General features: G+C 32.1%; 5 protein-coding genes across 6 annotated transcripts in view; 4 read left to right on the top strand and 1 right to left on the bottom strand.

Annotated features, from left to right (window-relative positions):
* LOC108780874 (band 7 protein AGAP004871) overlaps positions 1-5,056 on the top strand; it is a 31,068-nt gene extending 26,012 nt beyond the window's left edge. For both annotated transcript variants that reach the window (XM_018548691.1, XM_018548692.1), the window contains 4 exons: positions 538-593; positions 2,923-3,001; positions 3,072-3,173; positions 4,252-5,056. In XM_018548691.1, the coding sequence (XP_018404193.1) occupies positions 538-593; positions 2,923-3,001; positions 3,072-3,173; positions 4,252-4,350 (336 nt within the window). In that variant the 3' untranslated portion in view covers positions 4,351-5,056. The remainder of the gene's footprint in view (positions 1-537; positions 594-2,922; positions 3,002-3,071; positions 3,174-4,251) is intronic.
* Positions 5,057-22,511: 17,455 nt separating this feature from the next.
* l(2)37Cd (general transcription factor IIIC subunit l(2)37Cd) lies at positions 22,512-32,610 on the top strand. Its single transcript, XM_018548649.1, has 8 exons — positions 22,512-22,803; positions 24,508-24,663; positions 25,546-25,674; positions 25,876-26,113; positions 29,824-30,399; positions 30,504-30,712; positions 32,206-32,389; positions 32,459-32,610. The coding sequence occupies exons 1-8, from the start codon at positions 22,663-22,665 to the stop codon at positions 32,608-32,610; spliced, it is 1,785 nt and encodes a 594-aa protein (XP_018404151.1). The 5' UTR covers positions 22,512-22,662.
* Positions 32,611-33,777: 1,167 nt separating this feature from the next.
* On the top strand, positions 33,778-58,759 carry LOC108781014 (sperm-associated antigen 6). Its single transcript, XM_018548875.1, has 10 exons — positions 33,778-34,124; positions 34,738-35,000; positions 35,652-35,862; positions 35,939-36,117; positions 37,036-37,209; positions 37,264-37,416; positions 37,630-37,779; positions 37,839-37,997; positions 49,228-49,373; positions 58,584-58,759. Exons 1-10 carry the CDS (start codon positions 34,100-34,102, stop codon positions 58,702-58,704), a joined length of 1,581 nt encoding a protein of 526 aa, XP_018404377.1. The 5' UTR covers positions 33,778-34,099; the 3' UTR covers positions 58,705-58,759.
* Positions 41,334-42,657, bottom strand: LOC108781013 (uncharacterized). Its single transcript, XM_018548874.1, has 2 exons — positions 42,411-42,657; positions 41,334-41,417 (listed from the first exon to the last, which is right to left on the bottom strand). The coding sequence occupies exons 1-2, from the start codon at positions 42,621-42,623 to the stop codon at positions 41,334-41,336; spliced, it is 297 nt and encodes a 98-aa protein (XP_018404376.1). The 5' UTR covers positions 42,624-42,657.
* A 2,895-nt stretch (positions 58,760-61,654) lies between the features above and the next one.
* On the top strand, positions 61,655-69,300 carry Klp3A (kinesin-like protein 3A). The gene is made up of 13 exons (XM_018548725.1): positions 61,655-61,839; positions 62,853-63,078; positions 63,155-63,590; positions 63,706-63,971; positions 64,077-64,520; positions 64,621-65,005; positions 66,312-66,678; positions 66,922-67,216; positions 67,361-67,488; positions 67,613-67,753; positions 67,856-68,044; positions 68,920-69,105; positions 69,244-69,300. The coding sequence occupies exons 2-13, from the start codon at positions 62,853-62,855 to the stop codon at positions 69,298-69,300; spliced, it is 3,120 nt and encodes a 1,039-aa protein (XP_018404227.1). The 5' UTR covers positions 61,655-61,839.
* Positions 69,301-71,276: the final 1,976 nt, after the last annotated feature.

The following is a 71,276-nucleotide window of genomic DNA, read 5'->3' as shown; positions in this document are numbered from 1 at the left end:
GAAGATATAAAAATATACATAAATATAAAAAACAAGAACAGACTTAATACAAAAATAAATAACCGTAATCATAAAATCTATAAAACTTTACATGTTTCGACTCGTGGATTGAGTCTTCTTCAGAAGTAACAGAATAATGCAGATAAATCATTGATGAAATAAAGATGCATCCGCACATGCACATTAATGATTATTTTTGTTGCGAATGTTAACATAATATTGTTTGAATGAAGACATTGTGAAGGCAGCTCACAGATAAAACGCATTATATGTTTGCGTTTATACATGTGTAGCTGAAAAAATCTGAAGATCTAAAATGGTCTTTTTACTTAAGACTCGGTCTCGACATCTCGGTATTAACTGGTATCGTCGCGAACTTAGTAGCTGCACGAACATACTGTATACACAGTGATATTTTAAGCGGCTTGTTTTATATTTATTTTTATGCATATAGGCGTTGCGACCCTACCGTCACTTGATATTATATATTAGTAACATTTTGACGCTCACATTTATATATATTTATATATATTTTAGGTTTCTCTAGACGAAGCGACTGATACCTGGGGAATAAAAGTGGAACGAGTCGAAATGTAAGTCTATAAATTGTCTATTTTATAATAGTAATGATATATTTAATGAAATATAATTTTTTTAATATGACGATCGTGACGTAGAGTGTAGCTCGGCTGCTTTCTATCCCGATTCAGGGTTCAAATTCAACCACAACTCAAAAATTTGATTTGATTTCCACCTCTCGGAAGACAATGGCAAGCTACCGAGAGTATATATAATATTCGCCACTTTTCAGATTCGGTGTTAAAAAACTATAGGTTTCATGTATCGATGTATTAGTAGATATACGCATCGATAGGTTTGGAGTTGGACATTAGGCTAACAACCTAATTTCGGAAAAAATCTTTGTTTGAAACCTCATCCTCAGAAGAGGCCTGACTCTGATTTAGATTGTAGTGCCATAAATGGATAACTTTTTTTTTACACTCAAGAAAAAGTAACAATTTCTCTTGATGATAATCATTTTGGGTTCTAAATTGTTTTTTCATGTCACAATAAAAAAAGATTTTATGGTAAATATTCAGAATAATGGAAGCAACTCCGATCTTCTTGACCTTGATATACATTGTCAAGGTCATAACCCTGAGTAACCTCCAACAAGTTTCAGCCTTTGCTCGTCCTTCGTTAAAAAGTTATTAACAAAAATTTTTTTTAATAACGTCCCAGATAGCAAAATGTTAGCAGTATGCCAGCAGTATGCCAGCAAACTTGATCATGACGTGCAGCAGATATCAAGCTGCTGCTTCCTCATTAAGCTTAGTTTCTAACAGCTTATATCCTGCCAACTTAACACAACGATAGAAATAAACAACAAAAATCAATCATTATTTGCTATCACATCGTGACAGCGAAAACGCGGTAAAAATACAACATGATCTGACATAATCAAGTACTGACAGCCTGCCGTCACGGCGTGACGGCAGACTGTGCTCGATTTTTGCCGCCTTTTTGCTGTCATAATATGACGATAAGTGTGCCAGATTTTTAACAACATTTTGCTGATTTAACATGTAGTCATGTTTTATATCAAGTTTTCATCTATTTTTTGTTAATTTATTTTACCAGCATGTAATGCTCGAATTCTACTTGCTTTATTTCGGTAACGTTTGATTTTACAGAATTTTTGCTAGTGTATTATGACGCAGGTCTGCTCTATTTTTGCTATATTTCTGTTAGCGCTATATACTGAAATGGTAAACCATGTTCGACTGTTGCTCGATTTTTGCCATTATAATAATGTAGCATAAATTAGCAATGCGTGCTTTTGGCAGGTTTGGCTATCTGGGAAGGTTCATTATTAAAAACAAAAATCTATTAATATGTATATCACAACATTTTGTTTTGACGTTTTCGACTCGCTTTTTTATGAGGAATACGTATGTGCTATACTTCTGTGGATTGTCTGGATTATCTTGCATAATTATACATGTATATTAACAATGTATTCTTATACAATATATCGCATACAATGTTTTCTTTTTTCAACAATTCCAAGTGTAATCTTTTTATAAACTCTCTTACTTTCCAAAATCAAAAAATATGGATCCGAGTTTTCTTTTTTCTTCAGACTTGATTTTTTGTAAAAAACAATGTGAACTATCCATATACAGCGTGTTTCTTAAATAATGCCCACTAATTATATAGAGTTATTTTTGATGAAAAACTGAATCGAAAAGTTCTCTATCATTTTGCAATTTTCGCAATATTTTTTTAGTATCTGATAAACAGAATATTTGAAATTGATGCATAAGACAACTTTAAGATATCTTTTAAGAGTTCTTTTAGAAACATCTTTAAAATATTTCATAAAAAACACTGAAAAATATCTTAAAATTGTCGTATGCATTGATTTTATCCATTTATTTAGTACTCTTTAGAAATTAATATTCTGTTAAATTATTACGAAAATTGCAAAATGGTAGAAGACTTTTTGACTCAGTTTTTTTTTATCAGAAATAGCCCTATGATTAGTGGACGTTTAAAAAACACCCAGTATATGTATAATATAATCATATGTATACGTTAATATTTTTATATATGTATATTTATACATGTTCTTATAAAAATTATTTATCGATAGAGTAGATAAACATTTTGCAAAAGTAGATTTGATATTATTTTATATGTTTATATATGTATATATATAGTATCTGATATAAGTGTAATGTACATTATACATATATCTTATGTTTAGTATGTAGTACTTATTTTAGTAATACAGTTGAATATATGCCTGCGTATGCTTATGCGCGTGCACATGTAATGGTAATGATAATGGCAATTTTATAAAAAAATTTGCATAAAAACAATAAAAATAATAAATTCCAATTTTTTTAAATTTTACAGCAAAGATGTACGATTACCCGTTCAACTGCAACGAGCTATGGCAGCGGAAGCCGAAGCTGCACGTGAAGCACGTGCTAAAGTAAGATAATATATAATATAAAAAAACAAACTTTATTTTATTTATATCCACAATTTTATGATTATTTTAGGTGATTGCCGCAGAAGGTGAACAGAAGGCCAGCAGGGCTTTGCGGGAGGCATCGGAAGTCATCGGCGATTCACCGGCTGCTTTGCAACTCCGTTATTTGCAGGTAATATAAATATTGAGTGCCGTCTACTTGGCGCTACAAATGCTTTGAAGCGTTTTATTGCAAAATAATCAGAAAAAAAAATTTTACTAATTGATTAATGAGAGAATGCTTCAAAACATTTGTATCGTCAAGTGGACCTTAGTTAGTTCATCCAAGTGGACCATCGTTAGTTCATTTTTCCTGTACACGCGTATTCTCCTGTACTGAGAATGGAAGAGTTACTATGCTGTTACTTTTTATGATGAAAATTTGATAATGACGTTGCAATTTTTTATGACTCTAATGATAACTAACTAAACATTAGAGTTGTGCTAAAATTAGGAAAGTTACTTTGAAAAACAATTTGTCACCATTACGCGTTATTTACTGAAAAAAGTAATAATAAGTAACTTGTAACGCGTCGAGGAATTATTTTTCTTGTTGCAAGTGACGAATAAAAGTAATTATTATAATTATAAATAAAAGGTTTTATATTTTTGTTCAGTAATGAGACTAATAAATGACTTTTTTAACCGTTACAAATAACGTTTGACTTTTTCAACTCTAGTGTTACTGTAGGCTTTCAGTGGTATTGCGTCCAAGGAACGGACAATCGTTTGAATAGAACACAGAGCTTTATTATATGAATCAATACAAAGAATTAGACTAACGTAGGTCGTCAGTATAAAAACAGTATGAATTGTCAAACGCAACATGCAACGATGAAAAAACGAGAGCTTCTAAATTTTAACGTACGAACTCTAATAATTTCTTTCTTTTTTCTAGTTCTCTTTTCTTCTTTTATCACCGCAGCGCCGCGTAGGAATAACTTAATAGTTACTTATCGACTGTATTATCCCTAACAGTTACCGTCATAAAAAATGCGCAACGTCATTTCCAAATTGTTATTATAACAAAGTAACAATAAAAAGTAACAGCGTTACAAGTAACGCGTACTTCCATTATCTGCGTACATTGTGCGTGCATATAATTATCCTTGTCAATATATTATTATAATATTATTGATTGTCAATTAGATATTGTTATAATTTATATCTTTGAATCGTTTCACTATTTTGCGTTTTTCTTTTAATTTTAGACACTGAATACAATATCAGCGGAAAAGAATTCTACCATCGTGTTTCCGCTACCAATCGATATGATGACATACTTTATGAAAGCTTTACCAAGGGAATAATTATGTGAAAAAGAGAAAGAAAGAAAGCGCATGTCACGTTTCGCAGTATATAACGACCGAGAAGAAGAATAACAATTTCCCTGAAGTTTTATGAGAGATGTTTGACGATTTATTTGTACATTTGATATGTGTGCTTGCGTATTACATCCATAGGCTGTGTTCAGGAAATGCGCTATCAGTGCTAATATGGGAGTGCATTATTATTGCTGTTATGGTTTATTCTTTTTTTACTGGCAATGCAGTCATTATGACGTCACAATAGTCCACTGCCGTTCCAAAATTATTTTGGTACTGCCAGCAGCATTGTGACGTGTTTCAGAACAGCATTGCAGTAGTTGCAGTAGACTTATAGATACGATGGATATACAAACGTACTAAATCAAACTATCAATACGTTAAATTAGAGGTTTCGAACAAAAGCAGTAGCGATAGTTCTTTCAAAGAACTTATTTGTTTCTAGATCTAATAACTACTTTTTGCGCTTCTTAATTATTTGACGCTGTATTGCACTATGTCTAATCTCGAAAGCTACAATAATTGCAATGAAAATATGGCATTTATGACGTCATTAATAGAAATAGATGCTCTCACAGCACACTGCGTGATAATATAATGTTCCAGTACTACCAGTATTAGCAATATACATCGGAACATCTCTAATGCAAATTTTTTGAAATTATAATGAATAATGATGAAATATTACTGAAATTGTAATGAACAGTGATAAAATATTATTAAATTTCATATTGAAATCTACTATATGAATTGACCAATTTTCAGTATAATTTCATTTATATTTTATTATAATTCGTTAATATTTTATAAATAATTCAATATAAAATGTTGTTATATTTTGTTTCACGTTAGTATAAAAATACAATGCATGTACTAAAATACATGTGAAAGCCACGTACAAATGTAAATATGACTGCAGATAATCTGAACTTCGGTTATATAAACCTGCTCATAGAGAACACAACTATATTTTATAGGAACCGGTATCATGCAAGAACCGATATCATCTAGCGGTAGTCGTAAAAAGATGAATTCAACGCTTTTCGTTACAATGATAACTGATTTTCTTATTTTTCGGCAGATTTTAGCATTTTAAAAAAATTTATTTTATTATTTTAAAATTCTACTGTTTCATTAATAAATCTAAAAAACATTATATGTATCATTTCGTTTCAATGTCATTACCTTTCAAATATTTTCATTAATTGTTCTTAAAATTCACGTTTCAAAGTATAATAAACTATAAAAATATTGTTTGTCATTACTTTTCTTCATGCATTTTTTTGAATTCATGAAATTTAGGATTCATGATATTCTAATATAATAATAAATATAATAGTGTTTAATTTCTCTAAATAATATTATATAAATGTTAAATATATTTGTATTTTTTATTATTTTTCATTACTCTATTAATTTTGGTATATTGATTTCAGTATGATTCAGTATTCAATTTCTCCAAATAAATCAGTATAACTATTAAACATATTATACTTGCATTACTTTCAATATTTTTCATTGATTTTCATTCATTGTTTTTTTTTAACTCATAGTTTTTTTTAAATCCATAGTATGTATTTTAATATTAAAAGTATTATTTATTACAATAAAATACCAGACAACTTGTTTGTATGAAATTCATAATATGTATTATTATGTATTCAATATTATTTATACTGAAATATTTTCAATAATATTTGAGTTATTTTAATTTCTCATTTCAACGATTTTATAGTTTATTTAGTGATTTCGGCGATTTATTTCCACCAGAAATAACCTATGTTCATCATTCTATTTTTATCGTTAGATGTAAAACAATAAAAGAAAGATGCGATTTTACTATATTAGCACGTTTTCCGAACGCAGCCATTCTATATAAACTAGATAAACGGAGCATTGCCTCCTTCTGTCTACAAAAAAAATGATGCCATGAAATTGTGCGATAGAAATGGGCGCATTCAGTGGACTCAACACACGTTGCCATATCGTCCTTCTGTCTCATCAATATTGGAGACGAGAGCCATAAGTAAAGAAGTGGACTCAACAGTTGAGCAAGCGCTCGCTGTTATTGGCTGTGTTCAGCAGACTCAACTGTTGAATCTATTGAACGCAATCAATGTATTACCATCGACATAGTTATAGAGTGGACTGACAATGAGTGTCACTTTAGATGGCGCCTACACTAAAGTGAGTGATATAGTTTGCACAATTAAAATGCTTTCCTTGTCAATCTTAATTGTTTTGACAATGCGTGTTGCTTATTTCTTGATTATTTTTACGTTTACGATTAGATGGAATTGCCGTTATAAAATATAATATATGTATACATATATACACACACACACACAGGGTGCTCCCGGCCATCGAACTGCCTCTCGTGAGCAGATATAGAGTGGACCGAACTGAGTTGAAAAGTCCTTTACCATTTTTCAATTTTCATAATTTTAAGAGATATTAATTTCTAAAGAGTACTGAATAAGCACGTATCCACTCAGTATACCGCAAAGTATACGTCCATCGGTCAATATCGGTTGTTGCGCAAGGAATAAAGGATTACGTTACCAGGCAATCTCCGCACGACAGCAACCCCAAGCGACTGGTAGTCCGCGCAGATATATACGTGATCTTTAACAATTAATATTGCATTTTCTAAAGTACTGCGAAAATTGAAAGTGGTATAGGATTTTTCAACTTGTCAGTTCACAGAGAGAAAATTATTTTACAAAATAGTTTATACTTTAATTATTCTCTAGCACATATTGATATGAAAATTAAATATCTCGTTTTTATTTTTTAATAACTTTATTTTTAATTTAATTTTTTAATAATCATAATTTAATACTTTTATAAATAAAATAAAATGAAATGAATCAATTGGTGTAAAAAAAATATAGTTGTGTATTTAAAAAATTATTCATTTTGTCCACTTATTTTTTCAAAGCAACTATGTATTTTCTTTATATCAATTAATTAATCTTGATTACGCATTTGAGGCTTTCACGGGTATTATCTTCAATCATACCAGAAGATGTGCGGGTTATCGCCGTATATTATAGACTAGAGTATCATATACAGTATCAGTGCAGCCCATGGTGGAGTATACTTCCACCATGATGCAGCCGTGTCGTTCTTCATTCTTAATGCCGACGTTTCGCGTGAACCATGCCTTTCACTTCGTCAGGGCGAGGAGTGCACTGGTTCACGAAACGTCGGCATTAAGAATGAAGAAAGACACGGTGATAATCCGGAAACCTTCTGGTATCATTAATTAATCTCATTATACTCTATTCAATCTCTGACAATGTGTGACATGTTGTTATCTAATTAATGCGAAAGTCAAAAGTGTGTTACACCACAAAACAGAGCCAAAACTGAAAAGGTAGTTGTCCGCAAAACTTTAAACCGAAATAATTGTATAATTTTGTTATTATATCTATGAAATATCTACTTTATCGTACAAAAATTATGCATATCTCTTCGTTCTCTAATGTAGATAATTTTTCTAAGTGATCACTTTTTTACAGTAGAGTTTAGTTAAACCTATTTAATTTGATATATTGTATTTATTAGTCTACGTCTGTTTACAAGATAAAAAAAAGTGGCTACTCATATGGATACACCCTGTATGTAATTAATATTGGCTATTCCTGATGTTATAGAAAGTGACATAAAATGTAATCTGTCTTATTTTGTTGATAAGTGAGTTTTCCGGTGAATAACATACGTGAGAAGAGACAAAGAGAATATCAATACGTTCATTTGTCTATGGCAGTCGCACCGTTCGCTGGTATCACTTTTTTTATAAACAGAAGGAGACAATGTTCTCTCTCCCCCCTTTCCCCCTCTCTCCTAGTATGTCTCTTATAATTCTATATATGATTACATCTTGACGAGAGTTGCCAATATTCGACCAATCTCTAACAATTTCAAATTTAACAGGTTGTAGTCGTAAAATGATAAATTGTAACGTTGCACTTCATACGTGCAATTTCATCGCTTAGGATCAACTCATCGGAGAATTCTATATGACATAGACTGAAACACATATTTTTGGAAAATCTTACAGGATTATTTTGTACGTTTACATGCTATAAGAAGAAATAGTATAGCAAAATTTATGGCATGTATATACATAGATTGTAATTGAACGACGTCAATGTTAGCATTTTATTCAGTATATACATTTTCGGTACGGCAATAACTTCACTTGCGTCAAGCATACATTTAAAATTAAAATTCATATAGTGAAAAATATTACAAAAATTATTAATTGAAAATTAATTAATCCGTTCATTACAAATTTCGCACTGCCATTGATTCCTGCAGACTTGTATAAAATACGATGTTATTGTATTAATAATCTATCGGTCTGTATAAACGAAATCTATTTAGTACGCAATAACACTAGTTTACAGTAAAAAATTACTTTGAACCAGACTAGGTCTATTTTTATATTATTCTTCTTATTAGACTTTTATATGCTGAAAACAATGTCGCATGACAAAAAATTTCTTCATATCATGTTTTCAAGATAATTAAGATTTAATGTCCAAAGTAGTTTTTCTAACAATATTTGACATTCTTTTGCAAACAAGAATTAACGTCATTATGAAATTTCGATAGAAGAAATATGTAATTTATCCTCTATAAAATGTATTTTTTAAATTTCAGTATCTTAGTTTTTAGCTATGTTATGAAGTTTTAGTTATGAAGGATTTAAAAAATATAAGCTTCCTCTAAAATAGAACATTTTTCGTCTATAATGATGAAGTCATATACATACAATTTCTAGTTTGTAGCCATTGATATACATACATATAGACTGTACAACTTTTGTCTGAAATATGTTTTTTTAAATGCGTTTTTTTCGAAATACTCGAGGTGAACAGAATAGCGTTCTATGTTTAATACATCACCTTTATGTACACTATATGTACACACACGTATAGTATGTTATCCAAGTAGTACAACAGCGCCTACAAAGCACTAAAAAGCGCTTATATACGCTTTTTTTTTTAGCGATTTGTACGTGCTGTATGCTATACTTGATCGCATTATATTCTACAAATATATATATATTATATATTCTTGTTTTTATTGGAATGACTTTTGATTAGAAATTCAAGATAATGTTAACTTCTTTTTCGTATAAAAAGTGTCAAATGTCGTAAAAGAACATGTTTCGCACATTAAATTTGAATTATTTGGAAATCTGACATGCTAGAGAAATTTAAATTGCAACATTTTTTTCAATATCCATAAATCTATAAAAGGCATTTTGTTTAGTTTAAAGAAATTAAAAAAATATGTGTTTTTATATGGACACTATTGTAATTATTTGAATTAAATATCAAGGAGTACTTTTTTCTATCATGTCAATTTTGTGATATGCTACAACACAGATCTATTATCACTTAATATAATAACATTAAAAACTATTTAAACCTTTCCTGTTTCGCTTACGGTACTAAATTATGTTTCGTCAGACAAAAGATTTATTTCGATAGTTACAGATTTTGGATAATAGTTAATGACACATTCTTGAAATCATTTCAAATGAAAATTATAATACTAAAAGGTATCAAGATTATAATAGTTCTTAAAGAAAGCTTTACAATTGGTCAATCAAATTATCCGAAATTCATGCATTGAGACATATAGCATAGTAGTAAAGCTGTTTTCAAACATAAATTTTATTCATACTGATATAATAAAAATATATAACGAATTATTAAATAATATTGTTATAAATATAATTGATATAATAAAAGATAGTAATTTAATAAATATAAATTATATAATAAAAATGATATCATATGGATATAATTTTGCATACATTTTCACTATTTCGGTTCGTGGTTTGGACCGAAACATGTAATGTTTTATACTCAGATGATAAAAGTTACAATTATACTAAACGTTGATAAGTTGCGCTTTTCCTTCTGCGTTGACTCCTAAACAGCCGCCTAAATTATCATTGTTATTTAATTATAAGGAGTCGAATTTTATATATATTTTTTTCTATTATTTTTTTATTGAAACATGTAATGCTCTATACTCATATTCTTTAATTTTTTTTTGTTAAAATAATATTTTATGTCTTGACTTATATAATTTAAATAATTTCTAACCGACTCTTATATGTCCTTGCTTCTTACTATTATTTTTGAAAAACAAGATTTCTTTATTTTTTATTTATTTTGATTTTAAAGTTCTAATTTTTCTCTCTAAAATGTATTTTTAAAAACTTCTCTACGATTTCTTGATTTTCTTTTACTGAGATACTTAAATTTTTGTGAAATGCAAAAAAATGGCATAAGTTCTCAAATTTATAAATGGTAACGCACATACATAAGCTATAAATATAAAGAATAAAACCAGCTTATTCGCTTGTAAGTAAATATATATATGTATAATTACAATCCCAGTCATGGCAAATGTATATACTAAGCATAACAAGTATAACAGTTAAATCCTTCTTTCGTTTAAAAATTGTTATAACCTTGACGTTTTAATATTAGACTTTCATCTCGAAATGTCCTCAATAATCTGTCATTAACTATTGCGAAGTCTGGGATATCCTGTATATTCTTCAATAATTTATATTTTGTTTATGTGGTGCTATTTAAATGCTTATTATTAGGCGCGTAAGTCGGCAAAGCGGCTAGCCTGCTCGCCAAGCAAATAAACTATCGTCAAGTAAGTCTATCAAAGTAGGTCATTTCTATTAATATAGATTAACTTTAATCTTGATTTATCTTACTCTTTATCTCTCTTCTTCTAAAAATTGGAGAATCCGTAATTTTATATATATATATATGTATATATACATATATATATACATATACCCAACCAATTATATAGGAGTAGGCCAGCAGTTTTTGTCCGGCTTAAATGCTCTTACTACTGTTACTGGTAATATAACCAAGGGCGCTTAAATGTTAAGAATTACACAGGTCTGCATGGTTTTTTTTTTTAAATAGTAGTTTTCCACAATTGTTAATGCACTGAATCTGAATTCGTAAGTGAAACTGTTCTATCACATCAGGTTTTTGATAAAAATTGAGGTTGAAATGCCTAAAAAATGTTTTCGGCTATTTTTGTAAATTCGTAGTTAGATAATAAACTCGATGCATTTCAAAAGGAGCTTAAATTAATGCTTGAACAGTCAATGTAAAAATATCGAATCTTTTACACATTTTACAGCATAAAATTGCAATATAAAATTTGGCACGCTTTGTTTTTAAAAGTGAGTGTAGTGTCAAATACACCGATTACTCCATACAATCCCCATATATAAAATTGTCATGCAGATACATAAAATTTCATATTTAGTAAACAATTTTACAATGCATGCAACTTATACAATTTTTTCGTAGAGAGAATTAAGAGAGACAGTAGAGTGCGTGTTCTTTTACAAAGAGTCCTCCCTGGGTTACCAGAGAAGATCATGTTATAACTGCCAAACCAATTATGACGAGTTATTGAATCGATGATGAGGCCCTAGTTTTTTCAGTACAAAGATCTCGAATCCGAAGAAGTGGGGAAGTGTTTGTATCGCTTAATCCACGTCCCATGTTTTAGTTTCTCTTATCTAATATGCTTTTTAAAAAACGTTAATGTATAACTGTATCTGGCTTATGTTCAACAGGCCTAATTGCGGTTCAAACGCATTTTATCTGTTTGTGGACTATGTCCTTTCCTCCCTCCAATGCTCTTACAGTTTCTACAAAGTTTCTATTACGCCTTGGAGGGCGGCAATGCTCACGTTGATTAATTTGTTACAAAAATCAATTTAATATAAACTAATTATAAAAGATTCGATATTTTTATTGGGAAATTCGATGCATGGAGGCGGAGTCTTCGTCTAGCGTCACCGATCGAACTACTGTAAGTAACCTAATCAATAGGATCTTGTCTTCTTGAAGAAAGTTACTTACTCGCGCTAATTTCTCCCGCCATGTAGCGTAGTGACACATCGAATTTTCCAATAATAAAGTCCAATCAATTTGAACCCTTCCAGGTCAGTCAATATAAATAAAAAAAAAGAATTTTAAATAAAATTAGGTATAGTGATGATTTTTTGAAATGTCTTAAAATTCGGTATTCTGATAGAAACCCCAAGTTTTTCACTTTGGTGAGTCACCGCTCGTGCCGCTATACCGAATTTTAAAGCATCCGAAAATCATTACTGGACCTTTTACAAGCAAAATGTACATTTGACTGGACTATTTTCTAAATTTATTGCTTATTAGCTATGAATGTTCAAAAATATGTGGTTGAAACGGGTTCTTCAAATATTTCAACCTCATTTTTCTCAAAATCCTGAGATAATAAAACACAGTTTTATTTATGGATTCAGCGCATCAGAAACGCATAGGAAACTATTCTTTTTTTCTAAACACAAAAAAAATTTGCTGCCCTGTGTCTAATTAATTTTACAATCACTAAATAGAAATATTTATACTTTAGCAGCCTGTAATGACTGCTTGGTCCAACATCGGCAACTCTTATACTAACATTTATATATTTATACATTACTCAACATTTTGATATTCTTACTGTTATTTTGTAATAAAAGAAAAAGTTATGGGCTACGACACACACACACACACGCGCGCGCGCATATATCCATACATATAATTCTCCGAAATCATCTATATATGTGGAACGGGGCCTCTGGCCCAGAGGTACAGACTGAGCTCGACGAGAAAGAGGAGACGAAGAGAGGAAATGCAGGCCAAGAAGGCAGAAAGAATATGGCGTTCAGTGTGCGTGTACGGAAGGACTCTCTCACATTATTGTCTTACTTCTCGCTTCTCTCCGATCTTCAATAATCTCAATCCTACGTCTTGGGAACTCGTCCGCGATCAAGAGTGTAAAGTGAAAAGTGTGGAGGTGAGTGGAAAACGGAAAGTGATCAGTCGTTAAGAAGTAAAATCGTAAAGCCGAAAAGTCGTGGTTTCGGAAAACGGAAGTTGTCGTGAATTGCGATACCGGTCGTTAAACTGATATATGTGAAACGAACACAGTGATCATATAAAGTCGTAAAGTCGGTTTACACCTCGTATTGTGATATACGTGAAAATGGTGTTACAAAGATCGCCACAAAACAAAGAAGACAAGCAGGACGAAGCGGCCGCCATGATTGCCGGCGGACCACGGCGGACCACGGCGGACGAGGCAACACACAAGGAGAAGACAAGCATGAGAGGTGCTTCTTCTTCTTCTTCTAAATTTGAGTGGCCCAGGTTCCGTTAAAGACCGGATTATCGTGGCCAGTCTAACCCACAATATGAGAGGTGCTAGAAGAAAGGAAAGTCGAATGATCGAGCATAACGAAGAGAACGGGAAACTTAGAGGTAAGAAGCAGACGAGCGCGGATAAAGTTGACACGAAGGAAACGAAGAAGGATTCGACTACGTGCTCGAAATCAACAAAAGGCGCGAGGATCGCTCAGCTCAGAGGGTGCAAACCCATGCAGCGGAATAGCGTAACGCGGAACGAGAGTAGAACCAATCACAAGATTCTCTAGAAACACAGAATGCTCGTTATTGGTTCTGCTCTCGTTCCGCGTTACGCTATTCCGCTGCATGGGTTTGCACCCAGAGAGTAATTACAGAAATTGCACCACCGATATATGGTAAGAAAGTTGAGCTGATACAATGATTGAAACGCTTGAAGATAACGATTTCAGTTCAATAGAGATTACACGAGTGAAGACGAAGAGAATACAGAAGAGAAAGAAAAAATCGAAAGCGATAGATCTGAGATGAGAGCAAAGATGAGAGGGAAGAGGCAGACACACATACACCATTAGTTTTCAAAGGAGAATAAGACGAAGGAGCACGCATGTTAGAAGAGAATATGAATTTGCTAACCTCTTTACTATCAAGATTGTAGAGGGGAGTATTTCTTACTTTTCAGGAGATGACAAGACAGGAGTGGAAAATTGAATTGAAGAATTCGAAGACACCAGTGCGCTATTGGAATGGAATGAGTTTCAAAGAGTGATTTACACGAAGAGACTGTTACGTGGATCGGCCAAACAATACATCGCTCTTCAAAAGGGCATCTACATGGAAAAAGATGAAACAGCGACTCTTACAACGAATAAGTCGAACAGGGCCTTGTTACACTCACAGCTCGCAAAGCGCAAAGGATTGCCGGATGAGACGCCGCGACAGTATATACATGCTATGAGTGCAATTGCTAGCCAAGTTGCCATAGAGGAAGAGGCATTAATACAATATGTCGACGGAGTGCCGGGTGACGAGAGCGGCAAAGCCATCCTCTATAGCGCGGATACAACAACCGACTTGAGAAAAAATTTAGAACGCTACGATAAAATGAGGGAAAAGACAGACAAAAAGGCGCAAAAGGAGCAGAAAAGAAGCAAAGTGAGAAAAACAGTTAAAGGAGTGAAGCAGAAAGGTGAAAAGGAGCTATGAATACGGCTCGATCGGACATGTCGCACGAGAATGTCCCGATAAGGAAAAAGGCTCAAAATGCTTCAAGTGCAATGGATTTGGGCACATCGCGGCAAAATGCAATTCATCAACAAACCGTCAACTGATAAAAATAATAAGGTGAACACGGTTAAGATGGTCGAACGTTTGGCGATGGACAATGAAATAATCGTCGAGATAAGTGGTGTGCAGATACACTCGATGATAAATACGGGAACAAACGTTACTACGGCATAGTGAGTACGAGAGATTGAATAGTCCAACGTTGCGACCGACTATGAACTAAGTTTCAAGGTTTTGGTAACGCATCAGTGAAGGCCTTCGAAGTATTTCGCGCCAAATTGAATTGGTAATTCAAGGAACTTATATTATTGAAGTATACATAGTGCCTGACTTTACTATAAATCATGCGATGTTACTTGGCAAAGAATTGACGTCAGGGCGATGGCTAGGGACCGAAGATCGCTACTTCATCGACGGACCAGATGAAGTCCTACCCCAACGGGTTTCCGAGGACCGGAGACTAGTGTCTCTAGAATCTGGCAATCGGCCTTTAAAAATGGCCAATAAAAAGAGGTCTACGAGTTTGCTAGACTCTGTATTTTAGGAACACTATTGAAGACTAGCAGGAATGGCCGAATGTGGAACGGGACCTCTGGCCCAGAGGTACGGACTGAGCCCTGTGAGAGAGAGAGGAGATGAAGAGAGGAAACGTATGGTGCGCTGATAAAAAAAGAAGGCAGAAAGAATATGGCGGTGTGCATGTACTCTCTCGCATTATTGTTTCACTTCTCGCTTCTCTCTCCAATCCTCAATCTAAATCTCAATCCTACATACATATATATACATATACATATATAGATGATCTTGGAAAATTTTCAGTATTATTTATTCAATAAGATGAGATACAAAATTGAATTGAATAAGTAACTATTTGTTAAGAACACGTAGAATATAATTAAATAATAATTAAATCAACGAAGGATACGTATATATTTAACTAACATTCTCGCGTAATTTGAGCGGATTTAGAGCCTCATGACTTTTTTATTTATTCTGTATTCTGTATTGTAAATACACTTTACACGTAGTTATTGTAAGGGTGAATCAAGTTTTCATGTTTTAACTGTTCAAGGTCAAAGACGAATTATTGAATTGTATCAAATGAAACTATAAAAAAAACTGTTGTGTTGTTTTAAAAAACAATTGTAACGAAAATTTATTGTAACTGTTCTTAGGTTATAGAATAAGATCGATAATTAAGATAACATTTTTAAAGTTAGCTGATCGTTGTTTCACTTTCGTGTATATGTTTTAAGGCGACAGACAGTCTGATTCGCGTTTGTAAAATAAAGAACATTTCGATTCGTGATAATGAAATGAGAAACGATTGTAATATTAACAAGCGATACCAATTGTAATTGACGGTTAAGCTATAGAATTATGGGTTAAATGTTGTTTCTCTAATGTTTGATTACCGTATACATCACAGTGAGAAATGATAATGGAATTGACGTCGAATCAAAGAGATTATGGCTGCGTTCCGCAAAGCGCATATGCACGAAATATGCACGCATTTTATATAGTGAACGTCACGTATACTATAGGGGAATGCGCGCATATGCGCTTTGCGGAAAACAGCCTATATGTATAACTAGAGTGGCAAAGCCATAGCGACTCCTATGTACGGAAATGTTAGGATTGTTAGGCGATAGAAAGAGAAAGCAAATAGGATGTCCCTATCTTTATCCTTGTCTAGATAAACAATTTCTGATTATTTCTGAGGTATTATTATTGAGGTTATAGAAGACAGCTCTTCCGCCATGACACTGTGCAGGTCAATGCAAGTAATCTGAGTCTCAAATCGAACTTGTGATCGAAGTCAACCCGACCCGGAGTCGGGTCGAGTCGGTTAATAATCGAAAACGCTATTAGCTGGCTGTTCTCCTCTAGTTATATAACCTCTTTGCGTCGAATCGACGTCGATTCCATTGTCATTTCTCACTGGGATATATAGTAATTATGCAGTGTCTTGCAAGATTGACTAAACATTTTAACATTTCAGTGAAAGGTTTAGAAACCTATTTCATTTAGAGGAACATATTTTATTTGTACCTTTTCAAGCAATTTGCAAAACTTATTTTTATATATCTCTCTTTTCCTTTGTGATGGGACCAACATATATTGAATCATTTTGAATATATGACGAAAATTTTGAGAATATTAAAACTCTGTACAATTACAATTTAAAATCGAGCATTTTTTGAACGAATCTTGAGAGTTTTGAGTAGTCTTAATTCTGGAATGTTTTAAATATTTTCAAAATTTTTTCGCGCGCGTTTTATAACACACTTTTACATTATTATACATAATCTGCTTTATTTTATATGCAGATAATGTTATTTTTATGGGTTTAAAAAATGTTTTATAGCTAATTTTTTTCATTTCTAGATAACTTTATAACAAATTTAGGAGATATCTCATGAATAAGGTATCGATAACTTATATCTAAAGATGAAGAAAGTGGCCATTAATCATACAAACGTTTACAAAAATATTTTTCAGATGCAAATTCAAAACTTTCTAGAATTTATAGTTAAAAAATAATCGAAATTTCAATAATCGAATTATCCGAAAATTTTTACGAGAAAAGAATTAATATTCAAATGCCCATCGCTTTTTTCTTTCACTATTTCTTCTTTCTCTTTATTATATATATATATATAAAGGTCATGAATTTTTTTAAATGTTTGATCATCTTAAATGGATAATTATGTAAGACAACATTGTGTCCCGATATCTCTTGCATACATATACAGGGTATGTTTCCTATTTTATTAATTTAAAAGAATTAAATAAAATGAGTGAGAATAATCCTGATAAGAGTAATTATTTGATTACGTGAACGAAAATGCCGTGTGTGTATGTACGATGATTTTTAAACGATTAAAACATTAGTTTTATGAATTCTCATTTCCTCATGATCAGAAACATAACAATGGCATAATTATAAATAGTTAAACGGAGGTTGGGAATAAATGATCAACTTAATTTATGATTACTCAATTTATTAAAAATAGTTGTTTTTTCAAAATTAAATTGGAACGTAATTACTGTCATCTTCTCTGATATCATTTTCCTGCCTACATTATACGTAACAAACACGTCCTTATGACGTGCTAACTCGTCACATGTTACGTCGATTCTCTGATATCTAGGGGTGCGTTCCGAGTTACGCATGAAGCGCGTATACTGCATTACTGGGGGCCTATTCTGTACACGCTTACCGACAACTGTCGGTATCGTTAAGTAGCGATAACCAATGATATGGACTGTTCTAGGAGAAAAGTGCGATTCTTATTGGCCATCGCTACTTAACGACACCGACAGTTGTCGGTAAGCGTGTACAGAATAGGCCCCCTGGTACGTAAGGGTCTGCGCACAAAATGTAATGTTATTCATATATCTGGTTTTATTAAAATCATGATCTTATATTCTAGACTATATCCATACATTTGAGATGGTTTTATCACTGATTGGACCAGCGTATTAAATACGCTAGCTAATACTTAAATAAAGTATTAAATGTTAATATCGGCATTAAATATGTTAATACTTCATTTTTATCCTCTAATAAGACCGGGAATTCATGTAATTGCTGTAATTGCTGTTCCATCGCAAATATTCGTCTGTTCACTGTTGTGTTGTCCGGTACTTGCTGCTCCTTCCTAATTACAAATCATGAGCATAGACCGCATGAACGCATCAGACGCATCAACTGCCTCAACTCGAAATAGAAGCAGTCAATGCGCTGGGAGGAGTGTTAAGAATACAGTACGGATAGTACAACCTAGGGAATTCTCGGCACTACCAAAGCACTTCTGATGCGCGCATGTTAAATCGGAATGATTTTCTATGCAGTCTACGCGCTTCATGCGTAACTCGGAACGCACCCTAGGCACAGTATAACCAGTAACGACAGTAATGCCTATCGCACATGAAATGCATAACTGTGCATAAGCATCACATAAGCCCGCTGGACCAATGAGCATCCAGCATAAAGACGCCATATTGATTAACATAAGATGCTCATTGGTCCAGCGGCCTTATGTGATGCTTATGCACAGTTATGCATTTCATGTGCGATAGGCCTAAAGCGGGGAGCACAGACTTTTGCATAACGCATAAAGCACGTGCATAAGGAATTTCATTGGTCCATTTTCTTATGCATGAGTCAGTGGACCAATCAAATTCTTTATGTATATGGTTTATGCGTTATGCAAAAGTCTGTGCTCCCCGCTTAAGGCGAGAAACACACAACTTTTGCATAACGCATAAACTATATACATGAAGAATTTGATTGGTCCATTGACTCATGCATAAGAAAATGGGCCAATGAAATTCCTTATGCACTTGCTTTATGCGTTATGCAAAAGTGTGTGTTGGGGCTCTGTCGGTACCTTTGATGTTGAGGTTTACGAAACATGTGATCTACAGCCATATCCTTAATTAGAAAAAGCGCCAAATTTCAAATAATAGATATCGTAAAATTAAAAATATTCAAAGTAAAGTATTAATATTTTAAAAAATGACACACTACAAAAAATAATAAATATTTTTGAGATTTATTTGTTATTTTATTAATTACTTATGTAACGTTATAAAATTATAAACAGTGTGATAAAACATACTTAAAAAATACAATTTTATATAAAATAAATTGCGTATTTTATTTACATATGTGGTGAGTCAAAAAAATTAAAAAATTCTCTTATTATTTACTTCAAAATATGATACTATATGTTAATATATATCATATATGTTATATAATGTATATTATTTTATGTATATGTAATTATACATGTTTTTTATTCGAAAAAATATATTCATTTATATTATATACGTTACTTTATTCGTTCATTTTTATCATTTTTTACGTATATTTTTTAATTTTCGTGCTTATTTACTTTTTTTACTCTAGCGTAGGGAATTGTAGGGATTTTTTGTAACATTGGTAGGGGTAAATGATATTTACGTTTTAACCACACTGTCGCCAATAGCAGGACCACGGAGTAATAAGAAGGAGATCAAGCTCGAGAATAAATATGGGCTCGAAACACGGTTTCGGAAAACCCCATGAAAAATCAAGAAGATGTGATTTTAGCGCTATCGTGGGAAAAGTTGGAAGTATTGACTGTCACGTGACATATATTTCGCTTTCTTTAATCTACTACATTTCGATGTGTTTCGATGTATTTTCCGACAGGCGCGCTCGGATCAGTTCTTCTATAGAGTCCCTATAAGAGAGTTGTGTCAATCTGAAGTAAAATGGCGTCGAATTGGGACTCTGGCAGAAAGGGACGCTAGACCTTATACTACGAAGAGCGTAAAATCATGGTGGTAGGCGAGACGAAAGCCTGCTAATACGAACGGCAACGAGACCTCGGTTTAAGTCCCGGCACCGGTGGAGTCCAGATATTTTTCTCGATCCACTCTTACAATATCAAAATTATAAGTAAGTCTATACATTATTATAAAGCTTTCGAATTAAAAATATATAAAAGATACAGATATTATGTGGTCGAAAGTGACATTCTAACCTTGTCTACTTATCAATATTATATAATTTAACGTAAATTCCACTCTTACAACTTCTAAAATCTAAACCACCGCGTTCACATTACTCAAAAGTGGGGATATAACAGCATCGATGATTGGTTCCACCATTTTACTTCAAAGCCAATGAAAATTTATACAAGATTGACACAACTCTCTTATAGGGACTCTATTCTTCTATACAGTGTTTTTCCGACACCGTGTTTCGAGCCCATCTTTTTCATGGCCTACCGCTTGAGCTTGATCTCCTTCTTCTTACTCCGTGAGCAGGACGTAGGGAAATTACAAAATTGCAAAAAGTAACAAAATGGCGGACATATGAATTCTTTTTTTTTAATTTGGCTTTTTTTTACAAAAAGCCTTTGTTACAAAAAAGTTGAATAAAATTGTAAAATTTTTATTAATTAAGAAACGGCTACGTCCAGCGATAGAGGTAAGTTTTCTGAACAAAATGCAATTTACACCAAGTCAATAGGTCATGTAGATTTTTTGATTTGCTGTCAACGAGGTAAAAGTAACTGTTCAATATTACCCTTTTGTACAGCAGCCTATATATAAGTAATCGAGACAAAAAAAATTTTTTTGCGTACCTCAGAATTGATACAATAAAGACGCCATAAAACAAAATTACCTAACTTTATTATATTTAAAAAAAAAATTCCCAAAGAACCTCCGATTTTTCAGATCTTCACACTGTCCATACCCCTTAATAAAAAAAAAATTCCCAAAGAACCTCCGATTTTTCAGGCCTTCACCCTGTCCATACCCCTTAAGGGGATATTTTTCAGATTATTAGAAGTTGCGTTTCAAGACCGACGACTGTTCGGCGCGCAATTTTTGGGGGGATTTTTCAAATAGGGTTGCGTTTCAAGTTCGACGATTGTTTGGCGCGCAAGTTGGGGAGGGGGTGGGGGGGCAATACATACATTACTATGGATAAATATTGCAAAGAATATTACTACGTCGACCCGCCATCAGAGGTCTATAGATATTCGCAAATTCTCGCAAGTGCTGAGATGCGCGTATATCTCTTTATATAGAATAAAACGAACAGGGAATGGAAGTAACTCGTTACTTGTAACGAAGTTACAGTTACAAGTTACTTTTTTGGTAACTTTACTGGTAACTGCGTTACTTTCTTTTACGCTGAGAAAGAGAGAGAAGTATATTCCCGCACCGTGGTTCTGGGACATGGACTTCTCTCTCATCTAGCCATATAGTAGTATTACATATATGGCTGCCGCAGCGTGCTGCACATGAAAAATCAGCTTTACTTAAGCGGGGAGCACAGACTTTTGCATAACGCATAAAGCATGTGCATAAGGAATTTCATTGGTCAATTTTCTTATGCATGAGTCAATGGACCAATCAAATTCTTTATGTATATGGTTTATGCGTTATGCAAAAGTCTGTGCTCCCCGCTTTATTATACCATGGTTCTTATGGCGAATTCGATAAGATTGCACCAGTGCAGTGTGATTGCACCAGTTCATCTTTAGAGTCCTAGATATCAGAGAAGCGCAACCGGCTTAAGTCAGTATCGCAAAATTACTAAAAACAGTATTAAAAATGGCGTCGTTTGCAGACGAACTACGAAATCCACCAATCGTCTATTAGTCAGCCATTTTTAATACCAATGAATGAATGTCATGATTGGTTGACAGTCATCAGCGAATCAGGACGTGGAACATCGGTTGCGCTTCTCTGATATCTAGGACTCTACTGGAAAGGAAAAGAAGAAAGATGAACTCAGGTGCACTCAGTGCGCATCAGTGCATCCAATCGAATTCGCCAATTAGATAATGGGCGAGTTCAAGACGGCAAAGCGGCTTAGGTCGCTTGCCGAGCGATCGAATATGATTGGTTGGATCTATAAGTAATAACCAATTATGTTCAATCGCTCGGCAAGCGTACCTAGCCGCTTTGCCCTCTTGAACTCGCCTAATCTGAAAAGAAGAAAGATGAACTCAGGTGCACTCAGTGCGCACTAGTGCATCCAATCGAATTCGCCAATTAGATAATCTGTGGTTCTGCGGCCTGCGCAGTAGTGCAGTTCTGCGCATATATGTAATTACATATATGGTTCTGCGGCGGTTGCCATTGTTGCTTGAAGAAGTAGAAGAAGCAGCATTGTTCTGAGTATTGAGTAATTAGTACTCAAAAGAAGGACTAAGGAACGTAACTTCAGAATTTGAAGTAAAGAGATAGTACGATGAGTGAGGCAAGTGATCCGAGTGACATTGAAATGTCCGATAAACATGACGACAAGGATATGGATTTTAACGTGGATGATTATTGTCATGAAATTGACAGCGATGATTCCTTTATTGAATTACCGGAGAATAACGTTAACGTATGTTTAAATACTTTATACAAAATATTTACTTTTTAAGATAAATAAATGTAAATGTTTACGTTATAATCTTTCTACCTTAAATTATAATAAAGATACTGACTCGATTCCATTTTGTACAAGAACAAGGATTTAAGGTAAATGTTTACTTTAATCTACTCCTCTCTAATATTAATGAAATTAGACTCATCCATTTGATGAGTTTTTATACTAAACGAAGAATCTGGCAGAAAAAGTCGCTCTGTCCCATGAAGCAAGATATTGTACAAATTTGCTGCTATTAAGCTATTATTATGAAAGCTATCGTATTGATACATAAGCACATGTACTGATGATCATATGTACATGCTCTGTGGTTCATGTACACATATATCTTAAATCTTTGCCTTAGTACTTTTAAATGAATGTATAATATACTAAAAATAATGAATCATGAAAAGATCATATTACAACCCTTTTGCAAGATAAGGGATATATTTAATATGTTAAATTATTAATATACCTTAAATACGATCAATCATCCTATAACACAGTTGATTCGTATCAAGTGTTATAAAACTATGCTCAGAAAAACTGAAAAGTACTGCAGATCAAAAGAATCTGTTTTGTGTTTTACCTGAACTGTTGAATTACTAAAATAATAATATTGGATTTTGATCCCTAAATCAAATTTGTATAATATGTAGTGTTATATGAAGGTTTCCCAAGTTTATTAAGTTGTACTATGAAAACGTTTTTAGAGGACAGTGTCGTGTGTCATACGTATGTGTGTGTGTATGTGTATAATTAGGTCTGGATGTAGGTTTTAATGTGTGTGTATATATTAAAATATTAGATATACTTGGTTTTGCACAAAGTACCATTACCTGATCCAGAGAAGGGATGATCCTAAAAAAATCATGTTTATTAAAATTTTGTTTATTTTGTAATTTTAGCAGTAAGTGTTAAAAAGATTATTTTGAGTGACTACCTGTAATTTAAATGTAAACATACATGATGTGCCTGTCTTTAAGCCTGGAGTCTATTTAACATATACATTAATAATAAATCTATTTAAACTTGAACTTTTTATGTAATTTACTTTCTGTATTCAAAATAGAATATGATCGTAATAATATATTGTATGAAGTACGAAAGGAATGAAAATAAGAGAGAACGAGTTAGATACTTGTAGGTCAATAGATGCACAACTATGTATATCATATAAAATTATTTTTTGAAAACTACAACCAATAAAAAAATATTTATAAATATACATATATTTATAAAGCTTATGATCCGTATTTAGAACGCGTTTTTATTGATAAAAGCGCGCTTTTATCTCTGAAATTCTATAGTATGCGTAACGTAAACTATAGCATGTTAAACCCATTCTACAATCGCGTAAATGTAGTTGTAAGTGGCTATGGTTATAAGAATTGACTAATTACAGTCGAACATTTTCAATCACGTATTTGACTGTGATTGGTTAATTCATATAACTACCCTTATGCAATTGTAAAATATGCTTTAGAGCGCTAACATCGTTGTAAGCGCGTTCTGTATACAGGCCTATATATATCTTTTTTTTTTACACAGAATTACGTTACGTCAGTTTACTCATCACTTTATATTATAAATTTTTTTTGCAATTTTATGTGTTTAACTTATCAGATATTGTCGAATGTATCAGAATATATATAGAATCTATTTGTTTTATTATAGATGAAGATAAATAATCAACAAGACGGCAAATATGTAGGCCCAGTAATTTCTGGACACAGATTCGACAAGAAATTGATTTGTATTAAATATCCAGGAAACGTTGTTAATGTCGATAAAGCTATTGAAACATTAGGTGGCATTAGTTCTATATCCATGGTATGATACAATAATAAGTACTATATTCAGTTTAATTGTATTGTATAACTATATCTGATAATAATAATTAAAACGAGGTGAAGGACAATGAGAGTCAATTCGTAAGTAAACAAGAAAGCGATTATAACATTAAAAATATAATATGAATTTTAAAGAAAAAGAATACAATAAAATACTTAGCCGCATTTGACGCAATTAAAAATTAGAATATCGGTCAATATATAATAATATAAAAAATCGCTCGATGTAAAATGTCGTAACAAGTTTCGACTCTTGGTTTGAGTCCTCTTCAGACGTTCAACAAAAAATTCCTTATTCCAATACAATTAAGACAACACATTTCTCACTGACTCCTCGATTTCTCTCTTCGTTACACCACATTGGCAATACAAGATGGCAAAGTCGTATATTGAAACAATGTATCTGTAACTTGGCATGAGAACAAAATCTAAAGATGTGAACATAATGAAATTCAAAAAAAAAAAATAAATAAAAAAATTAAAATGTCTAACTCACCAGCGAAAACGATTTGTCAGTTTACAATGTGAAAGTTAAATAAAATAAAAGAAGTCATAGAGTAAAATGAACATAAAAGTAATAACGCAAAACATTTTCACAAAACTTATTGTATAAAATATGTAAAGTAAACCGAATGCAAGGATTGAGTGTACTAAATCGTTTAACTGTTTTAATTGCGTCAAACGCGGCTAAGTATTTTATTGTATTCTTTTTCTTTAAAATTCATATTATATTTTTAATGTTATAATCGTTTTCTTGTTTACTTACGAATTGACTCTCATTGTCCTTCACCTCGTTTTAATTATTATTTTCATATAAAGAGTCCTTCAACTTTAATTTTGTTTATATCTGATAATTTAACAGACTGTAGATGTTCCTAATAGAAGATTAGAACTACGATTTAGACCTGACGATGGTTATAGCAAGCCTACTTGTGGGGACAGACATAGTACGAACGGCTTTTTACTTAGAGTTAGAATAAAAAAAAATAAGGTAACACAAGTCAAAAATGTTACCATGGAGCTTATAAAACCAAAATCTATAGATATTACAGACCTGAAAGTTACTTCTTCTAGTGAAGACCTTCATACGTTTCATTTAAAAAATAAACAAATTAATACAACATTTGCTATTGTAAGAAATAATCAATATAATCATGAAGATGATATTACTGTTGATCATTTTGTTAACCAGGAAAAAGATTGCAATGTTGACTTTATTCATTGTAATAATAAAGGAGCAACTGAGAAAAAATGTGCTACAGATAATAGAAACATATATGATACATGCATAGACAAGAGTCTATTGAAAAAGAAAAAAAATTTGTTTACTTTTGACAATAACAAATATGAAAATTTATCTCAAGGAATAGATTACGAAGTGCCACGTTTAAAAATATTAGGAAGAATAGAAACTGAATTCAAATTTACGAGTATATATTTTATATATAATATATATATATATATACTACATATAAATATGCATATGTATATACAGAGTATCACTTGTTAAGTAACTACTCCTTTCTATCTTTAAATAGAGATAAACGTAATAAATATAATCTTCGGTAGAAAATTTTCCTGAAATTTCGTTTAGATATAGATATTTTATTGAAAGTGATATTTTACAGAAGTTGTTAAAAATATGTTAAAATTTCACTGAAATTTCGCTGAAAGTGAATATTTTTCAACAAAAATATTGAAAACGTCAGAATTGAACTAAAATTTCTAGGAAAATTAGAAAAATTTATTAAAATTTGCACAAAATTTTTTGTCTAAAATTTCTTTGAAATCTAACAGTGTGATTTTTTTCAGCAAAAATTGTTTAAAAAATTGCTAAATTTAAACGAAAATTATTTCTAAAATTTTGCTGCACCTTTTCTAAAGTTTGATTGAAACTTTGCTAAAAGTGATCTTTTTCAACAAAAATACTGAAAAATCGCTAAAATTGAACTGAAATTTCTCTGCATCTGAAGATTAAAAAAAAAATTTTGTAACATTCCTCTAAAAATACATTACTCAATAAAATGTAAGGAACACTTTCGAACACGCTAAAAATTGGGCAATATTCAGAACATCGTAACTCGGTGAAAAATCATCGCAGACAAAAAATTAAAAGAGCATTTTAAAGGTTGAAATCTCTACTTTCAAAATCTATAATTAAAATTTCAATATGACTGATACTTTACAGAGTTATACGAACATAAATGGATATCCGTCAAATCTAAACATTTTTCACAAACTTTACAAAGTTCTATGGTGTGAGATAAAAATTACACGATACAATAAAATTGGTTTAATTAATTTTATTGCTTTGAAATTTCGCTGAAATTTTAGTGAACTTCTTTCATTAGAGGTATCAAATTAAATAGTTCTCTATTGTAAGCACGACGATCATCGCTTAGAAAAATTATTCATGTTATAGAACAGAGAGATATGCATAATTTTTTTACACGTGTATGATATAGAAAAATTATTTTACAAATTATACGAGGTATTTCGGTTTAAGATTTTGCATAGGGATTACTATCTTTTCAGTTTTGAAACTGGAAGTTGGCTATAGGGTGATTACTAAAAAGGTTGTAATTCCCGTAAAACCTTAAATTAAAATAATTTGTATAATTTGTAAAATAATTTTGGTATGTTATCTATCGTTGTACTCATTAGAACGAATGCTAATGAGATTAGAACAAACTATTTTTATTATAATATATTAAAATATTTACTTTATCGTGCATATCTTTCCATTCTTTAATACAAATAATTTTTCCAAGTGATCACTGCGTTTACAATATAGTTCAGTCGTCAGAGACGAAAATGCCACTCAACCTCTAAAAATCATATGAACAAGCTGAATTTTGCTGTGAATGTCAATTTTGGGACCCCAAAAAAGATGCAAAAAAGTTTGCCACTCCTACCCCCGGGCTTCCCCCTAAAACCCCCCCTCGTAGGGGGGAAAAAATGGAAAACATCGATTTCCCAAGAATCTGTACGCCGTAGAAAAAAATGTTTCAAACAAGAAATGTAGCTGAGATAATTTTGAACAAAAATGTTTCTTAGCACTTTTTGTGTAGAATGAACCGTTCTCTCAGAAACAACGCTTGAAGCGACCGGTGATGTTGAATGTCAGTTACGCGCGTGAAATCAATTTTTTAAATAAAATTTCTATCAACTCGACGGTAAAAATTCGATATCTTTTGATCAGAGTGTCCTATCGACAAAAATCAAAATGCGTTTTAAAGGTGAAGAGTGCAGCTTTCGTATGCAATTTTTGCATTTTGCCGCAAATGAAGTCAGTTTCTATAAAGCTGTTAAATAATTAAACGTTGCGCGATTTTTGCCATTTTTTACGATTCTCATGAGATCAATAAAATTTATCACTTCCATTGACCGGTCGCTGTGGAATTTCCATTGTTAGAGCCTAAACTTCAAAACCTATAACATGAAATTTCGATTTTGAGTTTTGGCAACAAATATGAGGCACTTGAAATATGCCTAAAAAAAAAATCGTGATATTTGGCCTTATACTTCAAATAAAACGTTTAAAACTGCTTCTTTTCGATTGCACAAGTACGTGTTTAAAAACTACACATCTTCAGCTACAAATTCCACCCAATGCCGTCTTCGTGGAAGCATTTCCCGTGACGTGAGATCGTTTGTAATGTGAAAGTTTAAATTCAGCGTTTTTTAGGCATATTTCAAATGCCTCATATTTGTTGCCAAAACTCAAAATCGAAATTTCATGTTATAGGTTTTGAAGTTTAGGCTCTAACAATGGAAATTCCACAGCGACCGGTCAATGGAAGTGATAAATTTTATTGATCTCATGAGAATCGTAAAAAATGGCAAAAATCGCGCAACGTTTATTTATTTAACAGCTTTATAGAAACTGACTTCATTTGCGGCAAAATGCAAAAATTGCATACGAAAGCTGCACTCTTCACCTTTAAAACGCATTTTGATTTTTGTCGATAGGACACTCTGATCAAAAGATATCGAATTTTTACCGTCGAGAAATTTTATTTAAAAAATTGATTTCGCGCGCGTAATTGACATTCAAAATCACCTGTCGCTTCAAGCGTTGTTTCTGAGAGAACGGTTCATTCTACACAAAAAGTGCTAAGAAACATTTTTGTTCAAAATTATCTCAGCTACATTTCTTGTTTGAAACATTTTTTTCTTCGGCGTACAGATTCTTGGTAAATCGATGTTTTCCATTTTTTCCCCCCTACGAGGGGGGGTTTTAGCTTCCCAGCCCGGGGGTAGGAGTGGCAAACTTTTTTGCATCTTTTTTGGAGTCCCAAAATTGACATCCACAGCAAAATCCAGCTTGTTCGTCGCGTTTTTCCAGGTCAAATCTCTGACGACTGGACTAATAGAGCTTTTAGTTAAAATCGTTTAATTTGATATATCTATTGAATCTATCTTTCTTACAATTAGTTTATGAGATAACGAAGAATGGTCATTTATACAGGGGACTTTTACTCTCTGTATATACTATAATAGGTACATACTTACTCTGTATATATACTGAGTGATTCATTTTAATCTTATAATAGGCAAATATTTCGAAAAATATAGAAGATATAGAAAAACGTTCCCCAAAGAATAAATCAAACAATTTCAAGACATATAAAATTCTAACAAAAAAACAAAAAATAGAGTATAGGTCACTTTACTCTATTTTTTTTTTTTTTTTATTAGAATTATATGACGTTTTAATATATGATTCTTCTAATTCTATATAAAAGTGTTAAGGTAGAAATATAAAAAATTAATAGTTCATGAGATATGTAATATTTTACGTCAATATATGCCAAAATAAAGTATAAAATATCTCGTAAACTATTGATTTTTTATATCTTTACTTTATTGCTTTTATAATTAGAAGAATCATTAAATGAAACAAAAAATAATTCTATTTAAAGAAATTGAGTGATCTTTATATTTTCTGTCTGGTCTCCTTTGAAATCGTTCTATTTTTGTCTGAAACATTTTTTTTTCATATCTTTTATATTTATCTGTCAAGATTAAAATGAATTATCCTCTGTGCGTGTGCATTGTACTACATAAATTATATAAAATATTTTTATATTAATTTTCCTCATATTATATCAAAGGTATTAATATCTTTTCATTTTAGACTTGTGTGATTTTCAATATGTACCAATGACAGAGAATAGATCAAATCCAAAAAAATTGGAATGCATATATAGCTGGATTTATCCAACGGGTATTCCTCTTTATTCTTGGTTGAAGAACGATGTACCTTATTTTCTACCACCAGCTGTTTTCAGCAGAATGGACACTGTACAACAGTATATACCGAAAACTGAAATAGATTCAAACTCAGACAATGTAATTGGTACAAACAAAAAATCTAAAGCAGGCTTTCCCAGTTATGTGTACTTTTCTACATCTGAAGTACCTACCGCTGCACCAAAAGGCATTGAAACAGCCATGAAAGTGAAGTTTCTTCAAAATACTCACTTGGAGCAAGTACGTCAACTGTTCGAAGAGCGTCCAATCTGGTCAAAAAATGCTATTATGTATAAAACACGGTTTACGTCCGAACAACTGAAAATATTATTACCATCAGTAGCATATTATTTTATGACTGGACCATGGAGAATTATGTGGGTAAAACTGGGCTATGATCCAAGAAAGGATATTAATGCAAGAAAATATCAGACATTAGATTATAGATTAAAAGCTATGCGTAAGTTATCATATATTATTTTTTACTATCAAAGATATATCTAAAGTTTAAAGTATACTTTATTTAATGTAAGATTTCATAAAATTAACATATGATTTTTGTAGATGGATTAGGTTCAACTGTCAGATGTAAAAGAAATTATTCGAATTATACATTACCATATAAATCAGCACCTGTTTCTAAACAGAAACCTGCAGTACTTACCGCTACATTGAATCAGGAACAAAATTTAAAGAAAGAGCGACATTTATACGAGAATGTATATATATACCGGGAAGGTATGGTACCTCCTTCCCGGCAAATGTTCTATCAGGTTTGTCAATAGTTTTCTCTCTATAAAAATAGTACGTTACAAAGGTAAAATAATGTAATAATATACAGCATATCCTAAAATTGATTGTAAATATTTTAAAGACAAATTCTCTGTAATATTTTAAAACAAAATGTCTAATGCAAAAATGCCAAAGTACAGTTCTTTAAAAAATGAGAAAAGTTTAGAAATTATGAATATATGACAGAACTAGAATTTCGGACGCTTAGGAATAGCAAAATCAATGTGAAAGTGCTGAATTTGTTTTTATCAAAGGTATAACATTCGGGCACCGTACACGCGCGCGCACGCACACATACATCCACCTACCCATCCATCCACCCACCCACCCACCTTTGCACTGACTATCTTGCCATTCCTGAGCGCAGTTCTAATGTTAGTTTTTAATCAGTTTTATTTTATAAGAATAATTATACCACAAACTGAAAATCTTTATTAGGCACACAAAGAAGTTATTTCAAGGAGAGAGCGAGAACAACAGACAGACGAAAAGAAATGAACATTGAAAACATCTTATCATACCATCTAACGGATAACTTAGCATACTATTTCATACCGACCTAAAACTATACACACACATACAATTGACTTGATCTGCCTCGACATACAAATTATCTTCATTTAACCCTCCTACAATTTATATTTTTTTAACTCTTATTTGAAAACTATCTTAGCATCGACGATACTTTTGTATTAGATGACTTAAATGGTAATTCTACAATGTGCTCTTTGTTTCCTGTTTCTTACTGTTTGTCTCTTTTGTTCAAAGGCATTAGTTTAGGAGATATAGTAAATTAAACTTCTATAATATGTAGAAAATAATACTGATGTAAGGGATATAATGCGAATAGTGAAGTTTATATATACTGCACTGATCTCTTAAAAAATGTAAACAGAGTCAAAGTCATACAGTCACAAGTATTTTGTGAACAGTACGTCAACGTACTTCTCGCAGTCTCTTAACAGGTTTCAATATGCGTCTGTACGAATTTCTAAGTTTTATTGATGATAAGAATAAGTTATAAGTTAATCCAACCCATTTGTTGGTGTGGGATAGCTTTCACTTTGCGTGGAAAGTCGAAATTTACGTGCAACAGTTCACTTATGGAAATTATCATATTTTCTAAACTAATGCCATCCCCCACTTAATTCTTGTGGGGAATCACTTAGAATACTCTTCTCTACAACATATCTAAAATACATTGAAATCGGTGAGGAGAGTCACCTAAAATAGATATTTATGAAAATTAACAACTCGCCTTAGAGCCATTCGATCAATCAATCAATTTTTTCTCCATCTAAGATCTCGAAGATCTTGGAGTGATGTTCAGGACTTCTAGTTTGAATACAACTTTTATTCTCAAACAATCTAAAGCATTTCTAGAAAATTTTGAAACATAGCTTTAAAATTAATCTAATTCGATCTCTTTTCGATTTTGAGCACTATTATAAATTGTTTTCTTTTTTGTTATTAGTATTGCGATGTCCTAGTAGCAGAAATACAGGAAATGTTGGCAAAACTTCCTGATCCTTTACCTGGTATCAGATGTCATGAAAAGAGAGGATGGCTGCCAACTGATTTTGACGTACAGTGCAGAGAAATTTTAAATAAACAAGTACGGGCTGTTTTGAGAAAAAGAATGAATATTCCTGAGGATCGTACGTATCAATGTCAATATGTTAAAGAAAAAATTATTAATGATAAAAAAACTTGCATTTTTATTACAGATCCAACATCTCTTCCACGAAAACGGAAATATGGCATTAAATTAAAATATAATAAAATGATTAATAAAAAAACAAAAAACAATACAACAAATTCTACAGAAATTCAGGCTAATGTTACATTTATGTCGAAATTAACAACGAAACGTGACTAATAATGAAAGTTTGAAACAGCTTGAATCTAACAATAAATCATCAAAGATATATAATTATGTAAAATAGAATTTTTGAAATTTTCTTTGAAAATATTAAAATATAATATTCGAATACTCAACATTTTTATTTATGAAAAAAAATTAAAACAGATTTTTAAGTGTTGCTGTTGCTAATTCTGATGACAAAGTTAATCGGCCGTTTGATGACAAAGTTAATCAAATAACTGGCGTTGATAAAATCGGCTCCTAAACTCTGTAAATGATAATCAAATTTTACGATCCATATTTATATGGATACGAAAAAGAAAATTATCGATAAAAGCGCACTTTTATCCCTAAAATACTATGGTATGCGTAACGTAAACTATAGCATGTTATTAGTGCGCTAACGTTATTAGGCGAGAAACACACTTTTGCATAACGCATAAACCATATACATAAAGAATTTGATTGACTCATGCATAAGAAAATGGACCAATGAAATTCCTTATGCACATGCTTTATGCGTTATGCAAAAGTCTGTGCTCCCCGCTTAAGCTTGTAAACGCAAGGGATATCCACACAAACTTGTATTGCCGCATAAACGCATGCAAAAAAAAAATTATCCAATCACGTTCCTCTTTAAAATCGCGTGTGAAATGTGATTGGTTAAAGCGGGGAGCACAGACTTTTGCATAACGCATAAAGCATGTGCATAAGGAATTTCATTGGTCCATTTTCTTATGCATGAGTCAGTGGACCAATCAAATTCTTTATGTATATGGTTTATGCGTTATGCAAAAGTCTGTGCTCCCCGCTTTACGCTTAATAACTCGGTTCACAAGGCCGATCCCCGCATTTTTCTTATAGATTCTTTCGTTCTGAGTGAAAACGCGACGTTTTTCTCTACACGGAACATTTTTCCCATATCCTAAAGCGGGGAGCACAGACTTTTGCATAACGCATAAAGAATTTGATTGGTCCATTGACTCATGCATAAGAAAATGGACCAATGAAATTCCTTATGCACATGCTTTATGCGTTATGCAAAAGTCTGTGCTCCCCGCTTAAGCTTGTAAACGCAAGGGATATCCACACAAACTTGTATTGCCGCATAAACGCATGCAAAAAAAAATTATCCAATCACGTTCCTCTTTAAAATCGCGTGTGAAATGTGATTGGTTAACTTTCTTTATGCACAATACGTTTATGCGGCTATGTAAGTTTGTGTAGTGTAGATATACCTCTTAATGTTTAATATCTCGATTCGTGGAGCAGAGCAACGCTTTTTTCGATCAGATTCGTTCGTTTCGGACAAAAAAAAATGCGTCGAATAAGCATAATTTCATCGATTTCTGCGGTGATGTAGGCTCCACCCCATACGTTATGTTTTTATTTAAACAGATGACAAGTCAAAGCTGTCAAAAGTCGTTTCGCAGTGGAGTCATAAACAATCATAAACCAGATGATAATGACGCGTAACACATTTAATATTTCTTAGTAAATTAATATGACAGCTCGCTCAATCCTGCAAGGTACATACATTTTGTTATTTCTGATATTATATTTTATGAAATGATCAAACAAAATCTTCGATTATAGATAAATATTTTGTTTATATGTAAAAAAATTATATATATATATATATATATGATAATATACATATATTAGGGTGTCAGTAACCTATGACATCAGCGATCATAAGTAGATAGAGCGAACTGAACTGAATCGAAGTCTTCTACCATTGTGCAGTTGCAATAATAGTTAACAAGATATTAATTTTTAAAGATAGCCAAATAAACGCGTTTGTCGGCCTACTACTGGCCAAATGAACACGCCTTTGTTTGCTTGACACATACCGCTGCGCGTCGCGAGCCTCTAAAGTCTAAACGTCATGACTCGAGCAACGCAACAGCGCTCTCGCTAGGCCATCCCCGCTCTCCGCGACCCACGTGCATCGACTTGGCGTCTACCTGCTTATGATCGCTGATGTCGTAGATCACTGGTATATATAATGTTGAATGATCTATGTATAATACTAATATATTACTATATTATTATAATATATATCTAGTAATATATTACTATAATATATAGCTATATATTTTTATATTGTTAATAACACTTTTATTTTTTGTTCATTTGTAGTTTTCGATCAGTATCAGAAGGCGCGATTGCTCTTTGTGCAATCTATTGCAGATTTATCTTCAAAGTCAAGCAACATTGACTGTCTGGAAGCAGCAGGTGCCATTGATCTCTTACGTCCTTTATTAATGGATGCTGTACCATCCATCCAACATTTGGCAGCAATTGCTCTAGGCAAACTAGCAAATCATAATCCTAGACTAGCGTACGCTATCGTTAGGAAAGATGTATTGTCGCATTTGTTGCAACACATAGACAAACAAAATGTACGAATTCCTTAAATGTAAACATTTTGATAGTGATAGAGAATAAAATTAATCTAAATCGTTGTATTTCCTCGGACTTGCTTCAACATTGATATATATAACAATTATCTCATTAATCTTTTATACATCTTTTATAATGGGCGAAATAATATAAATACAATAGAAAATATACTATTTGTCTTTAACACAGATTGTATTGTTGGAATGGCGTCACATACTTGAATAACTAATAATATAATGTTGTACTATTCTTTTAGCAATTCAGCAGAATACCTTTGATTCTTTCATAGAAATATATAGAAAGAGGAAGTTTACTTTTTACTATAATATATTTTTCAAAATATATAAATTTCTATTATCCAGAATTTAAATACCTTTTCTGACCAACGCAATCATCCGATTTAAGTATCATCAAATCATTGCAAACAGTTTTTAAGAATAGAATGAGAAACATTGCACTATTTAAGTATTTATGACTTTTCAAGTATTGTATGACTCGGTTTCTACAGCGATAGTGTTTATGCTAAGAAGAAATGCTATAGGCCAATGAAACAAGTAGTATATTTCCTCAAATGATAACATTACTTTGTCCATCTTTTATATACTATGAAGATATTTTTTTCAACTATTAAGAGAAATATATTGTCACAGAAATTTTACAAGAAAGCGGCGCTATTTATTTTGCGAGCGATAGCCAAGCATTCACCGGAGCTGGCGTTAATAGTGGTACACAATGATGGCTTGCAGACTATAGTTAAATGCTTGGAAGATTTTGATCCTGGGATAAAAGAAGCAGCAGCTTGGGCATTAGGATATATCGCGAGACATAACAAGAATTTGGCTCAAGCGGCGATGGATGCTAGTAAAATTATTATTAACTTTTTTTTATAATAATTATATTAATAAATTATTTTGCTAATTAATCGTATCTTCGACAGACGCGATACCTCTTCTCATATTGTGTCTGCAAGAACCCGAATTATATATTAAACAAATTGGTGCATCAGCTATTAGCGACATAAGTAAACACAGCATTGAACTCGCGCAAGTAGTAGTAGATGCTGGTGCAATTTTCTTCCTCGCGAAAACTCTAACCAATCTCGATGCTAAAGTAAAAGTAATTTAATACAAACTTACAGCTTTGACCATAAGTATAAATCTAAAAAATTGCTTATAAACATATACGTCATATCATATGTAATAAGTAATAAATTATGAGACAGTTTTATTTAAAAAATATTTATTTTTATAACAATTTAAATATATTTTTGGAGGAATAAATTGAGAGTTAATAATTTTTTCATGTCTTTCCCACATAAACTTTTTTTTTAAATAATGAGTTGATTAATAACTCTGGAATTCATTATAAAAAATAATATTCGAAATTTTCTCTAAATGTTTCAACAAGTTAAAGGAAAATATTTATAAAAATTTATTATTAAAAGAATTTTGTTATTCCAGCTTTATTTTGTTACGGTGTCTTGATATGAAAAAATATATTTTCTTTATAGTCTTGATATGAAAATCTATAAAAAAAGTAAAGATATTTTGAAAGTTGAAAGTATATATATTGTATAGTGAACATTTGGTTGTGCTCTTCCCCTCTCCCTCCTGTCATGTCTAATTCCACACATGACAAATTGGCAGTCAGTGCCTTCTCAGTCCCTGTATGTAAACAATCTATGGAATATTATCGAAATCCATAAAGTAATATAAAATATGTAAATTATGAATTAAATAACACAATACAGAAAAAAGTAATTAACTTTTATGATTAATATAGCTGATTTTAGAATTTATAAGAAAGATATGTAAGTGAAATAGAAGTTACTGTAACTAGTGCAAGAACGTAGCTTTCAATAATCCATGAATTATTTTACATAAAAAACATCTAAAACATAATAGTTTTACAATATATATACGTATATGTTATATTTTACAATATATCATACTTATATTTGTGGCCACAGCTATATATTAAACATTGTTATCTGATCAAAATATTGACACTTGAATAAAATTGTAATGTCTGTAGCGTCAAGCGTTATTAGCGTTGAGCAGCATAGCTAAACATTCTGCAGATTTAGCGGAAGCTGTGATTGAGGCAGAGATCTTTCAGGACATTTTGGCACACATGGCACATCCGGATGAGAATGTCAGTAAAATCGCAGCGATTTTAACTAGGGAGATCTGCAAACATACGCTTGAGGTAAAGATACAGATGTCACGTCTTCTCACTCAGCTTATAACGTAATTTTTACAGTTGGCTCAGCTTGTAGTAAACAGCGGAGGTATCGCTGCACTTATCGAATTAATTGGCATCTCAAAATCGGCGACCAGATTACCGGCAATCATGACACTTGGTTACATTGCTGGTCATTCTGATCAACTGGCTGTGGCTATAATAAAATCTAAAGTATCAATCAAATGCATGCTTAATAGTTGAACACAAAGTAACAGTTACAACAATGTTATCATTTCCTATTCAAAAATGTAATTGTTACGTATATGTTTTATATTACATTTATATTATTGAATAAGAAATTAAATTGATATAATGTTATTGTCATACTTTGTGCTTAACGGGAGACGATTTTCGTACTGTATGTGACAAACTCGCGTTACTCAGGGCATCGAGCAATTAGCAGTTGTATTACAAGAGGAAACGGACGATCACATTCTCGCGGTGACCGTCTGGGCTATTGGGCAAATTGGCAAATATACGCCCGAACATGCAAAGGCAGTTGCGGTCGCAAACCTATTATCTAAATTATTTCAGGTATTTATTTCTTTCTGTATCAATTAATATTCTCGATTTTACAATTACAATTTTATTAGCTATACAATGATCCGACAAGTTCCGAGGATCTCAAGACAAAATGTTATACAGCACTAAAACAAGTTCTGCAAAAATGTATGTATATCGAGGCTCTTGAACCTCTATTGCATAATGTGCCTCCTAGCATCCTGAAATATGTATTGGGACAGTTCAGTAAGGTAAGATTTTACAATCCAATTGAGAAAATGAAATTTTTTCTTGTAATTTTTCATATACCTCTACATATAATAATTTTCTAGAATATCTAAATAAATATCGGAATTTTTCAGAATTTTTGTATAATTTTATAACTTTCTAGAAAAATTCCTTGGATTTTTTGCAAATTGGAATACTTTCAAGAAATAAGAAATTTTTGAGAAAGTTTTCTAAAATTATATATATATGTACATGAATTTTGGTATTTTTTTTTAATTTTTAAGATTTTTTATTCTATAATTTCTAAAGGCCTCCCTACACGGTCAGTAATACTGAGTCAGTATTACTGATCAGTATTACTGACAGTATGCATTAGGTTTTACAATCTTATACTATCAGGTATTATTAACAATATTTCACTTCAGTTTGACGTGATTTGACGTATATTATTATCTATGGCGACATGGATCTTAAGGAATAAGCATGTATTTAAATCCAAATCATTGTCAGTATTCTACGTCAATCCATTAATATTAACCACACACAATCAATAATATTGTCAGTATTCGTTGATACTGACAGTATTACTGACCGTGTACAGAGGCCTTAAGGAAAACTTATAAATCTGAAGTTTAAGGTAACTTTTTTTCATAAACCTCTATAAATTTAAAACATAAAAATGTCTTAAAAGTGTGAGATAGGATGAAAATTTTTTCACTGGCGAAGACGAATCACTTTACGTTCATAATAACATAGCAAAAAGAATCGCGACGATATAATTAAGATTAAACATAATATGAATGGAACCGAGTGTAAAAATTCTTGTCAAGAAATTGATATGAATAAGGTCTATAATAAGAGGTTTAGGATGCGAATTTAACGGTGCGTAATTAATCTAATATTTGATTTCTGAAAACCATGTTTATTTAAATGTTTGGTTTTATTTTCTTGGCCCATCTTCAGTATATAATTATATATGTACTTAATAATGGAACAAAATGGATTGCTCATTGGCAGAATCATTAGAGTACATGCTGATCTTTTACTTAATTTACTATTATATACTGAAGAGAGCCGGAAGAGGAGCCGAAACGTCTAAATAAACTCAGTATTCGATAAGAATTCAAATATTGGACTAATAATACAATATTAACCGCGCTAAAACTCTCACTAGCCCCTACTTATATAATTTGTTAACAATTTCGATGACATTGCGCGTAAACGTAGCAAATTAAATTCACATATTTTTAGTATTAATAAATAATTTAATTCTTTTAATTACATATTCTTTGTTATCATCATAGTATCTTAAAAGATTTAAATTATTCATTAGCATCGAAAATATATGAATTAATTCACTACGTTTACGTATTATTTTTATGTTTTAAAAAGTTTGTATCAAGATGTATTGAGCAATTGGAAAGCACCTATTATTTGCTATTGTAAATTTTCATATTACTTTAAAGTTGAAACTGACGAAATAGCCCCGCTCTATTCTATTATTATAGATTAATTATGCATTATTAATCGCGCTAAAATTCTCACTATATAACTATAATTAGTCTTTACTATACTTGTATCAATTTGTTATGATATGAATACTTTATTGAGTATATTTTACATACGTTTTAATGATACGTGTTATACAAAATGATAATACAAATTTTTTCCTCCTTCAATACAATAACACATTTGGTACATAATTGCATGTTATAAAAATTACATAGGATTTTAATAATTGAATGCAAATGTGCTCGTTCTTTCTCTTGTTCTCACTTAACAAAGATCTTATGTTATGAATATTTATGATATTTATACGATATTGAAATACATACAAACGCGATATGACAAAGCTGTAACATACTTGCTTTACTTAAAAATTGGTCACAAGCAACTGCGCATATATCATAAGGGATATGAACGTTTTTCTTTCTTTTCGACCCGTGAAAGCTACTATATCATAAAATATATAGACTCCGACCATTTCTTGTGGTAGTACCGAAGAGAATATTTCTAACATTACATATATACACTACTCAACAAAATTAAAGGATCACTTGTTCCACCCTGCAAAAATATCCAAACTTTGAGATAGAATAACTTCGTTAAAAATCATCGTATCGAGATGTTTAAAAAAGCATTTCAAAGCTTGGAATCTCTACTTTTCAGTCCTGTACTTCAAAAAACGGTCTTACTGATATCTCGTGAAGTTGCACAATCATAAATAAAAGGTGTCAAACCTAAACATTTTTTACAAAATTTGCCAAGTTCCACGGAGCCAAGTAAAAATTGTGCACAAATGCGGTTTACAGCTTTCAAAAGAGTGAATCTTTACCTTCAATTTGTTTTTTTGTTGAGCTTTGTACGATTTTTTTTCACCCAGTTATTTAACATTTAAGTAAAAATGACCTTTTTACTTCAACGTTGCATAAGTCGGTACAAAAAAAATCGTACAGAGCTCAACAAAAAAGCAAATTTAAATATGTAATATGTAATATTGAAATGAATATGTTATATTCCAAAAGAGCATATATTTTAGTCTTACACGACCGTGAGTGGCTCGACAGAAACATGCGTACTCTCATATTAAATATTGTAAAAACTTAAAAAATTGTTTAAATATGCTTTAGGAAATTGTTAATCGCATGATTATTTTCAAATTGATCTCATTGATTTGCATCGTATCGTTTTACGTTTTATTGAGCGTGTTCAAGTCGACAAAGTGGCTAGTCTGCTCGCCGAATAATACATAAATGAACGTACCTATATGATCATATAATTGTTACTTATACGCAAATTCAACCCCAATCATAGGTATTCAATCGCTCGGCGAGCAGCTAGGGACTTTGTCCGTCTTGAACACGCTTATTTTCTAAAGGCAGTATTTGATACACAAATCATATAAAAAAGTTCAGATATAGAATAATGAAGAACAATTAATAAATGTAGATGATTAATAATAATCGAGATCGATAAAAATACATTCAAGTGATAAGGCATTTATTTGATATTCGTATTAGAGTTTTTATGTAAATTTACACTGTTACATATGCCATCAGATAAGTTTCTTTAATATTATTTATAAGCTCGTCAACAATAATAATTTTAGTACATATTAAAGTGTTGTCGATTTGATGAATCGTTTCGAATTGTATTGGCAATATTAATGGCTTTATTTAACAGAATTTTTTTTATTTAAATTATACAAAAAAATTCTTAATCTATTGTAAAAGCGTAAAGAATATTTTAACGCTATAGAATATAGAAACATTACGTTTTTACATGAGAAACGACATTTATTTAAGACGAGAAAATACATTTGTATAATGTATGGTAAAATGCAGAAAAATATAGTTAATTTACCAAAACTTTTGGTGCATTTCGAATCTTAAAGCAATTAAGGCGTATATTCGGCTCAGTGCATGCAATCTGTTCAAATATTTCTGCAAAATAAGAAAGAACTATTTAATATCAGATTAGTTCTTGTGATCAATAAAAACATTGAAAGATTTTAAAATATAATATATCAAAAATTTACGCGTTGTATATATTTAACTGTCGCAAAATGACATTAAAATCAATGACGAAAGTTTAAAAAATTGTGTCAATAATATATCAATTATTTTTTATCGATTGGCCATTTTTTGGACTTTTTTCCTGCATTTTTACAATAGTTAAAAAGTTTATGTATATATTGTATATATATGTATATATGTATATTTATATAAGAATTTTTTTTCTATTTATGTAAATCTTTAAATTGGCAGTTTTTATTCATTGATTTTCACATTTAGTCAGTGATATAGAAACAATTTTTTTTATAAATAATTTCTTGACATAAAAAGAATAATGTATCAGAAAATCATGTAATTATGTAAAAATAAAAAATCAATTCAATATTTCATCAATTCATTATAGTTTAATTTAATATTAAGATTTCGTGAATTTAATCTAACAGAACTCTTTAATAATTGTCTATAACATAATTAGGAACAAATATTTGCAGCAATGTCATACAAAATCTTTATACAATTTAGAATCAATACCAAAATTATCATATATTCAATTAATACCTTCAGAAATTTTTATATATGATAAGTTTACTTATTTACGTACATTTTTTTTATATTTTGCGCGTGCTCTACGAGATACATTAAAAAATATAACTATAGCTGCACTTGTTTATATAAAAAATTAATATATGAAAAAATTTGTTTTATATGTAAGTACATAAAAAAACGTATTAATAAAGTTCCAACACAAGCGCGCGCGCACACGTACACGCACAACACACACACACACACACACACACACACACACATTGAAATTTAAAACGTAATTTCTCCATTACTTAATTGATCCAGCAATGATTTAATTTATTCATCTGTTTCGTCATTGGGTTTAATGCTAGCGTAATTGTTCATGTTTCTATTCACCCTTAACATCTTAAGAAAACTGCCTAATACCAATATAGTTTTTCTATGTCTCCTAAAAATCCCAGCGTACAATTCTTCTCGTACATCTCTTCTGTCACTGACGTCAGAGTCGATACTTGATACCGAAACAACTGAAGGTTTTGCCGAGACAGGTTGATGATAATTGTTAGTCTCACTGGTGTTAAGAATCATGCAATGCTGATTATTTTTCATTTTGATCGTTAATTTTTCTCTCTTTTCTTTTTATTTTTTATTAATGTTCCTTTCTTTAATATATATTATTCGCATATTGATATATAATCAACAAACTTCACAATTTCTATGTATAAAATGTAAAAATCTAATTTTTCAGATACATAAAATTTTTAACTGCAGCTTATAATGAACTCGTCTTTTGTAATAAGTAATATTTGCGCGTGATTTTGGAAAGACTGATTGAGGAGACTTTATAGAAGAGATGTTATAGATACACTAGTACAAATGCGTAATACAATTTATAAAGATTTCTGTTTTTACGTCATTCAAACTATCACTTATCTTGAAAATTTAAGGCATGTAGTTATCTTGTCTCGTTGTCGGTATTTTTTTATGTACTAAGCGCTCGCGGTTACAAGATATCAAAATGGCACTCTTATGGTAAATCAATGCATTTTTCTTAATGCATAAACTGAACTAACTATATTCTTTAATATCTAATCGTTAAATCGTCGATTAATTATATCAGTCTCTTGTATGTACTTCTATATGTATAACTTTTTGATGTCTTCACGAGGAAACGCTTGCACATAACACACAATTTCTAATTTCTTAGAACATACATCCGTCCACTTCAAATATATTTTCATCTAAAAAGATGTTAAATTTAGCTTTAAACGGCACAAATTAAGCACAAACAATTGTTCGTTAACTGTTTTCACGGAATGTTCAGATTGATCCAATAATCTCTTTTAAACTGCAATAACTATAAAATCAACCAATGGTTTTTGATACTTTCATCATGGGATTTGATGGAACATAGATGAAAACGTACATGTTGCAACGTCTTCTATTATACATCAGTGTCGTAGCTTCACTAACGATCCAACAAACTGTAAACAGAAAAGAGCGAATAATGTAAATTTAAACAAATAACACGCAGAAGTGAACGCAAGTAAAAGTGAACATGCTATAAAATATTATTTAAAATATTACTATATAAAAACGAGACGCGGTACGCGTATCTATATAAATTACTAAAAAAGAATTTAAGATGTATAATATAATAAAAATACTCACAAAATAAAAACAAAAAACACGTATTTAGTGCTGAAAATTAGCCATCAAAGATACGAACGATTTTCAATATTTTTTTTCATTAAAATCAAGTATTTATACATCTCATCATCTTACATAAAAATATTAAAATACAACTATCGGAAAGCAAATATACACTCATACGCAAAAAAACGGGCCACTTAAATTTTAGCACTAATTTTTAAATAGCAATAATTCAACGAAAAATCATAGCGAGATGTTTAAAAAAGCTTTTTAAAGCTTGAAATCTCTACTTTTCAGACCGGTACTTCAAAAACCGATCTTGCCGATATTTCATATAGTTACACAAACATAAATGAAGATGCATCAGATCTTAAAATTTTATACGAAATTTGTGAAGTTGCACGAATTAAAAATTATGTACAAATGCCGTTTACAGCTTTCGAAAGAGTGAATCTTTATCTTTAATTTGCTTTTTCGTTGAGCTCTGTACGATTTTTTTTCACCGTTATTTAACGTTGAAGCAAAAAGGGTCGTTAGTGATCTGATGCATCTTCATTTATGTTTGTAACTTCATGAAATATCAGCCGTTTTTTTGAAGTACCAGTATGAAAAGTAGAGATTTCAAGCATTAAAATACTTTTTTAAATATCTCGTTATGATAATTTTTGACTGAATTATCGCTGTTTGAAAATATTAAAAATTTATGCTAAAATTTAGTGACCCGTTTTTTTTTGCGTGTGAGTGTATATGTATGTAATATTAACAAAAGACGGCTTTAATATGATATAATACCTAATATACATTTCACATTTTTTATCACAGATACATAATAATAATTTAGTGATTAGTTTTACTATATTTTATATATGCGCGACCAGCTTAACATTTTCCAATCCTCTCGCTCTCTATCAAAATGAGTATCAAAACGGATACTCCCGACGGAAGACATGCTAAAAACCCGGCCGACCATCCCCGAACGTTTTAAAAAAAAAATGGTTACATGTCCGGGGAGAAAAACCGGACGCCTGGTCACCCTATAAATATCTCGTAAAATATTCACTTTTCAATAATCTTAGATATTTCATGTGTCGTACGACAAGACTTTTTAAGTCTTGATTGGCTGTAGGACAGAGATCCGAAAACCTATCTGCTTTACAGTTAATCAACAGATTTGAAAAATTTTGTCATACGACAAATGTAATATTAGGCTTACACTACAGTTTTATAGATTTTATGAAAGATATGCGTATATACATATGACAAAAATCAATTTACGTAAAATCATGATTTATGTATAATAAAAATTAAAACAAATTACTTATATACATTATAATCTATTGCATTTGTAAACAGGAAAACATTTTTAAGGCCAATATTAAACTACGTATTGAAGAATGAATTTGAAGATTGAAAGATTGAAGTTGGATCAATCAAAATAAAATAGGAGCAAAAATTCCTTTGTCCTCATTGGTGTGAAATTTCAATCTTCATAGTCTGATTCCGGTCTAAGATCTTACGATTAAATTTTTCTATTTACATTATCGATTAAAGGTTTAAAATTTCATACAAAATTTTAAAGGGATCAAGTTCCGAAAAACCCATACCTCTGATTTGATTCAAATTATTTTTCTTATTGTATTTTTCCGTGCTAGTTACAAATATATGTCAATTAATGAAAAGGTTATTTTAAAAATCAAAATTCAAAAAAACTAAATTGAATAAAAAATATTAAGAATACCTGCTTCACCTTAAATTTTGATAAAAATATACTCAATTGATATTTATGCGTAAAAAAGATTTCACAAGAAAAAAGTGTTGCTTGCTCTGTGAACCGAGATATAAAGTCGACGAGACTTTTTAGGCATATTCAGGCTAGAAAATCCGTCGCAGCCACGAAATACTGCGAAAATAGTTAATATTTTTAAAACAGAGAATTTGTTTATAAATTAAGCAAAGAATCGTTTCACGTGAAAAATCATATGCCTCGAAGCAAAGGGGGAGATGTGGTGGGCCAGAGTGGACCTGATCGTTTCGTGTGAAAAGTCCTACGCTCCGAGAAGGAATAGGAGGAGGTGGTGTGTGGACCATGATAATACTCATGTTGACATTGGTCACGTTCAGCAGACTCAACTGTTGCGAAGCGGATCCGTGAGCGCTCACTGCTATTGGTATATTCTTTTAAATCATCCAATAGCAGCGAGCGTTCACGGATCCGCTCTTCAACAGTTGAGTCTGTTGAACGCGACCATTCTAGCTTATAATAAACATGTAAATAACAATAAAAAACATATCAGGGTGCAAACGCGGTATAAGAGTAAAATATCAGTAAAAAATTTGTTGCTTAAAATCAATACCTAGTACTGAGATATTGTTTGAATTTGTTGCTTTTGAAATGAGATTTTTATGTGTGTTATACTTATTTCATAAACAACAAATTCTTTCATCAAATCAAAGCTGCAGTGCACTAAATATCACCAGGGTATCATGAAACGAAGTTGAAATAGATTCCGATCGGAATCCATTCCAACTTTGTTCCATGATAGGCATCCAGATCAGTATTTGACTGCAATACGAGCTGTTCATACTGATGATATATATTTGCATTCCTGCAAGAGGGGCCAACTTTTTAAACAATATCTACATTGCAAGTGAATAAATATAATATGAATAAGTAATAAAAAAGTACAAAAACGAAACTATATTTTGTCTTTTTTGTGATTTTTTCAAAAAACGAGCATATCTCTCCAAAATTTTTTCTTGGTTTATCGATCCTCTATACACTCTCGAAGTTTTCACATTTAAATTCCGGACACACACACGACAAATACACAGAGGGATGGAGGGAGAGATAAAGCGTGTCAAAAGTCTTGGAATGAATGTTTGAAACAACAGTTACATGGTTTAAAAAAATGTATTTACTAATATATTATCAATTTGATCTTGGGTGGCGTTTCCAATGTCAGATCAAGGTCACATCGATTTTTTTGAAATGCAACGCTTTTTTATTCCAGAATCTACTAACTGGATGTCGAAAGCTTTCCAAAACGCTGTAATAAAATATTTGGTAATTATTTAGAATAGGGGAAGCAGCACCGATGACATTGACCTTGACATATATTGTCAAGATCATGACCCTGAGTAACCTCCAACAGGTTTTAGCCGTCGTTCGTCCTTCGTTAAAAAGTTATTAACAATCATAGTTTTAAAATTAACGTATGCTATACATGTATGATATTAAGTACCATTCTACACCTTTTTCTGTTCAGGAACGTTAAACTTTCTACGCGAAATAACTTTTACCCTCCTTCCGTCAGCCAAGGGGTACACGACTTTCATGATTGTACTGTTGGGGGAGATCTCTACCGACGAGGTGGGTGCGGGAGGGGGGCGGGCCGCCCCCTTGCACCCCCCCGTGTGTGCGTGAATGTGTGATGTATTTTTGTATGATTGTATTTTTACCGTGATTGTATTTAAAATTCGCGAAACTTGGGAGGCGAAACCTACTGCATTCACGCAAACACTATAGAACATAAAACGATTTGGTAGCGCGCGCGCGCACGCACGCACGCACGCACGCACGCACGCACACACACACACACACACGGGGGGGGGGAGGGGTGCAGGGGGGCGGGCCTACGACAGGTAGAGGTCTCCCCCAACAGTACAATTATAGCAACAGTACAATTATAGCAACAGTACAATCATAGAAGACGTGTGCCTCTTTGCAGCGGGGGAAAGGGGTGAAAGTTACTTCGCGTCGAAAGTTTAACGTTTCTGAACAGAGAAAGGTGTAGAATAGTACTTAATATCATAATACATGTATAGCAGAAATAATACGCTAATTTTAAAACTATGATTGTTAATAACTTTTTAACGAAGCACGAGCGACGGCTAAAACTTGTTGGAGGTTACTCAGGATCATGACCTTGATAATATATGTCAAGGTCAAGATCATTGGTGCTGCCTCTCCTGTTCTAAATAATTACCAAATATTTTTTCATTAAATACTTTTTGAATTATAATGCTTGAAAGGTATACAGTACCACCAGTATTAGCATTATCCAAGGTGTACATACCACGTGGAGATAATAAAATAATACGCACGCACGCACAAAGGAGGTGTAAATTCCACCAGGCAACCTCTACGTGGTACACCATGGGTAATGCTAATGCCGGCGGTACTGCACCTTTCAAGCGTCATAACTCAGAAAGTATTTAATGAAAAAATATTTTATTATAGCGTTTTAGAAAGCTTTCGACATCCAGCTATTAGATTCTGGAATCAAAAGTATAGGCTATTTTGTTAAAAAAAAATTGATGTGTTGTGCCGTTATTTTCGACACAGGGTTCGGGATCCACCAAGGATTCGGGAGCGGCGATAATAATTGATTATAACACTTTTGTCACAGCTTAATAAACTTTATTTAATTCTTGAATAGTCGCGATTTCTTTATTACAAGTCCTTTTATACTACGCGTGTTGCGATACTTGATTCGACGGATAGAGTAACGCTTACTTTCGGTAATTGATCTGACACCACGCAACGTCGGTGATCTCACTTTTATATTATTGAGGCCTGCTTATTCAGCGCTTCTTTGTCCGCATTGATAAGGAAGCGTTTGGGTCGTCTTCCTTGTCGTGTTCCGGTAATCGGTCGAGGGCGCTTGATCGCGCAATCGAGTCGCGATGATATTTTATTATTAATTTATATTACTTTAATATTTTAATTACATTAATACTTGTATTTCCTCATTATTAATTTATATTACATTAATACTTTTATTTCCTCGTCTGGTTGTGGCGCAATTGTTACTTGTGCAATTAGCACTCGTGACAGATGTAACCTTGACCTAACATTGGAAACGCTACCCAAGGTCAAATTAATAAGATTAGTAAAAATAGATTTTTTAAAACACTTTAACTTTTGTTTGAAACATTTTTCCAGTAAATAAATACTTTCTGATATAATTAGCTGTACCGGGACTTTTGACACACACATACACATTTGTATATGTAGTTTTTCGCTAACTTAATCTTTTAACATAACATTATTTTTTAAAAGGATATTAAGATATCATTATTAGACTGCCATGTGAACATACAATAATTAAGAAATAAAGGTCAAGTTTGAATCTTTAGTCCTTTTTAGAAAGAATTTATATACCACAAATCTAATTCTGCAAATTATGCGGCGAATTTATTCTCAGACTTGATACGCAATCTTGATAAAATTGGAACAGTAATATCACTAATTATTAAATTGACAAGCAAGAATATTGGTCCTCATATAGGCGTTATTACAATTAGTAAATTCTTTAAGTAATTTAAACTCTGTAAATAATTTTAGAGCAAAAAATATTTTTTAAGATAATTGATAACAATAAATTTTTTCTTTGACAATTTTTAACAACAAATAAAAAAATTAGAATTGATACTGCTCACTTTATTCCGCTAATTATAATCATAAGATACGCTCTCAATTATTTCATTCCTTATAGTCAACAATTTAGTTGTTCCTGCACTTGCTCAAGTCGTTAATGTTATATTTCTACACGCACAGATTTTGCCGAATGATACAAGGGCAAGGAAACTGTTCGTAACATCCGGTGGTTTGAGAAAGGTACAAGAAATTCAAGCTGAACCGGGTACTACCCTCTCAGAATATATAACAATTATTAACTGTTGTTTCCCAGAAGAGATCGTCAGGTGTGTTATAATCCTTCTCTATATATCTTAATTGTTTTTAATATAAAATTATAAAAATATTCTTACAAAATATACTTCTAACATACATATATTCCTCTGTAATTTTTATTCTCAAAATTGCTTTAATGTCGCAATTACTTTTGATTCTCTTGTTAAATCTACTTTGTATATTATGCAAAAATTCTCTGCAATAATTTTCATTAAAACATTTCAATAATCTTTTAGAAGATTATAATTAAGTCATTAATATAGAATATTAAATGCGCAACGTATATAATGATATAATTATATTTTTAATTTAGCTTTCACAGCTTAAAATCCATATAATTGGGCTTATTCGACGCGTTTTTACGTGAAACAAAAGAATTTGGCAGAAAAAAGGGTTGCTTTGCCTCGCAAACCGAGACACATATTAATCGATAAAGTTGACCACTATTCAGTTTAGGTTAGGAAACCTATCATCAGATCATCACCTATCATAGTACGACTATGCAAGTATGCAACTATACACCATGGTTATGTGTGTATGCTGTGTGGTAGCGTGGTAGCTTGGTAATTGAATAGTGGTATGCTGAATTTCGATTCGATGCATCAAGAACCAATTTATTACTCTTAAAAATCGCCAATCGATTATGAGAAATTCGATTCATTAATCCGAAAAAAGTGCTCGACAGAAAAAGAAAAAGATGTTGCTCTGCCTCTGTCTTGTTAATCGAAATCATTGAGCTAATATTAATATTCGACATTCTAATTTTAGCGGCTAAGTATTTCATTGTATTATTTTTCTTTTATAAATTCATATTATAGATTTAATGTTATAATCGCTTTGTTGTTTACTTACGAATTGACTCTCATTGTCCTTTACCTTGTTTTAATTATTATTTTCATATAAAGAGTCCTTCAACTTTAATTTTATTTGTTTTCTAATATTAATATTAATAGCATTTTTCACTGGGTCGTACTGAGTGCGCACTGTTCGCACCAAAATTGTACGAGTGTGCACTGGCATTGCACGATGTTTCTGAACATGCGAGTTTTTTGCACTTCCAGCTAAACATTCTATGATGATCTAGTACCATGGTTTTGATGATTTCCTATTTTCTCTGTTTGCGTCACCTTTCTTCGTACATGCGAATTTTTGTCAATATGACAGAATTTAAAGTAAATAACAAGTTGCTATCATTAAAATTTCAAGCAAAATAAAACTTTACAAAAAAAATTTTGAAATTACATAAACATCTATTATTTTGTAGGCTATTGTTCTCGATATACGAAAATGACTTTTTGAACTGTAATTATTGTTGTTTGTATTAGTTCTCTGTTTTACATAAATAAAGTCTATTAATAATATAGCATTTTTACAATATATATGTATATGTTAATTTCTTTACATAATAAAATAATTTGTTAACATGTACTGACAATGAAAACATATGGTATTAACCTCGTTATCCGTAAGATTATGCACTACGTCAATAAAGTTTCCGATTTTTGGAATTTTTCACTTATTTTTATTCCACAATTTATCTTCGTCACTACTAGATGACGAGATGAGGATAGCATATCTAGCAGTTGATTAATCGAGCTTCGAAATGCCGCGCTTCCATATTACATTGGGGTTGCGTTCCGTTATTCCCTTCAAATATTGAAAATTTATAGTTCGCGTTACGTATGCTATAGATTTTCAGTACTTGCAGTGAATAACGGAACGCAGCCTGGATCGACATCGTCTCTTGGAGCTCGTGCCAAGTTTTTGCACTATAATACAAAAACTCAGCACCAAGTTTTCCAGTGAAACAGTGATCCGTATTCAGAACGCGTTTTTATTGAGAAAAGCGCGTTTTTATCTCTGAAATTCTATAGTATGCGTAACGTAAACTATAACATGTTAGAGCGCTAATATCGTTGTAAGCGCGTTCTGAATACGAACCAATTTATGTATGTACATACACCGTTATCACGTGCACCGAAAAGTTTAGTGTGAAACATGCTACTTAGTTAGTGCGCACCAGTGCGATCAGTGAAAAACGCTATATAATTATTAAACATTAGAACTATTTTAACCAACTTATACCCATTTGCACCAATGTAGATTAACTTTAATCTCTGTTCAATTTGCTCTTCGTCTTTTTCTAGTTCTAAAAATTAGAAAGATGAATAGTAAGTTAAACTGAAATTAAAGTTACTCTACATTGGTGGAAATGGACATTAATTGGTCGATTAGTCCATTAGAATTGACCAATTGCATCTGTCAACAGATGCGATTAGCCAATTCTAATAGACTAATCGGCCAATTAAGTTAATCGTATTTGATTAAAATGACTTTTAGAATTGACAACTATTCAGGTTAGAAAATCTATCACAGCCTTAATCACTCGAAATACTGCAATGCGAGCCTATCGGCCCTGCTGATGCGCTGCGATCGTCACATTTTCATGCTGTATGGCCATATGCGCATGCGTTTTAGTATTTCGCTATAATAGAGTGCACGAAATTTAAATTTAATATTTTTGAAGCAAGTGCATTAAAATACTTAAAGAACACACATTAAAAAAAAACTCAGCGCAGAGGAGGAGGAGAGAGCGAATCTTCCGCAATCACTAAGATCTAAGAACATATATTTATATATATATATATATATACTATATAGAGTGTCCAGAAAAGAAATGAACGACGTTTAAGGGGAGATTCTTGAGATCATTTTGAAACAAAAATTCTAATATCAAAATGTTGAGACTATAAATTATTTTTGAATTATAAGTGTTTAAAATTAACGAATTATATCGTCTAAAGTTGATGCACTCACAACGCAAGAAGCGGCACAACGCAAAGTATTAAACGCGAAAACTTATCACTTCTTTTGTCAATATTGATTTTGGGATTAGATATGTGAATATATTTAAGATTTTATTCTATTAATATTTCTACAAATGCACTGTAAACAATTGTAATTATTTGTACAACTTTATTAATTATAATAACAAATACTAGAATCTTTTTAGGACCGTACAATTGATAAACAATATAATAAACAAGAAGAAGGAAGCCAATAACGGTCAAAGCTGAGTGTGAATTTTATATACTGCGTATGTAGTTTCCCCCATCGTGTGTCGAAATTTTTTCCAGACTTACAACGCAACTCTAAACAACTACCGCAGTAATATCACTTAGTTAAATTGACAAGCAATCTAATAATTTTTGATGCTTATAGCAATTTATTGGATCTTAATAATATGTATGTTGAAAGACATATTAAAATTTAACGATATAATGTTAAAGTAATGATAAATCAAATTCTGTGAAAATAAGATTGCGAAGAATATCACAAGTTGGCGTTTCATCCCAACTTCCACTACTGGACAATGCCTTACCAGAGAACCTCTGGCCTTACTCATCAGTAAGGCATTGTAGTGGAAGCCTACCTTAGACGCCTGTGTAAGTTATTAAATCGAGATTCTATATAAAGCAATATATCCCATGGAAAAAATTTCGGCACGCGATGAGGGGGACTACATACGCAGTATATAAAATTCACACATAATTATAATATGCATTTGTGATGCAGTTTTGACCATTATTGTCTTCCTTTTTCTTGTTTATTATTGTTTATTAATTAACCTTATAATAATTAATTTACAAAATGAATTATGTATATTTTTCACGCGTAAAGAGAATTGTAAAGTTGTGCGCAGATATGCAAAACAATTTTCGATAAGTCAGCTTTCGCGTTTAGTACTTTGCGTTGTGCCGCTCCTGAGCGCGCCAACTTTAGACAATATAATTTGTTAATTTTAACCGCTAATAATTCAAAAGTTATAGCCTCAACATTTTGGTATTAGAATTTTCATCTCAAAATGATCTCAAGAATCTTCCCTTAAGCATCGTTCGTTTCTTTCCCGGACACCTTGTGTATGTGTATATATACAGGGTGATTCAAAATTCCCGCACTCGGAGTACAAGACGTAATACTTTACGCTAAGACAAACAACTTTTTCCTTTAACAAAATTGCGTCCGACAAATAGTTTTTGCAGTAGAGCATGTTAAATTTAACGAATAAGCGTTGTTGTCTACATGGCGCTCAGGGCCGGCGCGCGCTCCTCACTCACATACCTCGGCTATTATTAGAAAATAACATTTGAAGATTCAAATATGGCTCTATTATAAATTAGTTTATGACATCTTAATACAGTCTTAAATAATACATAATAATAATAATAATTGCTTTCGTCATAAATGATTAAAAGGATTGTCTCTGATGCCGTCGCACCTTTTAAAAATGTAGATACATATGAATACAATACGTTTTGCGAGATGAGAGTTCTAATTCTAAATATCACACAATTGCGTATGATAAATATCATTAAACTTAAAGTACAACTTTTTCCGATGTTTATTGCATTTTAAAAGTCAATTGTGCCGCCGGCACATTAGCATGATTCAAGGTACACCACGAGGAGGTTGCACTGTCGGACTTGTACCTCGTGTGTGTAATAATATTTGAATGTAGCTGTGGATATTCAAAATGTACCGCTAAATGTATTATTAAATGTATTATTGTTTTATTAAATTGTATAATATTATTAAAACTAACACATAAAAATTAATAATTTTGATAGACTTTTTTATCGTATTCTTTATCGTAAAGGATAAAGAAAGAATTAATATACCTTAACTCGAATATTTTACTTTATTTTTAATCACTGTTCAAAATAGAGATCAGTTTGTCAACATTTGAGAGTTATGTATTCGCATAATAAGTAAGTTATTCTTTAAGTTTAATGATATTTATCATACGCAATTGTGTGATATTTAGAATTAGAAATCTCATCTCGCAAAATGTATTGTATTCATATGTACCTACATTTTTAAATGGTGCGACGGCATCAGAGACAATCCTTTTAATCATTTATTACGTAAGTGACGAAAGCAATTATTATTATTATTATTATTATTATGTATTATTTAAGACTGTATTAAGATGTCATAAACTAATATAATAGAGCCATATTTGAATCTTCAAATGTTATTTTCTAATAATAGCCGAGGTATTATTGAGTGAGGAGCGCGCGCCGGCCCTGAGCGCCATGTAGACAACAACGCTTATTCGTTAAATTTAACATGCTTTACTGCAAAAACTATTTGTCGGACGCAATTTTGTTAAAGGAAAAAGGTGTTTGTCTTAGCGTAAAGTATTACGTCTTGTACTCCGAGTGCGGGAATTTTGAATCACCCTGTATATATATGTACACAGTACGCACAACAATTGGAGATCACTTTAAAACCTGAAAATTTTGTCGATATTTAAGAAACTGTATCTCCGCTCCCAGAGCTTGCAGGAAATTTTTTCTTGATTTTAAAGGATCAAACTTCTACTTTGAAACAGTTAATATGATATTTGCCGTCTCATCGAATGATCTTTTTCGTAAAGACTAGAAGCAGGTCGTGTTAAAATTCTGAAAATTTGACGACTTTCCAACTTTTCACGGGCAAATGACGAGTAGGATGAAAAAATGTCATTACGTACATTTTAAAGTCTGAAACTTTTCCTTTAAAATGAGATCATGATCATTACTCTAGCATGCTTAGAAACTGAGTTATCAGGTTCCAAAGAGAACTACATTTTACAAAATTTTGGGTAACTATTGCCAGTATTCACGCGTTACCCGATGTGCACTGCTCGGTTGGAATTTGCAAATCGTGTGAGTGTGAAAAAGACCATTTGATGGAACGGCAAATATCATATTAACTGCTTTTCAAAGTAAAAGTTTCACGCTTTAAAATGTACCCACAAAAATTCTTGCAATCTCTGGAAGTGGAGATACAATTTTTTGAATATTGACAAAATTTGCAGGTTTTAAAATGATCTCTCAATTGTTATGCGTAGTATATATATATATATATATATAGGCATGATAAACACTATATATATAGTAGTATGCAAAAGCTTCTGGCCAGTAACATTTTGTATCTTAATTTATAAAAAAGAGCCTAATAAATTTACTATTACAATAGGTATTAGTACAAAATTTTGTTACCCACATCTTGTACTAGTATCCAATAATTAAAATCTTAAGAAGTTTCTTTTTTTTTATAAATTAAAGTATAAAATGTTATTAGTCGGAAACTTTTGCACGCCACTGCATATACCTACTATACAATATACATATATAATATATACATATATATAGAGTTTGTTTCAAAGAAATGTTAGATCTAAACTTCAATCCATATAAAAAGGTAATTACTTTTAATATCATACTTTACAATGCACCCATTTACATATCATCATATTCACTGTAGTACAAACAAATTTTCAGCTGTAAAAACAAAAATTGTAAGAAACTAATTTTTGTTTTTAAAGCAGACAATTTATGTAATTAAAATAGAAAATATTTATTTTAGCCTCATTTACATGTTTTCATGTCTCTCTACGTTAATGCGATCGATGTGACAAACCTAACCCTAAATAATTAACTTTAATAATTAATATTTCAGTTCACAGGGCACAGAAACACTTTTTTTTGGTCAGATTCTTTCGTTTCAAGCAGAAACGTATCGAATAAACCCAATTTTATTGATTTTTGAGCTGCGGAAGTTAAACTGATAATTACCTGAGTCACATCACAAAGTGATACTTACATTTTTGTATAAGAACCAAAATGAAAGTCTAACTTCTTTGAGAAAGAAACATGACAGATATTTATGATACGCAGTAAGCGTTAATATTATATAGAATGAATTAATTACTACAAACACTAATTGCTCGTATAACCTTTTTTTGTCACAATTGAGATACTTACACGGTAGATAAAGGCAACAATCTCGTGTCTATTAAAAATCCAAGTGCATAATATAGCGCTACTATCAATTACGAAGCCAGCGTATGCAAATTACTGCTGCGGTTCTATCTCTGCATCCTCAATGTCGTAATTTAAATCGATCGAATGATAAACGACACGCCTGCCATATTGTCACAGCTGATTGTTGATTCGAAGGCTACAAAGCATAGAGCTTTGGAAGGCTGTAATCTCTGCACGGCTAGGACCATGGTATAATAAGTATGGCTAGGACGCTCACGCACTTTAAGGCCGGAATCAAACTACGCATTGAAGATATTGAGATTAAAAATTGAAAAATTGAAATTTGGCTTATCAAAATAATAGAAGCAAGTCCTTTATCCTCATTGGTCAAATTTTCATTTTTCAATCTTCAATCATCAATGCGTAGTCTGATTCTGGCCTAAAAAGGTCATCACACAAAAATTGCAGATTTTGTTATAATATAATAGTTAGTGATGTATTTATTGCGAGTTACTAGCTTGTGAGAGGTTAATGAAGCGGAACAAGTTATAGCAATAATAACAAATAAAATAATTTTAAATAAATACATAAATATAAATAAAATATATCTGCAGATTTAAAATTATCGACATTATCTTAGCCTTTCTTGACATTGTTTCATTATTTACGAACGTTTCTGTAGATTTGTACAACTTGTAATTGAAAGCACATAGAATTTCAGTAATTGCGTGTGAATTTATATACTATGTTTGTAGATTTTTAATTGCGCGCCGAAATTTTTTGGATTTGAACTACTACTACTGCAGTAATATCACGAGCTTTACTAACAATTTAACAATTTTGGTGCTCTTTGCGCATCTCTAGATCGATCCTAATAATGTTGAATGACATATTAAAACCTATAAATCACTAATTTTTTTTATTGTGAAAAATATTACATAATAAAAAACTTTAGATTGGCGTGACTGTCAGCCAATCATGACATTCATTTATTGGTATTAAAAATGTCTGACTAATAGACGATTGGTGGATTTCATAACGACGCCATTTTTAGTACTTTTCTTAGTAGTTTTGCGATACTGACTTGAGCCGGTTGCGCTTCTCTGATATGATATCTAGAGACCCTCTAACAGAACTGGCCATCAGGGTGCCACTTTTGATTGGTCCGCCATTTCCTAGCGATTCCCGCTCGTATTCAAATTTCAATTACTGCATTTACTTGGAATGTAAATAGTATGTAATGATAAATATTATAGAAATATTAAAACCGTGTTTTTTATATCAATATAAATAATATACGTCAAATAAAAAAAACATGTCAAGTTTTATCGTCAGTTATATACATCTTTATCTTTAAATAACTTTGTTAATAGCTGTTTTTTGACATTTATGATTTAATTTTTGACTTTGTTATTAAATTTTAAACATTGACTCTTATATTATCTTCGTTCTTTTTGTTTATACGTTAAATAATTTTTATATTTAATATTCTTTCTTAATTCTATTAAATCTTTCTCAAATAAAATTAAAGTAAGGTTAGGAAATCAGTAACAAAAGTAAAAAATACTTAACATTTGTAAAATTTATTTAAAAGAGGTGTGCACTGCCAATGATTTACTATCATATCTTCTATTAATATTAGTACTTTTCTTACTTAATGTTCTTAATTTGAATACGACAAACTTTCTAATAATTTTAGGAAACAATTGATGATAATTTAAAACATGTTTAAGCCGTAACTTGACTAAAGACAGATATTAAATAATTTTTCCAGAATTGTGCAGTGCAACCATTCATTTTTATTGTTATTATTTTGTACTGAGCAAAAACCACGAACACAACCTTGAATCAACTCAAATCAACTTGAATAAACGAACACATACGAACGCACATATTGGTGTGAGTGAAAGAGTGAAATGGCCTATATTTCTCTCTCACTTGTAGGATTTCGCTAGGAAATGGCGGACTCACCTGATGGCTAGTCTCTGTTAAGAGGATCTCTAATGGGCGCATTCAGCGGACTCAACAGTTGAGTGAGTGCTCGCTATTATTGGTGTATTCTTTTAGATCATCCAATCAGAATTTTAAATCTAGAAGAATGCACCAATAATAGCGAACGCTCACTCAACTGTTGAGTCCGCTGAACGCGCCCAATGATATCTAGGCTGCGTTCCGTTTCGTTTTCACAATAGACGCGTTGAAGATGACAAAGTGAGCGGCTAGCCTTCTCACCGAGCAAATGAATGAACATAATTAGTGATTACTAGATTCAACCAATCATATTCGATCGCTCGGCAAGCGTATACCTATCCGCTTTGCCGTCTTGAACTCATCCAATAACCGAAGAAAACATAAATTTTTTTCATTCTTAAACTTGTGTTTTTATTTTTCAATTAAAAATTGTTTTAGATACTATTCGCCCGGCTATCCAGATAGCCTTCTAGAAGCTGTAGAGCAATACCAGCCGAAATATCTTTTCATTTTTCATCATAAATCGTCGTCTGAGAACACAGAGGCCAGCTTACAATAACACAATGAGAGATAATTCTATATTATATAATTATTTCTATCATTGTATTCTACTTACACACACACAATAAAAAATATTTATAAATATATTATTATAATTTAGAAATATATGTATTATAATTAAAAATCTTTCACTTTTATTTAACAGTTTAATAAAGGATCCCACTAAACAAGTGAAAAATATGAAATGACTATGAATACCGGCCATAGTCGGTTCTTATGGCTCCAGTATATACACTGGACGCAGAAACGCTTGCCGCGCGGCAAAATGTGACACGGTAGCCATTGAACATGTCAGGGTGATGTCCCATGATACGGAAATTACACCGGAACGGAACAGTGAGATCAATCAGACCTCTGCAATCATTACTCTACTTTCCTTTCTGCGATTGTGATTGGTCTCACTGTTCCGTTCCGGTGTAATTTCCGTATCATGGGACTCCAGCCTTAGGGCTGCGCAGAATAAAAGGAACAGAGAACAGAGAATAAGAATTTCAATCTATCAGAAATCATGTACTGTGGAATAAACAGTATGTATCTCCAGCCTTAGGGCTGCGCAAAATAAAAGGAACAGAGAACAGAGAATAAGAATTTCAACCTATCAGAAATCATGTACTGTGGAATAAACAGTATGTATTATTCTCTGTTCCCTGTTCCTTTTATTCTGCGTAGCCCCTTACTGCGCATACTCGTTGATGCTCGACACTTGATGCTCCCATGTAAAAGCCATGTAAAAGTACCTTAAGGTACTACGTCATGGGATTGGCTGCAATTGCTGCGAACTCTCTGCCGCACATACCTTCCGTAATGCCTGGTTTATGCTTCAGGTCTTAATCCCAAGATCCTAAAATTCAACCAATAAAACTGCCAGTTCTAACCGAAATTTGAACTCTATTGGTTGAATTTTAGGATTAAGACCTTAAGACCGAAGCATAAACCAGGCATAACAGTAACCATAATACATAAGCGGGGAGCACAGCTTTTGCATAACGCATAAAGCATGTGCATAAGGAATTTCATTGGTCCATTTTCTTATGCATGAGTCAATGGACCAATCAAATTCTTTATGTATATGGTTTATGCGTTATGCAAAAGTCTGTGCTCCCCGCTATACCGTAAGAATTAAGCGGGGAGCACAGACTTTTGCATAATTTCTCTAGAAACACGGAATGCTCGTTATTGGTTCTGCTCTCGTTCCGCGTTAAGGTTGATTTATACTGATTTATAATTGGTCAATTTTTACAGATTACGGCATAAGTTAACAGATTACGGCCAGTATAAATCAACCTTTAAGCGGGGAGCACAGACTTTTGCATAACGCATAAACCATATACATAAAGAATTTGATTGGTCCATTAACTCATGCATAAGAAAATGGGCCAATGAAATTCCTTATGCACATGCTTTATGCGTTATGCAAAAGTGTGTGTTGGGGCTCTTAGCCAATGGGCGCGTTCAGCGGACTCAACAGTTGAGTGAGCGCTCGCTGTTATTGGTGTATTCTTTTGGATCATCCAATCAGAATTTTTTAGATCTGGAAGAATCAACGACATATATACATAGACCTTTTGACTATATAAGAGCCCCAACACAGACTTTTGCATAACGCATAAAGCATGTGCATAAGGAATTTGATTGGTCCATTGACTCATGCATAAGAAAATGGGCCAATGAAATTCCTTATGCACATGCTTTATGCATTATGCAAAAGTCTGTGCTCCCCGCTTAACCATGGACTGCTAGTTGACTTTTTATGCTGTAATGAACATCACGCGTGCCCCCGGGGGATAAATGGCAAAAATCCGAAACACGAAACCACATTTCGATGGTAAAGCAGCGAATCTTGGTACTTCAATGATACATCGATAACTTACGTATATAGTATAAGTCCCTTTGACTATATAACCATGGACTGCTAGTTGACTTTTTACGCTGTAATGAACATCACGCGTGCCCCCGGGGGATAAATGGCAAAAATCCGAAACACGAAGCCACATTTCGATGGTAAAACAGCGAATCTTGGTACTTCAATGATACATCGATAATTTACGTATATAGTATAAATCCAGTTTACTATTTCAATCGGGAAAAAGAAAGAAATTAATATATTATTATAAAATGGTTAAATGTTGTTGCGTACACGGGTGCAATTCATCAACTTATAAAAAAGAGAAACAAGAAAATTAGAATCGGTTACAATTTTTTAGGTAAGTTATTTACTTTATTTGAAAGTAAAATTGTTAAACATTATGAGATATTAAATTACATGTTTGTTTTTTAGGCTGTAAAATCAATGTTAATCTATTAATGTGACTGGTATTGTATAGAATTCCATCGAACTCTGTACTTAAAAAACGATGGATCGAGGCACTTTTTGCTGCTGATCATAGCGAAGAACATATGTAACAAAAATAAAAGAACATAGTAAAATATGTAGCCTGCACTTTACAACAGATTGCATTCCAATTGATTCCATCGAACTTTACTAATAATAAAATAATGCAATATATGTCATATTCCATCTCTTTCTTTTTCCTATTTTACCATCGAAATGTGATTTCGTGTTTCGGATTTTTGCCATTTATCCCCCGGGGGCACGCGTGATGTTCATTACACGGTTCTCTTTATCTATCTTACGGAAAAGTTGGCCTGCGTTCGGAAACATCACCCGAGTACCTCTGTGTATCGTCTTATCCTTGTTGTTCACCTATGTTAAACGAGGATAAGACGATACACTGAGGCACTCGGGTGATATTTCCGAACGCAGCCCAAAGAGTGGGGGCAACTAGCAGTCCATGGTAGAGACCCCTCTATGTATGCGGCAGCCCTCTCCTTCCCATTGTACCGAATAAATTCAAATCATTTGAAATTTAACGTCCTGTTAGGTCGTGTGGTGTCCGTGCGGTGTTAACAGTTTGGAGTTTGGAGTCTTTTGTAATATTACATATTTATTCGTGTGTAATTTTTGACTGTATTGACTTTGGCTGGAAGATAGATTAGTATATAACTAAGCATAACTAAAAGAAGTAGCGCGCATATGACATTTCTCGCATAATTCTCCGTGAGTCGTGTATTTCTTAAAATCATTCCGTTACACTTCGTGTGGTGGATCTCTGATCGAGAGATTGTATAAACAGTAAGTACGATTTTTCTGATAAACATGTTGATATCTACAGTAGTCCATTCATAGCAAAGTTTGTGCAACGATCTTTCCGTTTTGAAAAGAATATAGTAAATGTATTTTCTTATAAACTTTTTCTTATAAATATGATTGTGGTTATTTTCATTTGTGGTGTTTATTTTTTTATTTTATGAAAAAATATATAACTGAATCCTTCCATTTGAGACTTAAGACCTTGGCACGTAAAAAAGCGTTAACCATAACTTTAACCTTCCTTTTGTTGTTTGACCCAAATTATCTCTTTTCCAAACATCAGGACGAAAACTGCGACCGCCAGTGCCAAAATAGTGTATAAATAATCTGATAGCTTTTCTATTGGTTGGCATTAAGGTGTTAAATGTAAAATTCCAACATGACGAAATTTTTACAACTAACTTTAAAATTACGGTTACGGATTTATTTAATATATTATTGAAGTTACTGTAGTAAATTATGTAAATGTTATTTTTTTCGAGACTCCACCAATTGGTTGATGTTTAGAAGCTCTTTCAACTTGTTTAATCATTTACAGTTATATCTATATTTTTATGTTCTTGATCTCGTTTACTCTTTGATATTTACTTTCAAGATTTGCATGTATTTATTTGAAACTGAATTTTTAAGTTTGATTCTTATGTGTCAAGTAAACTGATATACTTTGAGTGAAAAATCTTATGAGCTAATCAATAAAACTGTATTAATAAGAAATCAAGATTGGTGTATTCAATTTGACTTATTTTAATTTAAAGCTCTGTGCCTATGTATATTCCTTTGATTTCTAATAACTCAAAAATAGTTTATATATATACACATATATATATATATATATAATATTAAAATATTAATTGAGTATAAATACCTCCCCCCATAAAAAACTTGTTAAATAACCAATAATGATGTGATAGGTGTGATATAATACCACTGTACTGTGCTTCCGATATATATATTCAATGTTATTATTTAATATTATTAGTGTTGTTATTATACAGATGTGCGAAAGTACTGTTAGCGTTGCTCTACGTATCCGTCCATTAGTAGACAGCGAAATAGAGAAAGGATGTCAAATGTGTTTAAATGCTATACCTGGAGAACCACAAGTTCGTGTATGCAATACTGACAAAGCTTTCACATACAATTATGTGTTTCCTCCTCACATTGAACAGGAAGATTTTTATAACACAGCGATTAAACGACTTGTAGATAATACCTTTCAAGGTAAATTTTCATATTTTTGTACTTTTTAAATACAATGTTGTACCTGTGTTATGTTAGACACAATAATTTTTTGTAGGTTATAACGTTACGATATTAGCTTATGGACAGACTGGAAGTGGTAAAACCCATTCCATGGGTACCAATTATACAGGTGTAGGAGAGAAAGGTATTATACCAAGAGTTATATATGATATATTTGAAACAATTAAATCCAAGGAAGATTGGAGTTTCAAAGTAGCCGTCTCATTCATGGAATTGTATCAAGAACAATTGTACGATCTCTTGTCTGACAAGCAGAAAAGTCAATCCATCGTAGATATTAGAGAGGATGGTAAAAATATAAGAATTGTCGGTGTAACCGAGAAACAAGTTGAAGATGCTCAAGAGACATTAGAATGTTTGGCACAAGGTTCCATGGGTCGCGTAACAGGTGCGACTGCAATGAATGCACATAGTAGTCGCAGTCATGCTATATTTACGTTATGTATACGCCAGCAAAAGAAAGATGATCCGTAAGTAATTGTTGCTTTCTAATTCTTTAGAACCAACGTTTTTTTTTTATTTGTATCATTTTATCTTGTACCACTAAACATGAGGATGGTAGAAATAATTTGATTTTTTAAGCAGGAATACAGCGACAGTGGCAAAATTTCATTTGGTTGATTTAGCGGGTTCTGAACGTAGTAAAAAGACTCAAACAACTGGAGAACGGTTTAAAGAAGGCGTGAATATAAATAAGGGATTATTGGCTTTGGGTAATGTTATATCACAACTCGGTGATGGTGCCTCTGGTACATATATTGGATACAGAGACAGTAAACTGACTAGATTGTTACAAGATTCCTTGGGTGGTAATTCTATGACTCTTATGGTCGCCTGTGTCAGTCCTGCTGGTTGGTATTTACATCCCTATTCTCTTCTACGCTCTTATCTGTTCAGCTGTCTAGCTGTGTCTACTTGTATTTCAACATTTATCAAGTTATAAAAACTATTTGCAGATTATAACTTGGATGAAACTCTTAGTACGTTGAGATATGCGGATCGCGCACGTAAGATAAAGAATAAACCTATTGTGAACCAAGATCCAAAAGTAGCAGAGATCAATCGGTTGAACAAATTGGTGCAAGAACTGCGGCTGGCTCTTGCAAATCAGGAACTTGGCATAATGACTTGTCCGAAGGAACATGAGGCACTCGAGGATAAATACAGTGTATTACAACAGAAGTTCAGAGATATGACGGAAAAGTTGAATTCAAATTTAGGAGAAATTGTAATTATGCACGAACGAGCGGAGATGGCTGAACAGGCCCGGGAAAAAATCAGATTTGCCATATCGTTGTTACTTGATGAATTTAAACAAGTTTTACAGGATTTCGATCTTAGTCCCGAAATCGATGATGAAAAGCGAAATAAATTCAAAGCGATATACGAAAAGATGTTAGGTGAGTTTTTCTCTGCGTGAACATTGTATTAATGATTTTCTTATAAACTTTAGACTAATCTTTAAAAAATTTGATATTTATTTTACGTGTATATGTATAGATATCCAAAGTAACGAAAAGAAAGCATCCGAAGAACTTATAAATCATGAAATATCGAACTCCAAACATTGTGTCATGCATGTGGAAGAAGATGTAGAATGTGTACGTGCAGAAGAATTGAATGATATTGAAGGCAGTTTGGATTATTTTGATAAAAAGGAAGAGGAACACACGCTACGGCAAGCGGAGCGAAATAACGAGGTCCAAACTATTAATAAGGAGCTGGCACTCAAAGAAAGCCTTGTTTCGGAACTCTTGAAAAATGTAACGCAAGAAACCGCTGAAAGTCGTAGGAATGTTGTGGAGATGGAACAAGAAATTAAAAGGTTACATGCGGAAAAAGAGGAACATTTGCAAGCAGTTCATGCTCACAATGTCAGCTCTAAGTAAGTCATTTTATAAAGCTTTTGCCGCCTAGCTTTTCTATTGGTCCTTTTAGTAAATTTAGTTTTTATACCAATAAAGAGAAGCAGGGCTACGAGCCAATAAATTCGTTAAAATCTTTAATTTATTCTAATATATTGCGAAGAATATCACGTAATTTTGGTATTTTGTCCCAGCTTCCACTACAGGACTCATCAGTAAGATACTGTAGTGGAAGCCTACCTTATACGCCTGAGAGAGTTATTCAATCGAGATTCTATATGAAGAGATATACGCGTATCAAAGCACTTGTGAGAATTTGCAAATACCAATAGACCTCTGATGGCGGGTCGACGTAGTGATATTCTTATTCAGATTATTAGAGTTGCGTTTCAAGACCAACGATTGTTCGGCGCGCAAAATTGGGGGGGGGGGGAGGAATACATATATTACTTTGGATAAATATTGCGAAGAATATCACTACGTCGACCCGCCATCAGAGGTCTATCGGTATTCGCAAATTTTCACAAGTGCTTTGATACGCGTATATCTCTTCATATAGAATCTCGATTGAATATCTCTCTCAGGCGTATAAGGTAGGCTTCCACTACAATACCTTACTGATGAGTCCAGTAGTGGAAACCGGGACGAAACGCCAAAATTACGTGATATTCTTCGCAATATATTAGAATAAATTAACGATTTTAACGAATTTATTGGCTTGTTTCTCTTTATTAGTTTTAAATTTATTGAGCCATATTAAAAACATATTTTAGTTTTTATAGATGCAAGGTTATTATTTACGTTTCATTCTTACGTGAAAGGTGCATCGGAAATCGTGGTATATGTGAAAAGGTTCGAATCCGAAATCTACCGACTAAGAGTCGACTACTCTTGCATCAAGCGTTACGTATCATTGATAAGATTCGTGATCTTGACATTTGTACCCTTAATTTTGTTTTCCTCTTAACAAGGATATTGTCGCTTTTTTTTATTATAAATCTGTTATATAACGCTAATGTAATGATACGTGCGTGCGTGCAACAAAAATGATAATATTGCCATTAAGAGTCATAGAATAAAGTCAATAAGTGTACTATTAAGTTCTTCGCCTTTTGTTCTAGAATTCTAAATTGGACGATTTTCTTCTAGAAAGAAATCTTTTTCGGCGCTGCCTTAAAGCGTAAACTTGGAAGCTAATCAAATCTCAACTGTAAAGTTTAGAGCTTATGGCTAATTAACATTTCACAGCTTAGAGCTTAAAAAAAGACATTACATCTATTGTAGACGGAACTAGTAATACTGTATTTAAATGCTTTTTGTGCACAGATTGGCTGAGACGCGTCGTAAAAGAGTGCAAGAACTAGAAAAAAAGATAGCAGAATTAACACGTAGATGCATGGAACAGAACAAGGTAATCAAAGCGAAGGAGAAGCAGGATCAAAAGATTAAGACTCTCTCCAGTGAGATACAATCATTAAAAGAAACTCGAGTTAAGCTTATCAGACAGATGCGTAACGATGCAAATAATTTTACAAAGTGGAAACAATCCAAGGAAAAAGAAATTAATAAATTAAGAACGCAGGATCGTAAACGTGCTTACGAAATTATACGCATGAAAATAGAACATAATAAACAGGAGAATGTTTTCAAGAGAAAAATGGAGGAAGCTTTTGCAGTTAACAAAAGATTAAAGGTACGTTTCTTTATACACGACAATAGATATGCTCCGTTTTCATGCTCATGCATTGTAAGCATTATTCTTGTTGTTGTTTATTAAATGTTAAACAAGGACAAATAATGCCTACAATAGATTCTGCAAAATGGAACGCACCTATTATCTATTCTGTCTATTTAGTGATATTCTTATTATATGTTGGTATTTTGTAACATTCTGTTACGCGGACTATTAATCTAGGTAATGATTTATATATGGCAGGGTGCACTAGAGATGCAGAGAAAGGCAATGCAACGACAAGAAAAAAAGGCCAACAGCAAAGAGGAGATAAAAACTTGGATCGTTCAAGAAATGGAAGTACTAATGGCCACTGTAGAAGCGGATTATTCTCTTCAAAAACTGATGCAAGATAGAGCTTCGTTGGTACATCAATTGGAGCAACTTAAAAAAAATAGCGATCCGGATGAAAAAGAACTTGCAACTGTTACTGAATTCATAGAATTGCGTAACATACAAATTGCAGATCTGCAACAAAAGATTCTCGAGTCAGATCAGGGTAAGATTATAATCAGAGTAAGATAATAAGATCTTTGTTAAATTAATTTGAGTAATTTTATTAAGCGAGGAGCATTGAGAGTCACTTTACTAGCAAGTATAAATGACGGTAATCTGTCAATAAATTTCTTTTCTTTTTCTTTAGAAACTACGGTAAATATTCGATGGAATATGATACGTACAATAATGGATGCAAAGATAGCACTTGAAACAGTATTTCGTGTAGTTACACAAGACAGGAAGCAACAATGTTATAAATATAACGAATTGAAAGTTAGTATATACCGTAGTGAAATATTGCATGTTATACACTTTTACATATAATATGCACATTATGTGGATGTTATGTATGATACACTCGTCTAAGTTAATTATACAAAGATAACTGACATTTTAGGAAAAGTATCAGAATCTAGAAGCACAATTAGAAGAATATGAAAAACAGGAGAGAGTAAATAAAATATCTTGTTCGCAAGATTCATCCGACATGTTTTCTAGTGATACTGAAAAATCTTTAACAAAATCTGTAAAGAGACAGGTATAATTAATTTTACGAAACGTTTATAAAAAGTAAACACGTGCTCTGTGTGTTTACTCAGAAAAAAGGAATTAAATTATTAATATTATACATGCGTTTTAGATTTTAACAGAGAATTTGAATGAAAATAAAAAATTATTGTCTAAGAAAAGAAAGACGGATAGTAAAATAGAAGAATTCGATGAGAATGATTACCTATCGCACGATAACAGTTCGATAATAGAGGACGATATTGATAAAGATCCAGATTGGAAAAAAACGCCGCTTTATAGTCGCATACAAAAATTACAGGTAAATTTGTATTACAGAAACTGATGTCTTAATTACGACAAATGTAAATATTTTACGATACTTGTTCATTTGTGTGCTAGTTTTTATCATTCAATTTTTGTTACTAATAAGGGAAGTTCGCGAAGTGTTAAATTCTGATTTTAATGAAACTCTGTTTACTTAAAAAGATGAACTTGAAAAATATCAGTTGCGGCGGGAAAGCGCTTTTAAAGGGTGAAATTCTTTCTTATAGGGGAGGTGGGGTAAACGTGGGTTTTAGCTTTCTTTTGATATCTCAAAAACTGTTCCAGATATCGAAAAATGTTTTATACAAAAATGTTTATACAAAAGTTTTGTAATAATAAAATTATCTCTATTCACTCACATCAGTGATAAATTAAAAAAAAAAAAAAAACTTATAGACAAATAAATTGAAGATTTCAAGGACTCTTTTATATAATAATAATAATTAAACTTATAAACTCACAAATAAGGATTTTATCTCTCAGGGGATTCTGCGCAATCAAAGGAACAAAGAATAAGAATCAATTACTCAGAAACCATGCACTATGGAATACACAGTTTCTGAGACAGATTGAAATTCTTATAGCGCATTTGATTTATTAACTTGATTTGCCGACTTCGAGTTAATGGTCCGTTCTCTGTTTAGCTGCAAAAGAAGAGCTAAACTATGCAGTAAAAAATGCAGCCAACAAGACTGTTGACTCGCGCGAGTCAGATTGAGTCGGTAAACAGTAAATCAAACACGAATTTAACACTTTACGAGGTTTCGTTATTGCGTGTACAAACAAATGCGAAATGTACAAAAACTACATAGTTTGTACAATTACATGAAATTTGTTATTGGAATTTCAACAATTATTTTCTTTATTTAGAATAAATCGAAATTTTCGATTCAACGATTGACCTTTAATAAGACAGAACCCAATAATAAGAGTCCGATAAAATGTGCTTGTAAAACCAAATGTGCTACGCGGGTATGTACGTGTCGTAAGAATGGCGTTACCTGCAATAACTGTAGCTGTGATTCGGAACAATGTCAAAATAAAAACAAAGAGAATGTAAGTTTTATATTATAATGCATATACACATATTAATCTATCTAGATATTACACCAATTAATGTATTTAATTAATTTGTTTATACGTATGTTTAGATATGTAAATGCTATCAATTTTTACTTGAATTTTTCTTTCCAGTTGCGTACTACGCTATTTTCAGATGTTGCAATGTCAAATGAAGAGAGATGTGATTAGAAAAAAAATGAATAATTTTTGTTTTCAATTGTACATGAAAGTACATTTACTTTTCATAATATCATGTTCAATCCAAATATTGTACATATTTTAATTGCTCTCGTATCACAGATATTTATTTCGCTTTTTATATTTTGACATAAACTAAACGTGATAATTCCAGGTATAGGAAGGCTCATTTATTTACATTTTACATTTCGTACAATAATAAATATTAATTATATAAATCGTAATATTATATTATTTCCCTCGCTCGAAATACCAGGAGGTCCGGATTTGACTCCCGGCTGAGGTAATATTTTTTACAATAAAAAATTAATAATTTACAAATTTTAATATGTCATTCTCAACATTACTAAGATTGATCTAAAAATGTGCAAAAAATAAAATATAAAATTGTTAGTCAATCTGGTGATATTACTGCAGTTTAGTAGTGTTGCGTTTCAAGTTTCTGAAAAATTTGGCGTGCAATTTTTTTTTTTTGCACAACAATTTCCACTCTTGTGATACTCTTGATAAAAATAAATCACAGAAATAATTATAAGATCTAAAATAACTAAATATTTCAAAATGACTTTTGTTATTTTTATATTAAGAGTCCGTGTATTGAAATATTATTTTTAAATCTTTCAAATAAATAGAAATTTTCACAATTTCAACAATTCCATCAGGCACACACTGTCAAAAAGTGAAATTGCTATGTAGTTTATATCTATTTCTTCAGAGGGCAGTAGTGTGCGGAAACTTTTGCGTTTACAGGAAAAAGGCCCTTGTGTCCTTTATCGAGTTTTTCCACTTCGCATCCCATCGCGTTTGCACCATGATGTGAGAGGCAGAGATCATGCGTTGTGTTTATTTCCATTTTTCGTCCGTGATCTCTTGCACACACATGTATCGTTAAATTACTTGTCAACTATTCTCTCTCTATGGCCGGTATTCATATAGTCAGTTCTTATATTCAAGATCGTCTTAAGTTCAGTCGAACCAATCCGAGGGCCGCTTTAGCATCTTAAGACATTACTTAAGACAGTCTTCAAATAAGAACTGACTATGAATACCGGCCTATGTTATAATTTAAATTATATAAGAAAATTTGTTTTTAATTAAAGCAAAGAATAATTTATCATCATGCAAACGTGACCACAGTGCATGCGCAGTTATTACATTGCCGATATAGTAGGACTATTTTGCAATTTCAATAAGAGTGCTGCCACAATAGAAGGAATAAGAAATTTCAGTCTATTAGAAACTGTATACCAATGTATCCGATTTTTGATAGGCTAAAGGTGTAGCCACGATAGAAGGAGTAAGGGATAAAGCTGCGCAGAATAAAAGGAACAGAGAACAAGAATTTCAACCTATCAGAAATCATATTATATACACACACTGTTTATTCCACAGTATATGATTTCTGATAGGTTGAAATTCTTATTCTCTGTTTCTTTTATTCTGCGCAGCCTAAGAAATCTTAAACCTATCGGAATACATTGGTATACATAGTTTCTGATAGACTGAAATTTCTTATTCCTTATTCCTTCTATTGTGGTTGTACCCTAAGGGTGCCGTCCCATTAAGCACGGATCGGAATGACGGATCGGGTATCTCACTAGAATTGAGCATTCCGTTCCAGTTCCGTTCCGTGACAGTTTTCTCTATCCGTCCCATTCAGCAAAAACGGAAAGGAATCTAGTTACAAAATATATTTTACCGTTACAATTCAATATTTTAGAGAACTCACAACAATATTATCAGCAAGATAATTGCATAAATTATATGTATATTATTGCTTCAACTGCTCAAAATAACGAAATATCGATGAATCAAGCATATTTACCAATGATCGACGCGACATTCCGTTCCGTTTTTGCTAAATGGGACGGGTAGAGAAAACTGTCACGGAACGGAACTAGAACGGAATGCTCAATTCTAGTGAGATACCCGATCCGTCATTCCGATCCGTGCTTAATGGGACGGCA

Source organism: Cyphomyrmex costatus, unplaced genomic scaffold (genome assembly GCF_001594065.2).
Source record: "Cyphomyrmex costatus isolate MS0001 unplaced genomic scaffold, Ccosl1.0 scaffold75, whole genome shotgun sequence".
NCBI classification, from domain to species: Eukaryota; Metazoa; Arthropoda; class Insecta; order Hymenoptera; family Formicidae; genus Cyphomyrmex; species Cyphomyrmex costatus.
Note: the sequence above shows the minus strand (reverse complement) of the source record. Positions and strands in the feature narration are given on the sequence as shown.

Bases quoted from the DNA above. Each gene is read 5' to 3' on its own strand.
- LOC108781014 (XM_018548875.1), top strand. From the start codon at position 34,100: ATGACAGCTCGCTCAATCCTGCAAG. The intron at 35,863-35,938 runs GTAAAATTATTA...TATCTTCGACAG, and splicing joins TCAAGCGGCGATGGATGCTA to ACGCGATACCTCTTCTCATA. The intron at 37,417-37,629 runs GTATCAATCAAA...CGCGTTACTCAG, and splicing joins TGGCTATAATAAAATCTAAA to GGCATCGAGCAATTAGCAGT.
- LOC108781013 (XM_018548874.1), bottom strand. From the start codon at position 42,623: ATGAAAAATAATCAGCATTGCATGATTCTTAACACCAGTGAGACTAAC. The intron at 41,418-42,410 runs GTGAATAGAAAC...CTTATTTTGCAG, and splicing joins GTTTTCTTAAGATGTTAAGG to AAATATTTGAACAGATTGCA.
- Klp3A (XM_018548725.1), top strand. From the start codon at position 62,853: ATGTGCGAAAGTACTGTTAGCGTTGCTCTACGTATCCGTCCATTAGTA. The intron at 63,972-64,076 runs GTTGGTATTTAC...AACTATTTGCAG, and splicing joins CGCCTGTGTCAGTCCTGCTG to ATTATAACTTGGATGAAACT. The intron at 67,217-67,360 runs GTAAGATTATAA...CTTTTTCTTTAG, and splicing joins GATTCTCGAGTCAGATCAGG to AAACTACGGTAAATATTCGA.